The following is a 72,089-nucleotide window of genomic DNA, read 5'->3' as shown; positions in this document are numbered from 1 at the left end:
CGGATAATAACTCAAAAAGGCTTTCACCAATGTCCATGAAACTTTGGTGAATTATTTATATCTATTGATGTAAGCTCCCTTTCAATTTTTATAAATTTCAGATTTTAAGTTTTGGATTTATGGGGCTTTATTCATAAAAAAAGGGGGATTTTCAACACTTCGGACAATAACTCAAAAAGGCTTTCACCAATGTCCATGAAACTTTGGTAAATTGTTTATATCTATTGATGTAAGCTCCCTTTCAATTTTTATAAATTTCAGATTTTACATTTCCTTGTTATGAATTTTTATGCTTAAAAAAGGGGGGATTTTCCAATTTTGGGACAATAACTAACACTTTCACAAAATTTTATGCAACTTTGATAAATTGTTTATATCTATTGACATAAGCTCCCTTTCCATTTTTATAAATTTTAGATTCTACATTTTCTTAAGTAATGAATTTTTATACTTAAAAAAGGGGGATTTTATGAAACTTTGGTGAATATATAAATGTAACATCCCTTTTGATTTGTATATATATATTTCTAGTTGATCATATAAATTCATTTAAAGCATAAACGACGATTTAAAAGAGCAACGGGTGTATCATGCGCTAAAGCCCTTTATTAATACATATATTCCTATTAAAGTTTAGGAAATGTGTCATTATACTTGATAAATGAAGATTTATTTAATTTTAATCAGGCGCGTAGCTCCATATACGCTAACACGCAGTTGCGTGCACATCGATTCGGCAAGCAAAAAAAAAAATGCCAAAATAAAAAATTTATAAATTAATTATGGTTAAAGGAAACACATAATGTTGTCACTTTTTTAATTGATGAACTTTCATTAAATAACGGCATTTCAAATTAAACGTTTTATTGGAGATCATGTAAAAATCGGACAGTACCAGATTTGAATTTATTATACTCGTGTAGTTTCGGAGCACATTTTACAGGGTACGGCTTATCTGTTTGCGATGCGATGTACCAATCGAGATTTATCGAAACCCTTTGATATTATTGAAAATATGCCGAGGCGATGTATTCAACAGACTATTAGAGCCAATCACCATGAAAACACGCCAAAAGAGCATTGGAAAGTCTCATTATATTTTGCGTTCACACACGTAGACCATATGATAATGGAATTGGAGAGTAGAGGGTGTCTGGTATTATCAGAAAATAGCTTCTTTGTGTCGTATCTGCTTCCTCGTGCATGTTGTAGGACATATAACCAAGGAATAATTCTCAACATTGTCTGAGACATACAAAATGACCTGGCATGTATTTGGCGGACAATTTCAATCGGGAGGTCGCTCGATGGAGAACACGTTCGCTGGTTTATAACATCTCGCGAGTGCTACCATGCAGATCTATCAGTTTATTAAGTCTGTTGAAAACAAATGTACGATCAACAATTAACAACGTCAGGTTATCATTGCTAGCATTACTGCATATTGATCGGGATTTCAGTGTGAATGTTGACAAAGTAATAGAGAAGTTCGTTTCTGCTTAGACCCGAAGAGCAGATTTTGGTCACTGTTGAGTAAATTCTGTAATTCAAAAATGTGTTGTTTATGTATTAAATTAACCATGATTTACTCTATTCAGAAGATTCAAGTATTAATAGTTTTACGTTCATAAATTGTTTATAAGTCCTATTTACATGTAGTTCCTCTTTAAACCGTCCTATGACCGAAAACCGAAAAAAAAAACATTTTTCTGCAGTAAAGGGTCCCAAAAAATTTTCGCCTCGCTCCGCTCGGCGGTAGTTGCTTGCACATCGTTTTCTCCTGGCTACGCCCCTGTTAATCATGCAAAAGAAAGATTTATTGGCACAATGAAGCCATGAAAGTGCCAAGCCACTTTGATTTTGTGTTTTTTTAACAATTATTTGATTTACTTTGATATTTTTTGATAAATTTTGTTTACAAAGTTAGATTTTATACAATAGTTCAAGAGAAATACAAAAATATTTTTGTAGAAATAAGCGTTTTTTATTCAATGAAAATAGTCAGAAAAAATGAATTGTGACTTTTTGTCCTGTGACTTTTTGTCCTGTGACTTTTTGTCCTGTGACTTTCTGTCCTACATTCGGTTCGTCCGACCCCCTCCCCCTTTTGAAAAAAAAACACTTAACGTCAAGGTTCTGTTTTAATTGTGTCTGTGAAAGTTGATTTCGTGAGTCCAAATACCACCCCCCTTTTTTTTATTATTAATTCCTGGTTACGAGCCTGATTTCGAGCTTCCCCATAGCTAAAAAAAAACAGTCTGGCTTTGAATGGTTTCGTAAACTTGATATTGTGAAATCTAGGATGTAAACCAACTATGAAAAGAAGAGGCTAAAATGGAACATTCAACCTCATTGGTCGAAAAACAGTTGACTGGCTTCACACTAATCGAAAGACAAACACCAATACAAAAACACAACAGAAGGATACTATACAAATCCTTGTGAAATCCAAGGACCGAGCAACATGAAAATGTTAATACACACATCTAATACATATAGAATAATGACATATTTTGGTTTTGATATAGACTTTATTGGCAAGAATATCAAGCGAGTCCGCCATTTTATAGAGTGAGCTGATATTCCCTCAGATGAAGTCGTTATCGTAAAATAATACCATCTTTTGAATGGCAATTTATCAAACTATATACTTTTGTGTTGAGAATATATATATAAAAAATAAAATAATTATAAGTAAAACTTCTTTTACGCGTACAAAACGTTGGGATAGTTGTTCGGTTGTATGTATATGGAGTCGCGTGTATTTCATAGGTACATTGATGGACTTTGGTATTCAGTACTTGACATTGCGTTATTGCCTTATATATTCGAGTATAAAGAACTGTCCATTAGTAACATCAACAACAAAAAATTACAAAATATTGATAAATGCTTTTGACAATACGTAGCAGTTCAAAATGAATCGATCTGATGTCCTAGTATGGGAATGGTTTGGGTTTCCCAATCATGTTTTACACGGCATAATTCTGTGTGTTCCTGTACCAAACCATATAAGGCTGTAGACGAGCTTTAATCATTGATTGACGATTGTCAAAACTTGTACTTGTCTTTTTTTTATATTTTGTTGTGGAGTATCCTGTATTTAGCTGTTGATATGGTATGGATATATTATTATTAAAAGTGATATTGTTTTTGTGTTACATGCCCTGACTTCGCCATATTTGATGAAAACATATTCTTCTCTTTACTCTCTAGCTAAACGTAACTTTCTGGCTTGTCAGAATCAGTCATTTTGATAAAACATTATAAAAGATTGAGTTATTTCCCGTTGATTGATTGCTTTTGATTTCGTTAGTTTGTATGGACTCACCCCTTTTTAATTGCATTGGAATTCAGTCTTTTTGCTATGCATTTTTTTTTACCGTGGAACAATTAATATTTACATTAACAGTACAAATTATATTGTCCGAATTCGCCTACAATGTCTTCGGTGAGGTTTATGTACAAATATTGTATCCTTCAATGCAACCAAACAATACATATATATATACCTAAAGTATTTAAAAAGATATTCAATTTTCAATCATAATCAAAATTAAATTGTACGAATATTTTGAAGCAAAGTGTAGCTAGAATCCATAAGACTTCTCTATTGGTAAAAAAGGATCACTGTTTACATTGGCTTCATCCAGCTTAACAGAACGACATGAAGGGTAAGTTAATGGGTATAGCATCTCATGGTATGCAAATGAGTCTCTCAATACTTTCGTTAATGAAAAGTGTGGAAGATTTTGTGTAAATGCACCGTAAAAAAATGCTGTATCCAATATGTATGCCCTCAAACAATACGATATGTAGACATTTTTTAAACAGTTTATCAGTAATGCAAAATCTGTACAAGAACATGAAATGCAATATAAGTTTTGTATCGTTCTGCAATAGAACGGTATTGCAGTTTAATTCGCCGATTCCATAATTTGCTGACAAACGAACAGAAAACGATTAACGGGTATATTTTGCAGTTCTTTATTAAAAATTGGGTTCACTCCCTAGTGGTGGATTACCGAGGGAAGGTGCGTACAAAAATCGGGGGCTTTGAATTAGATCGTTTAAAAAAATTCGCCTCGTTCGCTCGCCAGTATCTTCGCCTTTTTAGACAATAATGTCCCTTTCTCTTAATTTTCTTATACGTGCGTTGATTTGTCAGTAGTATATAGATCATTACAATTTAAATGTCATTCTACAATATCAATTTCATTTTAAGTAGGGTTTAGCATGTATATATATAGATTCCACCACTGCATCGAGTGTAATACGATATTTATCCACTCGAGACAGTTAAATTTTCAATTTTAAAGTCCGAGCCGCCTCGGCGAGGACTTTAAAATTGATAATTTAACTGTCGAGAGTGGATAAATATCGTATTACACGAGATTTGGTGGTGGAATCTGTTTCTCTAATGATTTTCTAACATTATGCAGGCAAACTTATTCCTTCTTTTCGAATGATCTGCAAAAAGATGTGTTCTTTCTATGTGACGTCGTCAGGCATGGTCGCCTTTTTTCATGTCGTCACAATAGGAAATTCAGAGGACAGCAAGAAAATTCGACGTCACAATCGGATTTTAACCAATGAAGTACTGAGATCAAACAAACCACACGTTGATTAAATTTTTTTATACAATGGGTGCAGAAAGGGATAAATTGACGAAGAATTAGAGAAATATATTTATCATATACTTAGACTAAATAACATATAAATTTTACCGTATGATAATAGCATGAAATTGACGTAAATTCCATATTTTTTTGAATCGGTGCTTAACGGGCTGATATGAAAAGTTTATCACATGCTTCGATTGTTATCACATGCCTTTCTGTAACGTTATCACATGGCATTCCGGTAATACTCGGTCAATTCCGGAAAATACACCTCAATGCTACGTTTTCAGTGAAAAACATTACAAAGTAGTGTACAAAACAATTATTTCAATACTGGAAAGTATATTGTTTAAAATAATAAAAAAAATTAAAAAACAAAAACAAAAACAAAAACAAAAACAAACAAATTATTTAATAAATGCATTTTTTAAGTTTTTCTGAAACATAATTTAGAAAGTTTCTTTAAAAAGTTGACTTTTCCAAACAATGATTATTAGGTATATTGTTGAATTATTTTTTTGCTGATTCGTCCATATTAAAATGTTTTTTTCTCTCTCTCTCTCTCTGTTGAGGCATATGATAGAAAGATTTCATATTGAATGTATCAAATTTTAGGCCCGACGGCCGTGAACTTTTTTACTCTTTAAACTTCGGGAACCACGTAAAAGGATCAATATATGAATCTGTTATTTTTCTCTACTGTTGAAGCATATGATAAAAAGATCATAACATGTCATTTTTCATATCGCATGTATTATCAGCCCTCGGTCAATATCAGCCCTCGAGCCGTGCGGCTCTTGGGCTGATATTGAACCTAGGGCTGATAATACATGCGATATGAAAAATGCCATGTAATAATCTGATAATATCATTTGAACTTTCATTAATGGTGATTTTTGAAGGCTGAACACTGCAAAATGTCTCCTTTGATATGGCATGTACTGATTTTCCTTTGCTGTCTGAAAGGTAAGTTAATATTTATTTAATTTTGGTTCTGCTTTACGCTTTAAAGACCATTAACACCAAAAAATCGATGCATTCACGTGAAGAAAATTGAAAGACCTTTTGTGAGATTTTAAAGACATTTCACAACGGTTAAAATATTCGAAATACATGTAGCTCTTGCCGCGATATAGGCCTTTTCCCGCTGGTGTGATTAAAAGCAATCATCAATTGATCCATCAACTTCACATTTAATCCTTCTACTTGATTGACCATCTAAGCAAAATATACATATTCCAAGTTAATTGGGGAATGGTGTCTACTGGAAGTTTAATCTATTTAACGGAGCCTTTTACTTTCTATGATAAGAGTAAATTGACCACATAACTTTAACCACTAATGTGGATTATGTGCAAATCTAGACAACTTTGACTAATTATGTTCGTGATTTTTATTTTAAAACTGAAACAATATGAGACATTGCTTTTAAACCCAATATGTTCATAAATAAAAATCTAGTGACAATACGAATACCTTGTGCTCGTTTTTTTATACGACTGCAAAAATTGAAAAAAATGGTCGTATTATATTAGTATCATGTCGTCGTCGTGGTCAGCGTCGTCCGAAGACGGATGGTTTCAGGATAATTACTTTAGTATAAGTAAATAGAACATACCCGTAGTCAAATAAGCACTGTTAAAGTCAACGTTTTGTTCAAATTGTGACTGTTAAAGTCGAGTTCATGAGTTCTGTTGATCTAATTGGAGAAATAAAGGTAATATCGAAATAAAAAAAGAACTAAATTACAGAAATCGCTAAAATTTTACAATTATTTAGTTTATTTGAAAACAATAATAAAAATATAGGTCACCGGTGAGTTAAAAAAGATATTAGAATTTTAATGCCCAAAAATGGCATTTTTTGCACCCAAGGGAGATAATTTGGAGCTTTTTCCATGATAAACACATTTTAAAAGTCATCTGGGGCCAAACCGAATCGATTTTTTTGGTTGATTTTTGTACCATATCATAAATTAATAACTAATAGTGTAATAAATAAGATTTGTAATGACAATACAAATGTTTATTTTTTTGCCGAAATTTTTGTACCCGCGAGCCTCCTTAATTAAGTGAATGGATCTCTCAGAAATTATGCTACACGGTTTCTTACTACAAAGGAAAGACTGGAATTGAGTTTTGGGGTCCTTGCTCCAAGGTGGGAGGGGGATTTCAATAAGTGAGGGGTTAAAAAAAGGGGCTCAAATAAGCATTTTTGTAGTTTTTAGTCAATAACTTGTGTTTAAGTGTATAAATCTCCCTGAAATTATACCACTAGTTTCCATACTACAAAGGGATGGTTATGGGGGTTATGGCTCAAATCATTAAGCAAATAGGGGCAAAAAAGGGGTAAAACAAGGATTTTTCTGGTTAAAGGACAATTTAGACAATTTAAAAGCAGTGTAAGGGAGGTAATGCAATTAAAATTTAAAGAATCCTGTTATATATGTGTTTGATTACTTGATTACCTCCCTTACACTGCTTGTTTTCAAAAGTTTAGAGAAGAAATTGCATAGTATTGTGTAATAGATTTGTTAGATCTTGACCACATTTATATTGTGACAAAAACCTATATTATGTCAAAACTTTGATCACAATCCAAATTCAGACAGTATCAAGCTTGAATCTTGTGACCAAATTTGCCCCAACTGTTCAGGGTTCGACCACTGCGGTCGTATAAAGCTGCGCCCTGTGGACCTGGGTTTTTATTTTCATTAAATAACAAAAATCGGGAAAGCGTAAGATTCTGTTCGTATAAACGGTATCCCAAAAATGATATCTTTTGATTAAGACCCGGAATACATCGTTGCCAGTATAAACTTCTTGTGTATGTGTTCATGCAAGGCTTTGCACGAGGAGGCACCGGTATACACACAAGAACTCGTTCATATATACAAACCAATGCGAGCACTTGGATCTGCAAATGCCATGAACTTAACAACCCACGGGTAAGAACCAAAACATATGGGACAAGAAGATTCGACAAAGCGTCAACCGATCTGTGGAATGATTTGCCATGTGATCCGCTAAACATCCATTATGTTAACAGTTAAAGAAAAACTGAAAACTCATTTATACAGACATTCTTTTAATAGTTCTTAAAATATTTCTATATAATTGTAATAATTTTGGAATTTTAAAGTCATAAGAAACCTTAAATTAAAAAAAATATACATATGTTTTTATAACTAAATGGATAGTTTTCATTATACAAGTTAACTTATGTACATATACTTTTTCTGAGGAAAATTCTTTAATTTGTCCACTTTTACAAAAAGTTATCTTATTTTTAATTGCTTCATTCCAGGAAGCAATTCGCCGACATATTTTCCGTATGCATAGTGACCTGAGCGTAACCCTCCTCGTAAAATTCCGGTAAAGATACGCATGGATCTGTCATTAAAATAAACAAATCTGATTGTACATGTTAAACACGTGCTAAATTGTTATTTGTTTACTATAAGGTGACAATCGGTAAACTTCGGCTTCAAAACACGATATTTAATAAGCATCCATATTTTTTAAATCATAACAGACAGAGAGAGAAAAAAAATGACGATTATACGATATATTTGCGTAAAAAAATGAGAAAATCGTGCACATGCAGAGGACTTAGTTTATGATATATACATGCATTGGTTCAAGAATTAGATAAACATTTTTTTTCCACCACTCACTCGTTTCATATGACTTTAACAACGTTTAAGCAATTATTTTTTTTAATTTTAAACTTAATTATTTTTTTTTTTTTTTTTTTTTTTTTGGCAAATATTTTTGAAGTTTCAACTTATTTTTATTGGTACGGTTTTAATACCTCCTTGATTCTACCATGCCCATTTTATATAAATTTTATTGTTTATCAGTAAATTTGGACAAGGTATGATAAGGGCCCTTTTTGGCCCCCCTTTTTCCAGAATTTTTACACTTTGAAGTAATTTTGTCTAACAAATGTCTCACAAATGTCAATTTTGTATGCAAATTAGTTCACAGAATCCAAACTAAACAAATTTGCATGCAAAATTGACTTTGTGAGACAAAATTGACTTTTGTGAGACAAATTTTGTCAATTTTGTCTCACGAAAGTCAATTTTGTCTCACAAATGTCAATTTTGTCTCACAAATGTCAATTTTGTCTCACAAATGTCAATTTTGTCTCACAAAAGTCAATTTTGTGTCACAAAAGTCGATTTTGTATGCAAATTAGTTAACAGAATCCAAACTAAACAAATTTGCATACAAAATTGACTTTTGTAGCCCAATTTTCAAATTAGTTAACAAAAAAAGTCTGTGTTACAAAAATTAATTTTGTCATGACAAAAGTAACTTTTGTCCACTGAAAGATCATTTTGTATGACAAAATTTTAAATTTGTAGTATGCTACAAATTTTGTTAAACTGAACTCCACGGCCGACACTCGGCTAACCGAGAGATAGGTCGGTTAATCTATATTGAGTATGCGGCTATATCGGCGGTCAGTCTGTTAATCGGGTTGGCTAAAGTCTGTTAATCAGGTGTTATCGTGAAAATCAGTGCAAGGTCAGGATGTTTCATTGTATAACTTTTTAATTATATTTATATCATAAAAACAATTCACGTCTGACAAAATGATTTGGAGTACTGAATCCAGTGGTGTAATTTTTTTTTTCTTACTTCAATAAACGATCTATAAAATGAAAAGGCGAGTTACTCATCAGTAAATTTATACACATTTTACACACACAAAATGTACACAAAAATGACAACTTGGTTGAGTTTACTTGTATGCAATCTTTTGAACACAGAAAAAAGACAGACATTATGTTTGTTTACCATATTAACATCAATATGTGAAAAATCTACACGAAAAACTGTATTTTGGTGACATAAATCAATTTTTGATAAAAAAAATATGGTCTGTTAATGGGTCGGATGTATAAAACCCGGTCTGTTAATTGGTCTGTTAAGAGTTATGAATGACATTACTAGTATAATTTAATTGCTATATGGGGTGTTATCTGAATAAAGGGATAGGCTCAAGATTAGTGGCTAGAATATATGGAAACAACACATGAACAATGAAACATAAGTTTAGACAATGGAATCTGAAAATTGATAGAAATGGTTTCAAAAAGTGTAATATCAAAGTAATATTAATTTCATCAAAGAATGGTCGCATATATCATGTAGATTCTGTTTCTCTACACCATCTTGAAGGTCACTCGATAGAAAAACAAGCACGTTTGCGGACTGCTAGTCGGCAAAATGACTTACGATATCATAGGAATACATCATTACTCGAAAAATAAAATTAATATTATGCATTTATTGTGATTAACAGGATATAAAATTGTCTTTTTGTTACACATTAAATCAGCACCCAACACAAATATAAAAAAAATACTAATGTCAATTTCTTGTTTAGAACAACGTCTTACCAACGATTAGAAAACAACGGTCATTCCGTACTTGGTACAGACATTTCCTTAGGCGGCAGAAAATGAGAATGATGACTCGGTACAAAGGAAAATACATACCGGAAATAAACTCCTCATAGATACCAGGATTGAAATTCGATATTTACGCCTTATATTTACGCCAGTCACGCGTTTCGTCTACGAAAAAATCATCAGTGACGCTCGAAAAAAAATGTTTAAAAGGCCAAAAACGAAGTTGAAAAGCATTGAGGAAATACAACTAATACCGGCGTCACACATCAGCGTATAGATCCGGCGTGTTTAAAATCATTTACGCTGTCAATACGCTAGTAATTTTGGATGCATTTAACCTGTCAATCATATTTGTAACGTGTGCAAAACGAGCTTTAAGCGTGTATTGGGCGTACTAGAAGCGTACCTAAGGCTAAGCGTTCATCTGGCGTTCAAGAAACGTATGTTGGCGTATGTTGTATGTTTTTTTATGCTGCATAAAAATTTCCTCGGGTTGTAGCGTTCATCAAGCGTATTTACTTTCCTTTAGTGGCTAGAGGTATAGGGGGAGGGTTGATATCTCATAAACATGTTTTTCCCCTCCGCAATTTTGTGCCTGTCCCAAGTCAGGAGCCTCTGGCCTTTGTTAGTCTTATATGATTTTTAATTTTAGTTTCTTGTGTATATTTCGGAGTTTATTATGACGTCCATTATCACTGTACTAGTATACATATTTTTTAAGGGGCCAACTAAAGGACGAGTACGGGTGCGGGAGTTTCTCTCTACATTGAAGACCCATTGGTGGCCTTTGTCTGTTGCATGGTCTATGGTCGGGTTGTTGTCGCTTTGACACATTCCCCATTTCCTTTCTCAATTTTTACCTTTTTATTTCGACGTACTTCAAACTTTTGCAACGCGCTTTGAACGATTGCTAAGCGTTCCTATGGCGTGCAACTAACGTATACCGACTTCGTCAATTTTCTCTGTACGTTTGGTGCACGCCGGTCTATACGTCAATGTGTGACTCCGGCATAAGGTAATCTATTCCCAAGGTAGAAAAGCCTAAGTATTTCAAAGAAAACGAATGGAATTAAACCAGCTGCATTGCAACACATGACACATTCATAGATGTTACCATGGAAGTAATATTGAAAGGAATAACATCGTCGTCACTTCAAAGGTTTCATCTGCGTTACCGCCCATCTTTCGATAACTCGTTAATTGGTTCAATAGCTGGCATGGAAGTTGATTCTCCGCATGTGATCGATCAAATCACAGACACTTATCGGTCATTTTCGTGTTCACGGAGAATTACGAACAGACAAGCTTTTGTCGTATATACGTGCGAGCATGGAAGTAATATTGAATTATATTAAATATTACTTCCATGGTGCGAGGTAACCCGAATAGTCCATTCGTTACATTCCGTTGATGTACGCTGCCGAATAGAGTCTTTCGTTCAATTTTTATTTTAGTCCAATTTTTTCCTATTTTTGGTTAGTTTGAGCATGGAAGTAATATCTAAATATTACTTCCATGGTTTGAGTCTTAATAGTTTAAACCGACACCTATCACATACGAAATTGGAGAACAAGGCTGGGTCATTTTCAATTTTAATATTTACATACAGTTAAAAAAAACATTTCCGTAAGTTAAGAAGATGATTGTACAAAAAAAACGTTTGGACCCCCTTTATTAAATACGAAAAATCCATAGAATCACTGTAAAACTACCTTTTATCAAAACTCTTTCCTACCATCTGTTATTCGTGAATGGAACAGGCTTCCACAAGACGTTAGATGTAATCCATCAAAATTTACACTTAAAAATTACATAAATCGAGATACCAAGAAAGTCCCTACATATTATAATACTGGTTGTAGAAAAGGCCAAATACTTCACGCCAGACTCCGGTTGAACTGCAGTGGCTTAAATGAACACCTTTTCCAGAAAAACATTGTTCTTTCAAGCCTGTGTAAATGTGGGCAAGTTGAGAGCAGCAAACATTATTTGCAAGAATGTCATAATTATGGACTCATCAGGGCACAAACCATTTCTACACTACCAATATATAATGTACAAACATTAGTATAAGGTAGTGAACTCATCAGTGATGAGGAAAACGAAAATATTTTTAAAGTTGTACAAAGATTTATTTTAGAAACAGGGAGATTTGGTCCATAACAATTATCTTTATGTCGATGTCGATTTAGATGTTACCTTTTTTTCGGAACATTTACATATTTCTCAGATACATGAACCATAATTATAATAAAAAGAGTTGATCCCAATTTTCGATCAAACTGACTTCTGAGTAACGGCCAAACCACAGAATAAACATGTTAAATGTGAATTGAAAATTAGATTATACGAGTTTCTTATATACTATGTTCCTAATTTTGTCATTTTTTCTTAAGGGAGACGGATTTATATAAGTTTTTCTTGTTTCCGAATCCCTGTATTTATATGTATATTTATATTTCATGCACTTTTTGAATAAATATTGTTTAAACTAAATACGAAAAATCTAAGTCTTTCGTGTATTAGTCAATTAAAATATTCACAATTCTAAACGATTCTATCCTTCAATTTAAATTCTTGATACATAAACTAATTTGTGTAAAAACTAATTTGCCGTAAGACAGATAGATTCAAGCCCATTTCGTCGGTTTGTTATAATTTTTATAATTTAAAAAAAATATATATTTACGAAAATATTATCCCCATTTTAGTTGTCCAGTTTCAATAATGTAATCAATGACATTTATGACATATACATAAATTTAGAATACTTGAAAGTAAATATCCTTCTTTTTCAATCTCGATAAACTTTGCACATTTCAACAGTAAACAAATCTATGTCTAGATTTGCCTACATTATTTTGTTCAACATCATGTGAAACCTGATCGATTCATCGGTATTTAACTGTTTAACTCGGGATCCGCTTTTAACCGGAAAATACTTTTAGAACAGTTTAAAATAACGGTAAAAAGCAAAAATATGCTAAATTAAATACAATTTTCCATGCTAAACTGTTGTAGTTTGAACAATTCTCGTCCGTTTTTCAAGTTTTTTTTACATCATACGACTTTATCTGAAGATAGAGATTGTATATGATACAGTGCCACCTTCTCAGTAATAATAAACCTCGGATTTAACACAGGTACTCTATAATTACCGGACTCGATAAAATCACGTGACTGATAAGAAATTCCAGATGCCATTTTACAACCGCGGTATCACAGATAGTAACCAAAGGGATCTTACCATTGGATAAAATCATATGACTTTAGTACAGGGCTCTGCAGGCCGTTAATACATGCTAATTAGGCGATGTTATTCCTTTTAAATATTACTTCCATGATGTTACAGACTTTGAACAGACAAAAAAATAAGGCTGATTAATTGATAACTTGGCGTAAATAATACATTCATGCGATTTCGAGCGGCCAATCAGTCCATATAACGCTATATTGAGGTGACACACCCTTTTAATGAAATGCAAAGAAAAAAAGAATAAAAGTGCTCTTTCTATAAGGATACTGTTGCACCGTATTGTAATTTTTTGGTCACAAGTACATCTCACTTTTTTCAATGAGAAAATATAAACTCAAGGTAGTAAGACCATTGTCTTGGCTAAATAACTCTTAACTGACACGATTTAAATTGTCCAACCCATTAACAGACTGTATTCCCCAAATTTTCATTAAAATGTGGTATAACTCAACTTATATAACAATTATGAAATATTTATCAATGACAATTATTTTTTTAGAACCGAAGTACTATTTTGTGTCCTTTAAATCATATCTAAAAATGTTTTTTTAGCCTTTTATCCAAAATATTGCTATGTGTACAAGCCTAAAAATCACATACATTGTACTTGCGCGACGCCTTTTCGTTTTACTTAAAATTGCGCAGGCTATGCATTTTTTTTACTGGTGGAAAATGTTCTATGATAGATATCATTTTGTCAGACACTTTTCTTTTTTTGATGTGGTTCTCATAATATGCCAAAAATCTGTATATTTAAGAGAGTTTAACATTAAATTGTGAGTTTTACTCTTAACAGACGTATAACCAACCCGATTAACAGACTGACCGCCGATATAGCCGCATACTCAATATAGATTAACCGACCAATCTCTCGGTTAGCCGAGTGTCGGCCGTGAACTCATTTTTGTTGAACAAAGCTCACTTTTGTCCGTACAAAATTGAATTTCGAGTACAAAATCATACGAGTCCCATTCGGCGCCCCGTACGAATATCAATAGGAAAATTATTACCGGCAGTTTTCTTTATGCCCAAATAACAAACAAGAATTTAGAATTCATAGTTCAAAGGTCACAATTACTGATGAAATTGCGTAGTAATGAAAGATGTTTGACATAATACGTCAATCTCTGACCATACATTATTTTTCTTAAATAAATTAAATGTTCTATTTAAATTACAGTATATATTTGAAATAAGAACAAGGCTTATTTTGGCGGTGATTTTGATGATATTGCCATTTTCTGCCATTTCAAATTAAATATTTGAAGGTATCAGTCATCTTTTAATATGTAAAAAAAAGGATAGAATCTGATTTGGAAAGATTGTTCATAATGTTTTCAAAACAAAAACAAATTCTACATTTTGTTGATTTCTATAACGAGACTTTATTCTAAATATTGGTTCGATTTTAACTCTCAACATCTACGATAGGGTTTTATTTGGGTAATCACGATGGTGCGAACTAGAACAGTACTTTGTCCTTTTTTTTTAAACCCAGAATATTTTTTACTTTTTGTTTAACGAAATGCTTCTTTGATTACTATTTCAGGAGTTGTACTATCATATAGTAAAGATGAAGTTGCCCTTGCGATTTGCACAGCAGAAACTAACGGTTCCATGACATTCTATGGGCGAGTTCTTGCTGTTAGAAGAACATGTAGGAATCCAGGAAAGAAGTGTAAAGACATTTGCAAAGAACAAGGTGCAACGTAAGTATTATGGGACGTATTGGCAAGTCAAGAAAGTTTGATGTAAGAGTCCCGCAATTAAGAATTGAGGTTTTTGACAACTACATGTTTGAAATTCTTTTTTATTCCTACTCTGAAAAATTACTTTCTTGTGTACTCGACATGCAATCACCATAATCTACCTATATTTTCAATCAAAACTATATAAAAAAAATCTCCAATATTTTGCCCGACTTTTAAATTAATGAGATCAACAGTTGTATCATTCTTCTTTATATTTGCTCTAAGTTGAAGACAACACTTGACACATTTACTCTTAAATTTGGCCAATGGTTTTTCTTTTTTTTTTCCTTTTTTTTTTGGGGGGGGGGGGGGGTATTTAAGATTTAAGTGCAACTATATCGCTACTATTTAAGACATTAAAATGCAAAGAACGCACAACTTTGTGGAATTTAACCGGACACAAATCGGTAAACTTCTTTTGTTAATTTCGCATATAAATTGACTAGAATTTCAAGATATCAACAGGAGAAAAACTGGTAATGAAATAAAACATAATGGTTGCTTTCATAGAATTATACACCATGCATTGAAATGGCTGCACAACATTCTCACAATTCAAATGTTCATTCACTTAACAGATAAACTATAATTGTGAACAATTTTTTTTTTCAGATACCACTGTTCTGACGCTGTTCACATTTACAACAGGTCCACCTTGAAATACCTTGCAGCACATCGCTATCTGTTACATGGTTGCGATGCGACATATTGTGGTCCAAACTATTGCTGCTGTGGACAATAGATACTGGATCGAACACACCGTGACATGAAATTAACTATTTAAAAAAAGTTATTAATCATATTTAATGTAGCCTGCAATTAAAGAAGTCAAACATTTTGATGAATATTTTCTTGATCCTCTGCATGGAATTTCGACGAGATAACCATGATGTATACCAACAATAGTTTAACATGCAGTTTACAGCTTAAGTAAAAGCTTAATAATCAAATTTGAATAAATGATTTAAAAACGGTTAGTATGTGCATAGAAATGATAGAATATATAACTAGTTAACGTCAATGACACCTCAGTTTTATACAAAATCCCGTGGGTATAAAGCAGATGGTTTTTTTTTCAAATACCGAAAAGGTGGAAGTGATAATCACATGGATTTTATACAGGTTTTCAGTATAAGGAGAATTAGTGGGGTGACTGAAGGCAGATTTTTTGGAATTTAATCTCCCCACCGAACACACACCTACATGTACATAATATATCATTGGAAAGAGGAAATCGTGTGCTAAGATAATATGCCTGTCGTCAGGACTTGATATGTTCACATTTTTTTTAAATCGAGGTCAAAGGTCATATGTAAAATTTTGTGAAAATTTGGGTGGGTTTCAATTTTGACATTTTTTTCTATTTCTAAACTCTACCTAAATACAAATGATGCTGTTTTGGCTTTAGTAATGTTTGTTATTATACATAAACCTTAATCATTGAGATTTTTTTTATCAAAAAAAATCCTAAAACGACGTTATATAAACAAAACTTCAAAAAATCAAGTTTTCAACCTATAAAATGTTAAGAGCACCTAAACCTTAGAAAAATATCAATTTCAGGTAAAAATCAAGTGTCATGCAGGACAATACTTTAAAATTATTTTTTAAACTATCATATTGGGTGAGGTATCAAACCAAAGCCATAGAACACTACAGTCAAATACGACCTCAAATTGAATTTGCGGATACTTCAGGTTTTTTTATAGACTACTCGTTTCTTTTTGGTTTTTTTCACAATTATTACTGCTACCATAGTATTATCTTTTGTTGTGTATTTAACTCTGGTTAATATCTATTACATTATAGGTTTTGTAACTATATCCCCTCTTTTTACCCTTGCAACGTACCACAGACTTCAAAAGTATTCCATATAAAACAAGAGGCTCTCAAGAGCCTGAATCGCTCACCTTAATTTTTTTGGTTAAATCTCTCATCAATGATTATTTTGGCTTTTCAATTTATTTAAATGTTCTTTGAATCGTCCTATTTTCTTCAAAAGCAAAAAAAAAAATCATTTTCTCCTATGTTCTATTTTAGCCATAGGAGCTATGTTTCTGACATACAAGGAAATGAAATATAAAATTTATACTAGATACTCTGAAACTCATTTAGCCTAAGTTTGGCTGAAATTGATACAGCAGTTTCAAAGGAGAAGATTTTTTAAAGTAAGTCAACATGATGAACAAATTGTGAAAAAAGTCTTTAAAGGGCAATAACTCCTTAAGGGGTCAATTGACAATTTTGGTCAAATTGACTTATTTGTAGATCTTACTTTGCTTAACATTTTTGCTATTTAATTAACAGTTTATCTGTATCTATAATAATATTCAAGATAATAACCAAAAACTGCAAAATTTCTTTAAAATCATCAATTCAGGGGCATTATACCTGAAAAACCAGTTACCCAATTCGGCTGAAAATTTCAGGACAGGTAGACCTTGACCTAATAAATACTTTAACTTCTTGTCTTATTTGCTCTAAATGCTGGAGTTTTTGAGATATAAGCCAAAAACTGCATTTTACCCTGTGTTCTATTTTTAGCCATGACGGCCATGTTTTTTGACGAAATAAAAAATAAAGCACAAACTTTATTTTATACACCCTACTGATCATTCAGTTGAAGTTTGGTTGAATTTGGTTTAGTAGATTTAGAGGAGAAGATTTTTTAAAGTTAGCAAATATATATGATGAACAAATTGTGAAAAATTGTCATTAAAGGACAATAACCCCTTAAGGGGTCAATTGACAATTTTGGTCATATTAACTTATTTGTAGATCTTACTTTGCTGATCATTTTTGCTGTTTACAGTTTATCTTTATCTATAATAATATTCAAGATAATGACCAAAAACTGCAAAATTTCCTTAAAATTACCAATTAAGTGGCAGCAACCCAACAATGGTTTGTTTGATTCATCTGAAAATTTCAGGGCTGATAGATCTTGACCTAATGAACATTTTTACCCCTGTCAGATTTGCTCTAAATGCTTTCGTTTTTGAGATATAAGCCAAAAACTGCATTTGACCCCTATGTTCTATTTTAAGTAACGGCGGCCATGTTTTTTGACGGATCAAAAATCGAAGCACACACTTTGTGCAGGATAATCTAAGGAACAATCATGCTAAGTTTCATCCAAATCCATTCAGTAGTTTCAGAGGAGAAGATTTTTTAAAGTTAGCAAATATGATGAACAAATTGTGAAAAATTGTCATTAAAGGACAATAACCCCTTAAGGGGTCACTTGACAATTTTGGTCATATTAACTTATTTGTAGATCTTACTTTGCTGATCATTTTTGCTGTTTACAGTTTATCTTTATCTATAATAATATTCAAGATAATGACCAAAAACTGCAAAATTTCCTTAAAATTACCAATTAAATGGCAGCAACCCAACAATGGTTTGTTTGATTCATCTGAAAATTTCAGGGCTGATAGATCTTGACCTAATGAACATTTTTACGGTGTGTTCTCATTTCGCCTTAACTGGAAATTCCAGGTAAAAAAGGTAAAAAATATACTAAGGCCAGATGGGAATTGAGTTAAGGCGAAATGTGAATTTAGATAAAAATATTAAATAAACAAATTAAACCTCTGTGTTTTTATTGCAATTTAAACAACATGCAATTAGGGAATTTTTTCTCTTGAATTATTATTTTTAATTAAAGTGACCATTTTTTTTATTTCAAAAGTTGTGAAATCAGGAAAAATCTAAAATAAATCAGTAGGAAAGTTGCTTCTCTTAAATATTGTTTGTTTCACATTTAATAAAAGTTGAAACTTTTTTTTATTTATGCAGTTAGAAAAATCTAAATAATCTAATTATCCTCAGAATTATCCTTTTACATTATGCAACACACAAAAAAGATTAATAGAACAGAAAAACATGTTTTCCAACAGACTTTTACAACAGAAACTTTAATAATAAAAAAAAATTGAATTAAAAAAAAAACTGTCCTTATTGTATATTAAATTTGTAAGGATTCCGTTGAACCTGGTGTCTCGCCTACTTTTGATGTTAATAGCAGCCTCAACAAAGATGAGAAAAAAATAATAAATATATTCCTCTCTATACTAACTTTTGATTGTCCAAGTTTTGTAAAAAAAAAAACAGAATAGTTTATGAATAAATGTTTTGTAAAATATGGAAATAAAGAACAAAATTTTAACTTAATTTCTTTCTAGATACTAGTTTTTGATAATAAACAAGCTTCTGTCCAAGTTTGGTACAAATCCAGGATAGTATAAAAAAAAGTTATCAAAATTTTAAAAACTTTAACCTCTGAGTGAATGTAATATTTCCTGGCAGAAACAATAAGTCCATTTATATGTAAAATACTGAAAAATTTGAATATTACATCTTACAAAATTTACTTCTGTGTATTATCTTATGATCATAAACAAGCTTCTGTCCAAGTTTGGTACAAATCCAGGATAGTTAAAGAAAGTAATTAAAATTTTTAAAACTTTAACCACAGAGTGAATGTAATGTTTCCTGGCAGAAAATTTAAGTCCATTTATAAGTAAAATACTATCATTATAGTAATATTTATTTATGTTTATATAAATAATTCTTGTGCTTTATGTATTAGTGTTTTTCTCTCATGTGATTCTTAATTATATGTACATTATTACATTATTAGTTTTCTAATTTAAAAATACATTAAAAAAGATGAGCCACTCTTAAAAGAATTATTCAAAAAGAGAGACATTGGAAACACACACAAAAAACCATCTTTTAAAAAGTATTTCAAGACTGATTTTGACATTAAAATAACACATATCAAACATAATTGCAATACAAACAAAGAATTACTTAATTTCAGTGTTTACACAAGTTCCCATTTCGCCTTAGTTGATTCTTTAAACCTGAAAATTTGTACTAAGGCAAACTGGGATTAGTTTTATATAATAATTTTGACAGCTAAGGCGAAATGAGAATAAGCCATTTTTACCCATGTCAGATTTGCTCTAAATGCTTTCGTTTTTGAGATATAAGCCAAAAACTGCATTTGACCCCTATGTTCTATTTTAAGTAACGGCGGCCATGTTTTTTGACGGATCAAAAATCGAAGCACACACTTTGTGCAGTATAATCTAAGGAACAATCATGCTAAGTTTCATTCAAATCCATTAAGTAGTTTCAGAGGAGAAGATGTTTGAAAAATTGTTAACGACGACGACGACGGACACCCAGTGATGAGAAAAGCTCACATGGCCTTTTAGGCCAGGTGAGCTAAAAAGAAGATGTGATATGATTGCAAATAAGACAACTCTCCAAATGGGACCAAATGAGACATAAAACAATTATAGGTCCCGTACGGGTTTCAACAATGAGTAAAAGTCATACTGCAAAGTCTTCAATTCCCGAAACGAATAATGTAAAACAAACAAAAAATCTAACGGCCTGATTAATGTACAAAATAAATAATAAAGAAACCAATATAGTATATAGAAACAAACGACAAACACTGCATTACCGTCTCGTAACTTAAAACTGACCCATACAGATAGTGGCGGGATTAAACTTTTTTAAGGGCACGCCAACAATCCCCTAACCTCGGGACTGGATTCGTGTGTACCAGTGCAACAAGTTTTATACCAAATCAACCCTTATCTCCAACATGTTCATTTTCATCAACTGTCACAATAACAATAACGGTACCATTTTTCTGCACCAGATGCGCATTTCGAAAATACATGTCTCTTCAGTGATGCTCGTGGCCAAAATATGTGAAATCCAAAGCTTATATTAAAGATGAAGAGCTGTAATCCAAAAGTTCCAAAAAGTATAGCCAAATCCGTGAAATGAATCAGAGCTTTGCATGAGGGAGATACATTCCTTAATTTATAATAATTTCTAACATTTTGAAATGATTTAATATTTCTACACATTTCACTCATGGCCACAGGTCTGCACATGAAAGGTTCTGCTCAAAGCAAACACGTTATTTTGAGTTTTTCTTTACAAGTACAGACAAGGTATTGTAGGAAGTCCGAAGACATTTGTTCCTAAAAATTACCAGCTTCAAACCATCCCTATCAATTCATTCAAGATTTAACAGAGATCTATAAGGGGGTTTAGGAAGGTGTGATGGCATCCATATGCTTGTCTGCAAAGATGCTGGGGAAACATCATACGAGAAGTACAGACTATCTTGAATTCGCTGAATTTCATGGTTGGCAACGCATTAGATAGCGTCGCACTTTATTTTAAGAAGCATAAAATTCATTGGCATTCAATGTTTCAACAAGGTGTTTTGAACCAAACTCACGGTATATTTAAAAATTTGTAAAGCCAATCCTAAATGAAAAGGAGTAAAATAAAAAAGATTGCCTCAACAATTGCTTAGCATTTCCACAATTTCTCTGGTGCCATTTCCTGAGAATAGTCTTGGCTGTATGCAGTTTCATTGAGTAACCATAGAATGAATTGCAATAAATACGAAGGCATTGACTGAATTGAGAAGGAAGAAACAATTCATCCAAAGTTGGGTAGTCTTCTTTAGAGTTTCGATGTCTTTTCTACGTAAACTTGCAGCGGAATTAAATATCTGTCCGTTATTTGTGTCTATTACAGTTGACATTGAGATTTTGAGGTCAGTTTTCAATTGACTAGAAGCTTATATGGCATCTAAAATAGTTAATTTGCTACTAAATAATATGTTATATTTGCCTTATATAATAATAATAATAAATTCTTTATTTAAAGAGGGTAACTCAATTAGAAATAGTCTAATTTTCATTGAGGCCCTCAAACAAAATACATGCATACAGTTAACATTCATACATTCATACATTAATTTACAATATATATTACTAGTATATACACAATTCAATCATTGAAATATACAAAGGGTAATAAATGACAATATTTGATATAGTTTTGTTAAAGGAAAACAAATTAGTTGACTTGCATATAATTTTCAAGAAAATGATTATAACTATGTTTCTTGAATAATTCCACATTAGGACATTTTTTTATTTCGAGTGGTAAATTATTCCATACTTTGGTTGCAGAATAATGAAAAGATTTTTTATAAAAATTTGTATTTGGTCTTGGAACAAAAAGATCATTATTAGAGACAGATCGTAAGTTGTGGCGTTGCACATCATCAATATTTAGTATTGCTAAGTAATCAGGTGTTAGCCCATTTACAATTTTATACATTAGAATTGATTGTTGGTATTTTATTCTTTTGGTAAAAGATAGCCATTTTAAAGAAGAAAACATGAAATTAGATGGAATAGAAATATCGCATTCCAGTATAATTCTTGCTACTCTTTTTTTTTTACTCCTTGAACTTGTTGAAGTTGTTTGACAACTGAATTTCTATAGAAATAAATGAGTTTAGACTGCATTTTTCATGTAGAATATTTTAAATTAGAATCAGCCTGAAGAAATGATCTATATTTATCAAGTAACGGTGCCATGAGGAATGACCATTAAATCGTTGTCAATAGCCAAAATAGAATTAGTAAAAGCAGTATCGTGTTCTGAAATATCTGCTTCCACGGGTTTGGATTTATTTTTTTTCGTTTTTAGCAAATATTTTGTAATGCAACCAAAATGACAGAGTGCTTGAAGTTTAAAAGATGGACAGGAAACTATTTCAACTTTAACTTTATCTGACACGGATAAAACATTTTTGATGCGCTCATCTGATTCAAACTTGAGTAATTTTTTATCTTTCTAAAATGTTTTGTTGCAACAAAATATACAAGCGCTCCAGATGAACGACTGCATTCTAGAACGTGTACACTGAATACCCAAAACTGAGGGACAACAGTCAGATAATTGTATGTCGTCAAACTTCCTGCACGGAGTTCTTCAAATTAACAGCTATCGCATGAAACATGTTGATATTCCCCTCATCCAATCTTTTATGCAATGCAGATACAAAAGTCGACTTCCCTAAACTGGTAAATTGACTTAAAATTTCAATCGAGGTTTTTTTAGCATATTTTTTATTCACTGCATAAAATTTAACGACTTTTGTCTGTTCTTTGGACTTAATCGAGCAAGTTGCAAAGGACTTGACATATCACGGAATATTTACTGAAACTATCCGTCGTTATTTTGATTTTACAATAAGACTTTTCTGACAAAGTATATTTGATGTTTTATAACGAAAAAACATAGAATATAAACATATACAAACATAGTATATGGCATATATCAGTGCACTTTAATTGAAAATATGTGCATATAATAGCAAAAAAGGTAGTAATTTCATATATCATTTGAGAGCAAATTATTGACTAATACACAAAATGGGACGGAAGGCAAGTGATTGAGTTCCGTGTTGAAATTGAAGATTTTTACTCCATTCTTTTTCCATTGATTTCTGAAGGTTTTTTTCATATTTTGGTTCCGAAATTTTTATCACTTATTAGTTTTATTAAATACTATATGCTTAAAATATTATGGGATAATTTATATTACTACTATGAAGAAGAAACTAAAGTTTAAGTTTGAATTTGCAATTAAAATTACCTCAATTTTAAATAGTCTGAACTTCACAAATTTTATAGATTAGAAGAAAATAAAATACTGAATAGCATATTTTGACGTGTAAAAATAGCTTCAGGAAAAACTATTTCAATTAAATGTAAGCAAACATACCCATTTTTTTCATTTTGAAAAAGGGGGCTAAAACTCTCCAATATACTACCAATCATTAAAACGACTTTTTAGAAAAATGTGACCGTACGAAATTCTGACGACAGGGCAAAAACTAAAGAAGACATATTTGTCTTTACGTTAAGACCATTTTTAGCCGTGTGTTATTTGGGGAGATTAAACTCGCAATCTAGACGACTTTTTACACTTCTGTCACCGCACTAAATGATAGTAATTTGAACATTGTTATCGTAAAAATTAAAATGTCGGTGTTGATAGTTTAATATAAATAGACAGGAAATATTAAACACCAATCAACAAGATTTGCAATGGCTATCATTAGCAGATAGACCCTCGTCTACATATTGCCATGGTATGAGCAGCCATGCATTTTGTTAATTCCAATTTCAAACAGCACATCTGCTCCTGTCATTTATCATTTAAGTAAAGTATCATTTTAGGAGCATTTTCATATTTTTGACATATTTACTGTTTCCATGATAGCCTTGACCATGCCATGTTACATATCTATAAAGTTTTATTAGGTTTGATCATTTACTCTTTACGAAAATGCAAGTTTGATGAATTTTCCCATAGCGTACATGTTAAATTTTCCCCGGGTGTGGGTGACGGCAATTTTGGAATTTTTAAATATTTTTTTGGGCATTTTGCATTGTCCATGGCAATGGCAGCCATCTTGAAAATGCAATCCTCGGATGGCACATATGATGGGTAACATAATTGTGGTATAGATCCATAACAATTGAGAGATATAAGCAAAACAAAAGAGTGGACAAAAAATAAAAATATGACAAAAAGAAATGTAGAATAACAATTATGTGTCACGATAGCTGAGAGTGCCATGTCGAGGGTGCCATAATTAAAATGATAAAACATATTGCCGCAACAAGCTCTTGTACTTAAATTGAATAGATAAGACTAAATTCTAAACTCCAATTATAACCAAAAAAATATATATATAGATAAGAAAATGTTGTCCTTTAATTTGTTACATTCGATCATATTTTATTGAGTAAAGTCATCCCACATAAAACTACAATACCTATTTAATGAGAAAAAACATAAAAAGGGTTTTCGTCTTTGTGACACACATTGTACATTTATATAGATCGTATGATAGCCCAAGGACACATGCACACAAACGAAAGAAAAGGTTATGATCAGTCTTAAAAGGAAAAATCCGAGAAATTTACCAAACCTTAATAACGTTAAATTATCAATGAACCATGACAATAAGGTTTTGATCAGACGGACATACGTATACTAAGTATCTTTCAAACATTCAATCCATGAAATACTATTGATATTGACCTCACCACGTAAACCGAGCCTTGAACATTGATCCATGAAATGAGGTAAAGGTAAAGGAACCGTCTATTATAAACATGTAGAACTTTCATGAGGATCAATCATACCATGATTGGGGTGGGGGATAGTCACTTCCTATATATACAAGGTGATAGGACAGTCGCTTGAATAGGTCACATATTTTACCTGCACAATATATTAAAAGGTTTACATTTTTTAAACCTTATTGAGTTATTACATGAAATGGGTAGGTAAACTGAACAAGAACTGAAGTGGGCCCCGAGTGTTTGTGTCTTGACCGTCTTATGAAAATTATCTGTATAATCAACACAAATAATAAATGTTTGGTACTAAACGTTAGTGTCAGACTCGGCAGAACAAGTAATTCTTGTTATTAAAATAATTTTAATAGTGCATTCAAAATAATTAAAATCATGTAACTGTAAACCAAATTATTTTCACAGAAAGTTATTTTTTGTGTAAGGCCCGTTCATACAAACTTCGAGACGATTTCATTTTGCAATTTTGCAATTTAAGTAATGTAGTCAAATAAGACATGTCAGATAAGATCCACATTTAACAAATTAGATACGATCTATATTCGCGATATTGTTAGCTCACCTGGCCTAAAGGGCCAAGTGAGCTTTTCTCATCACTTGGCGTCCGTCGTCCGTCGTCTTCCGTCGTCGTCGTTAACTTTTACAAAAATCTTCTCCTGAAACTACTGGTCCAAATATAACCAAACTTGACCACAATCATCATTGGGGTATCTAGTTTAAAAATGTGTCCTGTATCCCGGCCAAACAACCAAGATGGCCGCCATGGCTAAAAATAGAACATAGGGGTAAAATGTAGTTTTTGGCTTATAATTCTGAAACCAAAGCATTTAGAGCAAATCTGACTGGGTAAAATTGTGCATCAGGTCAAGATCTATCTTCAGATGAATCGGACAACCGGTTGTTGGGTTGCTATCCCTGAATTAGTAATTTTAAGGAAATTGTGCCGTTTTTGGTTATTATCTTGAATATTATTATAAATAGAGATAAACTGTAAACAGAAATAATTTTCAGCAAAGTAAGATCTACAAAAAAGTGACATGACCAAAATGGTCAGTTGACCCCTTGAGGAGTTAATGCCCTTTATAGTCATTTTTACCAATTTTTCGTTAATTTTTGTAATCTTTTACAAAAATCTTCTCCTCTGAAACAACTGGGTCAAATTTAACCAAATTTATCCACAATCATTTTGTAGAATAGGGTACTAGTTTAACATGTGTGTGGTGACCCAGCCAACCAATCAAGATCGCCATCATGGCTAAAATAGAACATAGGGGTAAAATGTAGATTTTGGCTTATAACTCTGAAACCAAAGCATTTGGAGTAAATATGACGGAGTTCATTTGTTAATCAGATCAATATCTATCTGCTATGAAATATTCAGATGAATTGGACAACTGGTTGTTTGGTTGATGCCCCCTAGTTGATAATTTTTAAAGAAATTTTCGGTTTTTGTTTATTATCTTGATACTATTATAGATAGAGACAAACTGTAAACAGCAATATTGTTCAGCAAAGCCTAAGATCTAATAATACGTCAACATGACCACAATGGTGAGTTGACCCCTTTATAGTCAATTTTTAACAATTTTCATTAATTTGGTAAATCTTTGTAAATTTTTACAAAATATTTTTCTCTGTATCTATAGGGCCAAGTCTATATAGATTGAGAACATTGTAAGTAGCAGGAATGTTCAGTAAAAGTAAGATCTACAAACACATCACCATCACCAAAACACAATTTTGTCATGAATCCATCTGTGTCCTTTGTTTAATATGCACATAGACCAAGGTGAGCGACATAGGCTCTTTAGAGCCTCTAGTTCTACTCACGAAAGTTCATGTCTTTCGAAATACCCTGTGTGATTTTAAGACGTAGTTGGTTTTATTACAAGTTGGACGTCAGTGATGAACTTCCTTCCAGGAAGTATATGTATATAGTATATATGAGTGTAAATACTTATCACATACTGTACTTGTGTTTATTGATTTATCTGTGGATCACAATGTTTTCCATGTTATGGAATGTGCTGATATTCCTTTGCTGTTTGAAAGGTAATTTTATACAATTTCGTACTTTTTTTTATAAATAGAGGAAGATGTGGCGTGAGTGCCAATGAGACAACTCTCCATCCAAATAACAATTTATAAAAGTAAACCATTATAGGTCAATGAACGGCCTTCAACACGGAACCTTGACTCACACCGAACAACAAGCTATGAAAGGCCCCAAAATTATTTGTGTAAAACCATTCAAACGGGAAAACCAACGGTCTAATCTATATAAAAAACGAGAAACGAGAAACACGTACTATAAATTACACAAACAAACGACAACTACTGTACATCAGATTCCTGACCTAGGACAGGTTCAAGCATTTGCAGCGGGATTAAACGTTTTAATGGTACCAAACCTTCTCCCTTTTTCCTTTTTTTTTTTTTTTTTGGATTCGAGCGTCACTGATGAGTTTTTTTGTAGACGAAAAGCACGTCTGACGTAAATAAAAAATTAAAACCTGGCATCTATGATGATTTTATTTATAACTTCATTTCGTTTTCAAGTTTTATTTGGGGTGCTAAATATTCCAATAGCATAATATAAAAATGACAGCTTATATTGAGGCAGTGTACTAAAACTAAAGCATTAAAATGAAAACAAGATAGAAAATGAATGTTGAATGAACAAAAAAAATAAATGACATTGTAGTGAATCTGTTTACTGTTATTATGAGAGAAAAAATAACCTTTTTTTTTTAAATTAACTGTAGTGACTGTCTTATTTATTGACCTGTTAATGGAACCCTTCTTGTCCCCTTTTAAGATAAGAAAATATGTTTACGATTTTCGGGATTACGATCATTTTGCAAGATCACCAAAATACGTTGTAATTTATACAATACTTATATAAAGTAGATGATGTGGTATGTTTGTTATCAATGGACAAATTTCCATAAGAAACCAAAGGAAGTATGTGTTAACAACCATACGTCATCGTACGACCTTCAACATTAACCCATAAAATAAAAATGTAAAAGGTTTTGCATAATAATGGAGAGCAAAAATATAGAACAAAGGACTTTCTGAGCGTCAAGAATCACTTGCTGTATCTGTAAGATTTTTTCAACATAATTTTTTTGTCTGAACGGTTATCAGGTATTTTTTTTCGAAAGTTCGATAGAACACTAAAAAAAAATTCACTATTTTATGAAAGGGCAGACTAGAATATGTCAATTTCAAAATTTAAAATATCTCGTAGCTTCATACTACCAATTGAGTATAAAACAAGTAATAAGTTTAAAAAAGAAATTCAAAAATTAAACACCTACATTTAACTTTAAAAGGTCAAACAGTTTAAAACAATACAAATCTACACACACAAAAAACTGGCTTAATTTCAACTGGTTATCAACCCGAATCGCTATAAGATCATATATAAGCTCACCTGTGTCAATGGGTCGTGTAAGGTTCATGTATTGTCTTGGCGTCCGCAATTACAAAAAGATCTTTTCTGAAATTACTTGACCAAATGTTACCAAATGATTTCAAGAGTGAATCTAGGAAAAACAATATTCATCAACAAACATGACCACTGTCTGTTAAAATGTATTCAAGTTTTTAGTTACAGCCGATTCCATTGAGTATGTAGGCAAATGTAATATCTTTGGGTAGCTTACTTGTTAGCTAAACCGTGAAGTCATTGTTAGGTAAGGTATACTACCCTCCTTTCGAAGTAGCCTGGTCCTACAGACAGAAAGATGTGTCATTTGTCGGACTATTCTACTCTTAAATTAGGGTAGTTTACATAACCTAACAATGACTTTTCTGTTCAGCAAGCAAGATAACCAAAGATATTCCCTTTGTCTACACACTAATTGAAATCAGCTTTAAAATTGCAAAAGTTCAAGCAATTAGGGCAAAACTTACCGAGTAAAAAAAATCAAAAGGCCAATGTCTATCTACCTTGCACATTTCAGAAAATTCAGATCAGATAACGAAACTGGGTCCAGCAACATTTTTAAGCAATTTAAGATTTTGACCCTCACAGTTTCCATTCACCACAAATATTCTCGTTACAACGAATCATGTTAAATACAAAAATACCAGGTGCAGCCTTTTGTTTATCTATTAATATATGTATACGGATAAAGTTATGAAAGGCAGCAGGGTCACCAGGGTGAGGAGTCCATGTCATCTGAAATAAATGCTAAGCATAGATCTAGAAAGCGACAGATAATCATGACATTAAAAAAACTCTCTTCTTTTCGACTTTTTTCGAACAAATAGACACATAAAATGAATTATATAGTATTGTGGAATTTTTAACTTGTGTTCAATTCATTGGTTACAGCTTTTACTAGGATAACAATCCTGTCAAGTATGAGCTGGGTAAAATATTTCAGAAAAGAAGATGGAAATGTGAAAGTTTCCGTGCGTCAGGTGCAACAGCATACGAACAGCTAACATGTCTCGTCAGGGTGGAAGCTAAAAAGTCCACGAAAATTTAATTTAAAACCTTTATTCGTTCCAACAAAGTTATTGAGATTTTGTTGAGGATTTAATCATCTACGACAACAAGAAATTTTTTTTTAGAATTTACAGCTCTTCTATAAATATATGCAAAGCAAACCATTGATCAAATTGCTTGCTATGATTGTTTGGATGTTTGTAAACGACAGGTAAGTAGTCTTTTTACTATATACTAGAATTTGTTTGGACAATAAACATTAACTTCAATTCCTGTCAGTTTGTATTTGTCCAATCAAATCCCAGTATGTATTGAAACTCCGCCTACCTATTGTTTGAAAACATCCAAGCAAACATAGCAAGCAAGTCAATCAAAGTTTTTTTTTGCATGCTTTTATAGAAGAGCTGTACTATATAATGCAAAGAAGCGTTTAAGTCTTTCGCCAAAAAATACTATCAATTTCTTTTTGTCCTATGTAAACTTCCATACCATTTCCTTCCATTCATGATCATTAAATTGAACTGTAAAACATTTCTTGGTACCTTCTTAATTCCTTAACAATAACTGTTGTGAGCACAAGATTCACTGCACACTTTTAAAGTTCTGCTTCATCAAACTTTAAAATGTGAACTTAAGTTTTGAACCTTTTTTAATCGACACGATTGGGATTTTTGTATATGAGAACATGGTTTATCTATTAGTTGAAAATGCGGCTTTGAACTAGCTTTCAGTACCTGCGAGCATTCGTTGTTCAATAATGTGTGTCTTTGTGTTATTATTTTATGTGATAAACTGTTGTGTTGGTACACCACTGTAACAATGAAGGAGGAAATGAGGAGGGTTGGTTGGGTGGAAGTGGGGAGGGGTATACGGAGCGCTAACAAACATGTCTATGCGGCATGGGCTTTGATCATTGTTGAAGCATCAATGTAAGGGGCATTTAATATCTTAACAAAACTATTCTTATTTTAGATACTATATATTGTTATCTGATATTGGACGAAAGATGTTGCCCTTTTATGTAATTATGTAATACAAGTTACGATCATTTGAAAACACAGTCATATTAAACAGCCAAATGGATGCACAAGAGCTAAAATAGGAGTCATAGATCCTATTGACAACAATTATCTGCCCAATTTTATTGATTTTGTAACATTTGTTTCAAATATGACCAACTTATTATCCAAAATCATCAGCACCGTATCAGGGCCCACCAGCACAGTATCAGGACATGAATAAATTGAGAAAATGCTAAATTTTAATAAATTGCAATGTTTTTTCACAAAATAGTTTTGTCGTGTGGATTGTGGTATAGAAAGCGGACTCTATGAGCATTTTTGTTTTATTTTTTCAGTTCTAGATTTTCTGAAAATGAGCATTTTTGTGTTACGCTTACTGAAACAGTTTAGAGGGTCAACTTTTTAATGGTTTACATATGAACCCATAAGAAACAAAATTGAAAAATCTCAACTGTTTTCTTCCATTTTTTATGAGTGAAAACGTCAAAAATCATCATTTTCGTCTTTGTTTACATTTTTTCATTGATCACCAGCACCCGTCAGGACCGAATCACCAGCACAGAACGTTCTCTCGCAGGACAACCATACCCACCGTGGTAATTGAAGTCACAATTGAAATTGCAACGCCAAATGAATTTGTAACAACACCTTATAAGATCAATATGTACATTTTGATTTTGTGGGTGTTGCTCGTTAGGAAATTAAATGCAAACATTCTAAAAGTAAGTTTACATGTGTCTGTTCTTTTATTATCGTTAGACTGTTGATTTTCTATAAAGTTTTGGTTCTTCAAATGCAAATGGCGACATTTAGAGTGTGTATTTTAGGTCCGCTTTGATGTACCAAATTTCAAAATATTCCTATTAGAATCGAAAAAAAATCTATCATGCCATGCTTTATAAAAAGTAAAATCACAAAAATACTGAACTCAGAGGAAAGTCTAATCGGAAAGTCCATAATCACATGATAAAATCAAATGACAAAACACATCAAAAACGAATGGACAAGAATGCTCATTTTACCATTGGTAGGCATTACATTTGCCAACATTTAATACCTGGCTAACGCTTGGTATAATTAAATATATTGACAAATATTATGTCTTCCCATGTAAAAATGAGCATAGAGCATGGCATGACACAATTATTTCTTATATAGCACTTATATCAAATTAGAAATGTTAAAGTAAATGAGTAATATTCAGTTTTTGTATACGCTTCATTTGTGAATAGAAATTTTGGAGAATGTAAAAACCAATGAAAAGTAATACCTACCGTTCATATGAGATTTTAGAGAATGAAATTCCCAAAGTGGTCACATAAATGACTGAAGGAACCAAGTAATCTTTACCTCCAGAGAAGTTTTGGGTTTGGGTTCTAATTCGCAACATTTATTAAAGGGTTTTATGTGGGACATACATAAAAGAGAGACGAAAGATACCAGAGGGAAGTCAAATTCATAGATAGAAAACAAACTGACAACGCCATGGCTAAAAATAAAAAGACAAACAGACAAATAATAGTACAGAAGACACAACATAGAAAACTAAAGACTAAGCAACACGAACACCACCAAAAACTGGGGTGATCTCATTCGCTCTGGAAGGGTAAGCAGATCCTGCTCAACATGTGGCACCCGTTGTGTTGCTTATATTATTAAGCACAAGTAATGCGAACCAAGACGGCACACTAATGTGCAAATCGCAAAGACTTAAAACCCATAATTTCGATGATTTTTTTTTTACCAGAAGCAAATAAAAAAAATTATTGCGCTGGAAAGTAGAGTAAATTCTGTATGTATTTAGATTTTTTTTTATTAATGTGCCAGAACAATTAACTTTAAAATTCGAAATATGTGTGGTTGATAATAAAAAAAAAATCAGCTATTACTAACAAGAATAATTATAGTGAAAGATTGATAGGTTGATAAGACGTATAAGTCACCGACTTTTTCATACCAATGAAATTTTGATATTTTCACTCATATCAATGGGTTAACACAGAGAATAAATAAAATGAACTTTTTTTCTTTTAATCTATTTTAGGAGTTATACCATCATACTACAACGATGAAGTTGCCCTTGGAGTTTGCAAGGCAGAAGCTAAGTTTACCATGTTAATTTATGGGTCAGTTTCTGCTGTTAGAAGAGTATATTCTTCTTTTCCTTTTCATGGAAAAAAATGTAAAGATATTTGCAAAGAAATGGGTTCAATGTAAGTATTCTTAAAAAGTTTTGACATTAGCAAGTCAAGAAAGTTTGATATATAGTACACTAACTAAGAATAGAGGATTATGGCAACTGCATATTTGAATTTGGTCATTTAACACTGAAAAAACAACTTTATATAATATTCTTATATGTGTCCTCGATATTATTTTTCACTGCCATATCGTACCTACATTTTCTATCAATACTATATTGGACAAACTTATGTATCACTTATCCTGATTTTAAAGTTATAATTTTAGATTATTGTTGATCATCTCAACTAGATTGATTTCTCCCTTCAGCTGGAACGGCGAAAATGAGAATATCCGTTTATTGCTATTTTACCTATGACGACGTTTTAATTTCACTGACAACGGGCACGTGCGCCCTTAGTTTCTAGCGATACTTTTTCATATCAATCGACTAAGCTGGGAAAGGAAGTTATCAGTCAGCAAGAATCAAGGAAAATTTCGTAAAATAGCGATAATATACTTTATGTTGAAGAGAACACATGAAACTTCAACTTTTAAAATCGGCAAATGGTCAATTTTTAAAGTGCAAACACTATCACTACCAATCAACACTTGACATGTAAACTATCCACAAATTAGGGAGGTATCAGGACACTAATAGTCAACTTCACATATAACATGACTAGAATTTCAAGAAATCTCTTAAGAAAAAGCTCGTTATAAAAAAAAATAACATAATGACTGCTTTATATAAATATTAATATATCCTGCCTTTTAATTGCTCTACGGGTCCTCGGTGACCAATTGGTCTAAGAAGTTCTATTCCTATAATCACTAGCCAATCAATAATGAGGTTGTGATTTCGAACCCCGCACGTGCAAACGCACTCTACTCCAATCTTAATTGACTAGGATCGTCAGTTTTCTTATCGAAGGTCTGTGATTTATTCCGGGCATTCTGGCTTCCTCCACCAATAAAACCTGGTCGCCACGAAAGAGCTTGAAATGGCGCATTACAATGACGTTATAGCACCTACAATCAATCAATCAATCAACCATTAATTGCTCCATTACGATTTGAATGTTCATTTACCTAACAGATAAATTAACAGTGTTAACTTTTATCTATTTTTTTTTATAGATATCACTGTTTTGGAACCATTCACAGCTTCAACACGACTATGTACTATACATTATATGGTTGCGATTCGACTCCTTATGCAAACTATTGCTGCTGTGAAAGATATCTTGGAGTCTAACACAATGTGACATGAAATAAACTACTAAAAAAGTTATGGATCATTCTTATACTACAATGAGCAAATATACAAAACATTTTAATAAATATTATCTTGATTCTCTGACTGCTGGTGGAGATTTATTTCCCCGAGGGTATCGCCAGCCCAGGAGTCAGCACTTCTGTGTTGACTTGGGTTATCATTGATATGTTGATAATTATAAATTAACTGTTAACAAAATTTCGAATTTTTGAAATACTAAGGCTTTTCTACCTCAGGGATAGATTACCTTAGCTGTATTTGGCAAAACCTTTTAGGGGTTTTTGGTCCTCAATGCTCTTCAACTTCGTACTTTATTGGCTTTTTAATATTTTGTTTATTCGAACTTCACTCTTGGAACTTTTTGTAGACGAAACGCGCGTCCTCGTATCTGTGATGAGTTTATTCACTTTGAGGACATACCGATATCCACAATAATTTGATATGCTAGTAGCAGCGGTTGATATTGTAAATTGAAAATAGCAAAAACTACGGACGCCAATTTAGGACCTGCTAAAAATATGAATTGAATTGAAATCACGAATTTATATCGTTATCACGAATTATTTTATTCGTTTTAACAGATTTAATTTCTGATAACGAATGGGTGGAAATCGTTATATATTTTGTTATTCGTTATTACGAATTAAATTCGTTATTATTTTTTTTGGTATTTGGTATAACTAATACGTAACGAATTTGTGCAATTAGTTATCACATTTTTTTGGTAATTTTCATTTCGAATTAAAATTCATTATCACAGATTTTAAGTTCACCTAGACGACGGGGCTTTTCTCCTCACTTTGCCCCCGTTGCTGTTCATTTTCTTTTACGAAAATCTTTTTTACTGAAACCTTTTAACCAAAGTGAAACAAAATTGAACACCAGCAATTTAACAATTATAACGTTTTTATTTGAAAAAAGCCAAAAATATTGAATCACTTACTTTGGGACATTGTTTGTTTTTTTGTTTTTGTAATTGGACACTAAATGGACATAACTCAAGAACGGTAAAAAAGACGACATCCAATTTCAAACTTGATCTGTGTTTTAGGTTAATTAACATTGTGTTGTTGTTCAATAACATTTGGCGAACTAAATGTAAAGACCGGAAACGACAGATTTAGCGCCAAGTCTTTGTCCATTTATAAAGGGGTATTGCTCAAGAACGGTAAAAGAGACGCCCTTCAATTTCAAATATGATCTTTGTTTTGTAGTAATTAGGATTGTGTAAGTTGAAACTAGTTCTGGTAACGTACACGACGGATGGACTGATGGACAAGGAAAAGACTAAATGCCCCAATCGCATAACGAAGGGGGCCTAAAAAAATGTTTTTAATACTCATATGTCGTAACCAATACATTTTAATTTGTTATTTTTCATGTCCCATTAATGGGCATTATGTTTTCTAGTCTATGCGTTCGTTCGTACATTCGCCCGTTCGTCAGTTCGTTCATTCGTCCATTCGTCCGTTCATTCATTCGTCCGTTCCTCCGTTCGTCCGTCTGTCTGTCCCGCTTTAGGTTTAAGATTTTGGTCAAGGTAGTTTTTGATGAAGTTGAAGTGCAATCAACTTGACATACAGTACACATGTTTTCTATGATATGATCTTTTTAATTTTATTGCCGAATTAGAGATTTTCCCCATTTTCACGGTCAATTGAACATAGAAAATGATAATTCAGATGGGGCATCTGTGTACTCTAGACACATTCTTGTTTTATCTATAGCATTTTTAGACCTGCGATTCCCTTCATGTGTATCGCTAATGAATATATTTAACACAGAAACACCAGAAGTAGTTTCGGCAACATGGTTAATAGAAGTGTAAAACCTAAGAATCTAATAAATTAATCACGTTCATGAACTTGTTCATGTGCTTTTATGTTCATATTTTTAAAAATGGTCTCTTGATGACTTACGCCGAGACCTTTTGATATTAGAACAACTTTGTGCCTTTTTGTCAGCATACTTTATAAAGTATCCATTTTATGATCGAATTTACTATCAATAAGTTTAATTTAATATATATTTTGAACAAATAAGAAGGGAATGACCATTTAATTTTTAAGATCATAGGCATATGATACTGCAAGTACATTTACTACTCTGTAGTTCTTCTAAATATAAACATGCTAAAATTGGCTTTTATACTCATGACATTGCTATTGTTAAAGATGATAACCATGAAATCTTAGCATTGACCTTTGTACCATTAACATGACATCAATCAAGATCGGATGGACGTGTAAATGCCGGAAAGACTTGTACATCTTGCAACCCAAACTAACAGTGGTTGCGTTGCTTCGCTAAACTATACAGTGTTAAAGTCAACTTAGCGTAGTAAAGAGGACGTAACCGCTGTTTCGGAGTTTGCTTGCAACCATTACACCGATAACCATGAAAACATAAAATTGACTAATAAATCCGGAAAATTGGTCATTGAGTTCAAGCAAGATGATCCCTGCTATGCAGATATGTGCACCTCCCATTTATTCCATACACAAACTTTTATTGACCTATTGGTACTTGCATCAGATAACGGTCCAAACCGCAGTAATTTAGCATTTGCTAACGAATCATGAAAACATCAGATAACGGTCAAAACCGCAGTAATTTAGCATTTGACAATGAATCATAAAAATGAGGCGAAGGATGGATAAAACAATCAAGACATATGATATATACGACTTACAATCGTCCAATACAACACATATTATATACCTATCATTTATTGTATCTGGGAAATATATCAGACATTAAAAACTTTAATTGCCAATAAGCCATGACAATAAAGCCATGGTCACACAAAACAATTGTTCTTGTATTTTAACATAAACCTCCTTTTGAATCTATGACATGGATAATGTTCATTCACGCAAATAATACTTGGTAAGCAATACGGGTCTCACACACAAATGGGTTTAAGTAGGCGAGATTAACTACACATAACAAATTTTGTAAAATGTTTGTGTCTTACCCGTCTTATGAAAGGCGTCCGTATAATCAAAACAAGTTACAGATTTATGGTATAGAACGAAAGTATCGGACAAGTCATTCGTTCAGTAAAATAATTATATATTTCAATGGTGCATCGAAAATTATCAAAATTTGGGTTTTCTCTAAATGAGCAAATAAATTATGATAAGATCTAAACGTATGTCTTATAAGTCGGAGATAAAATTAAAGTATAACTTGTGTAGCTTGGAATTTGGCGAAAAGCAGAGACAACATAAGAAATATCTGTATCCGTGCTAGCTTAACCAAACGAAACGAAAATTAAGTTGAAATTGCAAAAATTATTTCAAGGTATGCAATCTAGACATCTTTATTTCTCTGAACGCCGTCGTTCATGAAAAGTCTGCATTTTTTGGTAAATTTAGCACTTTTAAATCAGTTTTATCAGAATTTCAAAAGTTACGACTTAGATAATTACAGAGGTATCACTTTGTCATCAAATGTATATACACTTTTTTCGAAGACTTTGGAAATACATATCGTGAACTTCCTCGAACACAAAGTATTTGGGGAAAACCATGGCGCTTTTCGAAAGGATCGACGCATTGAAGATCAAATATTTGCTTTACAAGGTATTTGTGCTTTGTCACGCTCTTCTAAAAGACCCCTTTACTTAGCCTTTTTGGATTTATCAAAGGCGTTTGATAGGGTATGGCGCGATGGGCTTTTTGTTAAATTATGGCAAAGTGGGATACAAGGGAAGGTATGGCGTCTAGTTAAGAATATTAATAGTCATGTAGAAAATAAGGTACTATTTAGTGACATTGAATCAAACTGGTTTGAACAGGAATATGGTGTCAAACAAGGCTGTGTATTATCACCCACTTTATTCTCTGTGCTCATGAATGACCATATCCAACTAAGTTGGACATCATGTGACTTTTGTGACGTATAATAGCCGCCATTTTGTATTATATTTCCCCATAAAGAATGCATATATGCTTCAATAAAGTTTAATTTTCTCTTAAACCTGACCCGTTTTCTTACTTTTGCAAATCAATCCTTGATATTCAAACATATTTCTATCAAACAATGTTGGTCCTAACAGTTTAATTTTTGATTAAATTCGGTCAAATCGGAATCGTAAAACATGCACTTTTTCTCGTCATTTCTCCGTTGACTCAATGCTAAATTACCGATACCCATGTCTACTTTTACAACAAATAAAGAAATTCTGTAAATAAAAAACAAACTTTGCAAATCGATTAAGTATATTCAAACATATAGCTGGCGAAGAATACTACTTAAAACAGTTTAATTTCAGGGCAAATTCGGTCAAACATCGATTTAAAAAAGGGAATTTTCCGAGATTTTTCAAAATGGCGGCTGATGTATCATATGGAAATGTTGCATCAAATCAATGATTTCTATAATAAGACTTTCCTAGATTATATTAAATTTTTCATAAAGAATCTCTGATGTTTCTGTTATTTTCCTTTAGTGATATTTCGATATCATTGATTTCAAAATTTCTTAATAAAAAAAATATATTTTAAGTGTGACACGGGAACATTTATTTTGACAGATATTCATCCAGGAGATACTGTTACCAGAAAAAAAGTTTACAATATCTATAATAAAAAAAATGTCTCTTCTTTTTTTAAAGGTGTTTTTCAAGTTTTCTGTATATTTTATCTTTCGTTAGAGATATATTTATTAATTCCTTTTAGAACAAAAAAAAAATGTTTTCATCCTAAGAGAAAAAAACCAATGTCCAATTATAATAGATAAATATTCTATACCTTTAAAATTTCATTCCTTGACCGAACAGGTGAAATCTAACTTGGGTTATAATGTTACATCATAATATATTGTCAGGTAGACGTGCAAACCAAAAGCAACCAGGTGACATTTAACATCCTGTCAGTGTGTATACATGTATTACCAGAGTTTAAATTTTGTGATATACAAAAGTTTTCATAAATGTACAAATAAATATCTTCTCCTTCCCGTGTCAAATCAGAAGAAGTATGTTTCATAATAAACTTTAGGAACATTTGAATATTATGAAAATGTCTTTAAAAAAAATTTGTTTTGCTTAAAAGGTATGTTTCTATAATTATTGCAAAGAAATATTCTGATTTAAATTTTAATTTAAATGAATTTCGATCATTGAATATGATTTAATTGTTATTTATTTTTTAATTCAATATTTAAAGCTAAATCCAGGCAATGAATCGATATAAAGTTTAAATTGTGTAAAAAAAAGAAGAGTTATTGTATTCATTCCAACAGAGACGTATAACAATATTGTAAACCCGATAATATCTATCGACAGAGTTATCGGTCCTGAATAGGACTGATATAGTTGGGTATGCTTGGTTGATATGCTTAATGAAAGCGGTGTAGGTTTTGATCTTTCGCAACAACTTATAAATTGTCTTCTATTTGCAGATGACGTTGTACTTGTTGCCAAATCGCCAGAACACTTACAGACGTTACTTCGGATTTCACACGATTTCGCAACTAAATGGAACTTGAAATTTAATCATAGGAAATCTAAAGTTCTAGTGGTTGGGAAGCGGTTAAATCCGGAACGAGTCTGGTCTCTTGGTGATGTAAATATCGAGAAAGTGAACGAATATAAATACCTCGGTTACTACATAAATAGATCACTAAAGTCAAATTTCCATGTAAATAACTATTTGAAAGATAAGATGGATAATATGCTGAACTATTTGTTACGTGTCCTCGGTGAGCATGGAAATTTTAACCGTGTTTAATTTGGAGACGCCCTTTGGAACTCAGTGCTCCGGCCTTCTTTAACACACGCATGCGCCGTCTGGATGCCACTTTCAGCTACAAATATATCGATCATCGACAGTTGGCAATACCGCGCAGCTAAGATCATTATGAACACTAAAATAAATATTCCCCGTTCCGCTCTCCTTCTCGAGCTTGGATGGGAACCCGTATTTGCATTTATCACCCGCCAAAAAGTTGCGTACTTTAAAAGGATTAATAACCTACCAGACGATAAACTGTGCAAGCGAATCTTTAGTGAAATGATTCAATTAAACGAAAGTGTCTGGAAATATGTTCAAGAGATGAACACCTACACGGAAAGTATTGGGTCTGATAAATTTAACTGTCAAAATGGTAGGGAAAGTTTAATTATTGATGTTACTACTAAAAGTAGCCTTGATTTGTATCAGCACTGCTATATTAAGACAGGTAGCCAGCTATACTTAGAGGACATAAGCGATTTTAATTCACCCCGTCTTAAACTGCTCGCAAGAACAAATTATTTCCCATTAAAGCAGTTTCTTTTTAGAATGCATATGTCCGAGGACAACCTATGTCCCATTTGTGATTCAGGGGAGTCAGAAGATTTAGAACATTTTCTGCTCGGGTGTACATCTCTTGAACAAACCAGGTCTAAATTTGTCACCTTATTTGCCTCTTTTAATGATAGAAATGTAAGTTTTCTGGAACTGTCGCCACGTGCACAAGTATTATTTTTAGTTGGCGATATTGGCTATGCTTTTAACGATGAAATTGGTTCATTTTATGATGTTTATGGAAGAATGTATCTCTCAGAATAATTTAGATTACGTCAAACTATGGTTGAACCAAAATAAACCTTTGAGTTAACTTATGTACTATTATATATTGATTGATCTTAGTTTTTATGCTTTATACATGCTGCATGGTCATATTTGTCTATGAGTGTTTTAATTACATGTATATTTTAACATTCTATAAATTGTCTTTTTTTATTATGATTATGTATTTTAGAAATCTCTATTCTTGTCTTATTCATGTGCCATGTATGTTATTGTTTCAAAGACATTCTATAATGAAACCATTAACTAAAATGTATATAATTGTAAATAATAAAGTATAGACGCACCATCACTTCTACCCTGATGACTGGTGCCCCCGATGTAAAGGGGTAGTTTTCTAAATAAAAAATATATATATATTACACTATAAGGTATGGGGAAAGTCTGGATTTAGAATATTTTTTTTTTGTCATCTGCCTGACCAAAATATTTTAGATCAGAATAAAACCATAACCTCCCCACCACTTTTGAAGTTAAATAGTCGTTCCCTCAACAAAACGACTTGAGGGATACGTTCATGAGCATTGTATCTCATGGCATTCAATAGGCAACTAGGAGTCTCTCGACACATTCGTTCATGAAAAGTGTAGTGCAATCTGACGGCCTAAGAGAAGAACCGCTCCAGTCATGCTTCAATGATTCCCTATATTATGCTTCAGTAATTCCCTATATTATCAACCAATTTCTTTCAGACAAAAGGGGGCCCAGGCCCCTTGACCCCCCTCCCCCCACAACCATCACCTAATTCCGCCTCTGGCAATACATGTATAAGTTTTGTATTGTCCTGCAATAGAATGATTTTGCCGATTCTTTAATCTGCTGACAAAAGGAGAGAAAAAAATTACCGGGCATATTTTGTAATTCTTTATTATAAATTGATGGATTCAGTGACGTAGAGGACATACACACCCTTTTTAATTAAGTCTCCCAAACAAAGTTTGGAGACTTATTGTTTTTGCTCAGTTCTTATTATTTTTATTATTATGTCACCCGATCGACAATGTCGGGTGACATATTGCTTTTCCTCTGTTTCTTTTTCTGTATTATTATTATTATACTTCCACCTAATTTTGTCCGCCCGTTTTCTCAGAGCCAAAAGTACCAATCCGAATGATGGTGCACTATAACAAGGAACCCTGACTCCCCAGAGTCTGTGCAACTTTGGAACTAAAAACTGGCTGCCATCACCATGGAAACGGAAAAATGGTGAAAAAATATAATTTTGGAGTTAGGTGAATTGTTTGAGAATGCTTAACCTTAAAATCTTTAGATTTTAATACAATGTAGGTGCCCACTATATACTGCTTTGGGATGATTTTGGCAACCATTGGAACTGCTATGTTGCCATGGATACTACACCAAAAATTTCAAAAATATGAAAATGCTCCAAATTTTTTGAAATTCTAGCATACCGATGAGCAACTTTGGTAGATGTGGAATTTGGCGTTGGAATTTCCAAAATGTCTGCCGTTTCCATGGAAACAATGCAAAAAGGTCAAAATGCTCCAAAAACTTCAGGGTTTGGTGAATAACTTTGGTATGCTTGAACTTAAAATCATCAAATTTTTATACAATATAGTTGTCCACTATATACAGGTTTTGAATGATTATGACAATCATTGGAACTATTCTGTTACCATGGATACAGGATCAAATATTTCAAAAATTTCAAAATGCTCCAAAATTGATGAAACTTAATATTATTGTTGACTGCCAAGTCTGCATGAGACTTTTGACTTTGGAATATCCAAAATGGCCACCGTTGCCATGGAAACTGCATAAAAGTCAAAAATTCTCAAAATGCTTTGAACTTAATAAAACTTGATATTATTGTTAACTGACAAGTAATGATGTGGCTTTTGACTTTAAAATTTTCAAAATGGCTGCCGTTGCCATGGAAACGGCAGAAATGTGAAATTTTTAAAATGCTGTGAATGTACTGAAAATTTACAGAAAAATGTATAGCCATGCAAATATGTGTATTCACTGTTAAAAATTTTTGAAATGGCTGCCGCTTAGTGGCAATGGGGGGAAGGGTGACATCCGCTATTGCTTGCAATAGCAATTCTAGTTCTTCTTCTTCTTCTTCCTCTTCTTCCTCTTCTTCCGCCACTTTAAAAAATGAACTTGTCCGCAGCGTTTCTCCAAAACCGCTTGTCAGATTGACTTACAATTTCATAAAATGGTAGACTAATATGTCTAGGTGAGCCATCAATCTTTCGTTTGTGCATTGGGGTCTATTAAGGGGTATTTTGGGGGGTAGAAAGGAGGAAGGGGTTTACTATAGAACCCTATGGGATTTTATTTTCTAAAATTTTCAAATGAATATAACTTGAAAACTGTAAGTGATAGATACATGCAGTCTTCAGAATTGATAATAGGACAATAAAACAAATCACATGAAATATAGGGGGAGTCCCTGGGAGTTCATCCCCACCCCCTTCAATTTGAGAATATGCTTATATTTTGTAAACGGTCCAGATCCCCACCCCTAAACCATATATATTCTTGAATGGGACGATAAAACAAATCAGATGAAATTAATGGGAGGTCCCAGGGGGTCATCCCCACCCCAGTCATTTTGAGAATGTGCTATTATCTTGTAAACGGTCCAGATCCCCACCCCTAAACTACATATATTCTTGTAGGGGATTATAAAACAAATGAAATGAAATTAAAAGGAAGTCCCTAGGGGGTCATCCCCACCCCCTCTTGTTTGAAAACTTGTAAACGGTCAACATCCCCACCCCTAAACCATATATATTCTTGTAGGGGACAATAAAACAAATGAAATGAAATTAAAGGGAAGTTCCTAGGGGGTCACCCCACCCCCTCTTATTTGAAAACTTGTAAACGGTCAACATCCCCACCCCTAAACCATATATGTTCTTGTAGGGGACTATAAAACAAATGAAATGAAATAAAAGGGAATTCCGTAGGGGGTCACCCCACCCCCTCTTGTTTGAAAACTTGTAAACGGTCAACATCCCCACCCCTAAACCATATATATTCTTGTAGGGGACAATAAAACAAATGAAATGAAATAAGAGGGAAGTCCCTAGGGGGTCACCCCACCCCCTCTTGTTTGAAAACTTGTAAACGGTCAACATCCCCACCCCTAAACCATATATATTCATGTATGGGACAATAAAGCTAATCAAATGAAATTAAAGGGAAGTTCCTGGGGGTTGCCCCACCCCGTTTAATTTGAGAATGTGCTATTATCTTGTAAACGGTCCAGATCCCCACCCTTAAACCATATACATTCTTGTAGGGGACAATAAAACAAATGAAATGAAATGTAGGTAAATTCCCTTGGGGTCACCACCACCCCCTCCTGTTTGAATACTTGTAAATGGTGGAGATCCCTACTCGTAAGCCATATATATTCCTGTATGGGACAAAAAATAAAATCAAATGAACATGGGACCATATGAATGGCGAGTTATGGGAGCTTTGTTTGGGAGACTTCGTAACAGCATCCTTTTTTTTTTTTGTTCTAAAATCAGATTGTTTAAAAAATTTCGCCACTTTCGCTCGCCAGTATTTTCGCGATTTTGGACAATTATGTCCCCTTTCTCAGACCCTAGATCCGCACCTCTCTTCCTAAATTATCTTATGCGTGTGTGAATTTGTCAACGGTATTAATAATTACAAGTTAAATGTCAGTAACAGTATCAGTTTCATTCTAAGTAGGGTTTGGCATGTGTATATATATAATGTTAACTTTCACGGATTGTGTTTTTGTTTGTTGAAAGTTAAACACTGCAAAATGTCTTCACAATTATGGCAAGTACTGATTTTCCTTTGCTGTCTGAAAGGTAAGCTTCTATTTATATCTTTTTTGTTGTGTTTTACACTCTAAAACAACAACACAAAAAAATCGATGAATTATCGGGGAAAGAAAGGAAAGACCTTTTGACTGATTTTTAAAACTGCCTTTTGTTAAAATATTTGAAATAACTCTTGTGGCTATATAGCCTTTTTCGCTGATGTGACTTAAAGCAACCATTAATCAATCAATCAATCAATTTGCATTCTTCCTCCTGAATGAAGGTATAAGCAAAATATATCTTCGAAGCAAATGTGGGGGAGGGTGTCTAATGGAAGTTAAACATATTTAACGGGTCCTTATATACTCTTTATGGTAAGAATAAATTGACCACATAACTTTTACCACTACATTGGTGGTAAGCGGATGGTCTTAACTAGTTACGATCATCTGGAGATGGGAGACAACTCTAGGTATAAAATTTTTTGTTCCAATTTTCGTGCACTAAAAGGTTCATTTGAGCCAAACCGCTTGTCTCATACATACTATTCGGCAGTTCGGTGATATTGAAACCAAATTTCATAGATAAAATCATTCAAATTTTCGTAAAATAGTCATTAAAAAATTCGAGCATGATGGTCGTAAAATGTTGAGGATCGTCGTAACGTATATTTGTGATGGTCGTAACTCTGTTTTAAATAGAACCGAATAAGGCAAGTCAAGAGTTTTAAACGTGTCTTTTATTATATGCATATATTATATGATGTATTTCTGAAGATTATTTTTATTTTTACTTACAAAATAATGCAATTTCAATCCGTGAAACACTTATCAATTCAAAATTTTAAAAAGTTTTCATATATTAGCTTTGGGGGAATTTTGATTTAAGTTTGATTTAAAATTCTAAATTTTTAAAATGTTTTGGACCAAACAAGGCAAGTCAAGAGTTTTAAACATGTCTTTTGTTATATGAATATATTATATTATATATTTTTGAAGTTGTTTTCACCAAATAATAAAAACTAAAAGGGGTGAATAGAGGGGTACCTGTAAAGTGCGAAACGGAAGAAAATTGGAACGAATCGAACGAAACAATACAAAATGAAATGAACGGTAATATACTGAAAATATAATGTATAAGATTAACCAAGAGGCAAATAGTTGAATTAATATAAGCGGTTAAATTCATTAACAATGCAAATTTCTCAAAAGTGGAGAATTCGTTTTAAAACAAAAAACACAGCTCTGGTTATGATAGTTCTTAGTTAGAAATAAAAAGCACGAAATGTATCAAATCATTGTTTGAATACAAAATGAATGACTTTAAGAAAAGGCATTTTTAATAAATTGGACATCACATGAAATAACAGTATCCTGTTTTTGTTCTTCCTTAGATTTTGCATCTATTGAAAAGATAAACTTTTTGAGGATGTACCTACTAGGTGTTTTTGTTTTTAAATCTACAATTTAAGATTGATACATTAAGTTGAAAGAGCATTAGTAAGGAGTCGAAATAAGCTAAAAATATTGATAGGTTATGAAGGTCGTTATCGAGACTATACCATACCCGCGAATTCGCAGCTCCGTACCAGAGTTTAAAAACATACGCTTTATTTTTAGCCTGGATTTTAGAAGTCATATTGTTGTTTGGTGTAATTAAGCTGATAATAAGGTGCACATTTATGTCCAATGACGAAGTCCATGAGTAGCTTGTAGCCATTCATACAATATATATGTTCCGAACCATATAAGTATTTGGACCATACGTGTATTGTCATAACCATATGCGTATACTCATATGGTCCGACCATACGCGTATGGCCCGACCGTACGGATACTCGTTTGGTTATTAACCATATGAGTATTTAGACCATATACTAGGTATTTTTTTCAATAATATGCATTAGAAATCTTTAAAAACAAACCAATAATGGCTACATGAAAATGTATTATTTACAATTCTAAGGCTACACAAACATTTAAAAATACTAATGCCAAAATTAGTGTTCATCGCTAATTGTATTCTTGCATGTATGCATAGAGTGACATTTACTTCCACACGGTACCATTCTTTTTCTTGGGTCCTGGGTCGTTCCGATGTGGCTACGGTGTTTTAAGAAGCTCTAGATCTCTAATACCGTAACATTACTGAAGTACATCATATCACCAGATAACGTAAATAAACTAGGGTCCTTGCCGTTGACGTCATTCATTTAAAAAAAACACGTATAAGTAACAAATTATGAACTGCTAATGCCAATTATATAAACTTTCAAAAGTAAAAAAGTATAAAATTTGTTACCTATCGTTTCGAACAGTGATGAAATTTACTGTGTGAAACTGCTTATCTTATTTAGTTAATCTTGTTATTATTAATATTTAATTGATCTATAATAAAATGACCTTTGGTAATGTCTTTTTAATGACGTAACAACTAGGCGGTTTATATGAAGAGTTTTAAAAGTACTAAAAGTAAACCTGTTAATAACCCCGACCATATGAGTATATACCCATATGGTCATGACCCTACACGTATGGCCCAAATACTCATATGATCCGGAACATAAACATATAACATACACATATTTTATTTTACTCTAAAATTCAGTTCGTGTAGCAGTGTAAAATATATATCAACAATATTCCTACTTTCGAGGTTAATACAATGTGCATTGCGACACCATGGTTCAGGTTTTTTCCTTACCAATTCTTAAAACTAATATCAATGATATACCGCAATATATAATCGTTATGTAATCGATAAATAAAAGACAACACGTTAAAAGATCCAGGATTGAGTTCAATATCGTAGCTGCTACGTAGCAGCTATCAATATCTATGTAGCAACTAGTCTATAGCTACAACTTCAATAGTCGAAATCTACGTAGCACTACGTAGCTGCTACCATATTGAACTCAACCGGGCCAGGACTCCGAAGTCTCATTTGTGGATTTAATTTCCTCATGAACGACCAAAAGCCGAATATGTGAAGGCCAATAGTTTATAAGAACTGCAATAACTTATTAAAAGTTAAAGATGATTGTTCAGAATTGTACGTTTAATACTTTCATCCGCCGACATGATTGCAGATAAAAAAAAAGTCGTAAATAAAATTAAATTAAAAACAAATATGAGAGAATACATGTGCATTTGATAATTTTATGCCATAACGTACAGTAAAACAATATATGAATACACAACCCTAACATTCTTTTTGGCTTAAAGCGAGTTAATTACTTTTCACTGTTGCTCCTAAATGATGAGCATTTGAAATACATCAGAACTGTGTTTGTTTAATAATTCTCTAGCTTAATTTCTGCATACCATTATCAGAGTAACAAATAATATTGTTTGTAGCAAATCATATATGACATCTGAGTATATTACTTCTACTTTTAAAATACATTAATAAAAGTTTGTATCAATACTCAAGTTACGGTCATCTTTCAAAGTTACGACCATCTTGAGTCGGATACGACCATCATCCAAAATACTATAGTTGAAGTTACGACCATCACACTCTTAAAGTTACGAACATCATGCTCGAATTTTTGAATGACTATTTTACGAAAATTTGAATGATTTTATCTAGCAAATTTGGTTTCAATATCAACGCACTCACGATAAGTGTATATGAGACAAGTGGTTTGGCTCAAATGAACCTTTTACTGAACGAAAATCGGAAAAGAAAAACGTATCACTAGAGTTGTATCCCACACTGTAAATATACCTGACGCCTGATGCGTCCGGACGCGTTCAAAATGTGTACACCGAATGTTCAATATTTTAACGTCATATGTTAATGCTTAGAGACGTGTTCAAAGTTTTAACGTTTGTGTTAAAAATATCAACATGTGTGTTCAGACACATTGTACACAGGTGTTCAAATTCTGATCTAACAAAGAAGATAGTTGTTTGTCCGATTTTCTATCCTTCTAATTGGCAAATTTACAAAGAAATTCATTAAAAAAAAGATGATGATCTTGTGAATTTTTGACTAATAATTTAGTAATTGTGAAATATTAAACTTTCAAGCTGGCATGTATGTATAGTTTATGAACTTATTTTATTATTATTACTAGTTTTACTTAAAAGTGACATAATTATGCATATCAATGAGGCCTATTATGATAATATCGTAATAAAAATGTGTCGATGTTTATCTTATTTCATGATCCGTTCAGTTTATTAACATTACATGTTCAATCAGTGTTCAAATCTCTCGAAATTTTGAACACCTCGCGTTAAAAAAAATATACCAGGGTACCAAATACCGGAAACAGATATTTAGGTGGTTAAACGAAGAATGGATACAAATAAGGAAGAGAACTGGAGAAGGGACTTATATCCCACATGAACACGAAAGAAGTGAGTAACAAGTTATGATAATCTCTATAGGTAGTTCGATGGCTTCCTTGTTATTTTCTCATGTCAGATATATATTTGTCAAATATTCATAACTGCTATATCCAAATTTTCAATATTCAACATAAAAGACGAATTAAAGAACAGGCTTTAGATTAAACGTAAATAACTGTCAGCTTTGTTCAAATGATTTCCTAAACTGCCGAATAACCAGTCTGTGATTATCTGTCTGTTATACAGAATAAATGATGATTTTTGACATCCACGTGTATTAGCTAAACACTTAAGTGTTAAGAACTCTAACATCAAGTGTTCAAAAATGAAACACAAAGGCATTAGAAAATGAACACCACACATGCAATTGATGAACACTTAAGTGTTAAGAACTCTTACATCAAGCATTCAAAAAATGAAACACAAAGGCATTAAAAACTGAACACCACATTTTCAATTGATGAACACTAAGTGTTAAGAACTCTAACATCAAGTGTTCAAAAATGAAACACAAAGGCATTAAAAACTGAACACCACACATTTAATTGATGAACACTATGTGTTAAGAACTCTAACATCAAGTGTTCAAAAATGAAACACAAAGGCATTAAAAACTGAACACCACACATTCAATTGATGAACACTAGTGTAAACATTTGGAACACCATTTTTTGACTTAGAAAATGCATTTTTTTTATTTGCAGGAATCGTTAGATTCGAATGTTCGAATTAGAAATCGGTAGCCAATAATCCCACGAAGGTCATTTCTGCATGCTATAAAGTGTTGAAAAAAAGAAAGATGTCAAAAAGGTATGACAATATATGTATATTGATAGCTTACATGTATGTAGGTGTATAATTTCTATATCTGTTTACCTTAGGTCAAGAAATCGACTTATGTAATTTATAATGTCAAAACTTGCATTTCACTGCCATAGAATATCAATTTGTACTCTAGTATATATCGAAATTAAGGTATAACAACTATTGCATACTTTGATGCTTTATGAAAACTCTCTTCTATTAATTTTAAATTTTATTTTGCAGGATATATAGGCTCATAGACATTACTTGTTGTGGAGGATTTTGACATTGGAAGTTGATAACAACACATAAAATGCCACCCAGTTAAAAACTTTAAGTGAAGATGCACTGAGAAGTTTAGCGTACATTGTGTGTGATCGCACAAGAACTGTTGGAATTTGCAAACTTTTAAACTTTCATTGTGACAATTATCTATATCATAAACTATCTACTTATCACATTGACATGCATTTTTGGTTAGGATACATATGATGTAGCAACTATATCTTGTCATGTAGGGGAAAATCATTATTTGTGATATATTTAAGTCGGTTTATAAACATTGTGTATGTGATTTCACTGACTGTTATCATAAGGTATTCTTGTTCACTTTTCTTACATATATGCTCATTTGATTATATAAAGAATTACGTTTTAAAATAAGTTTTATTGTTGTATTTTGCCTGATTCCATATAGTTTTTATAACAGTTTAATTAAGTTTAGTACTTATGGAAAATTATGTAGGCTTAACAATAGAACATGTTCCACATTTGAACACCTATGTCAACTGTTCTAAATGTTAACGTCTGGTGTTCTGAATCTTAACATTTTGGTTTTTAAACATGTTCTGGGTATTCAAAAAGTGTTACATGGCTTTTGAACGCGTAGAAGTATTAAGATTTTGAACAGTCGGACACGTTAAATCGTTGAACACTAATGTTAAGGTCTTTAACATGTAGTGTTCAAAAATGAAATACGAAGGTATTAAAAACTGAACACCACACATTCAATTGATGGACACTAGTGTATACATTTGGAACACCATTACACGTTCAAAAAGTGTTACAAAAAAGCGTTCAAGCAGTGTTCTATTTCTTAACACTTAGATTTACAGTGCATCTTCAGATAGTCGTAACTTTTAGTTACGACCATATCCGCTTACCACCAGTGCACTAAGGTGGTTTTGTTTAAATGTCAACTGGAAAATTAGGATTCATTGCGGTACAACGAGATGATGAAAATACAGTTTGGCAGATTTATCATTTAAATTTGTGAACTTTGAAATAAGTGCTCGTTTTTATGCCCTTGCCGTAGCGGAGGGAGCATTAAGTTTTACCCTTGTCCGTCTGTACGTCCCAAAGTTGGTTTCATGCATTCTCTAACTTCAGTTTGGCTTAACCAAATGTTATAAAACCTATACACAATGCTTATTATCTCAAAACACAGATCGAGTTTGAATTTTTGTTGCGTCACTATAACCGTTCTAGAGTTATGCCCCTTTATAAACATAAAAATTGCTGATTTTTTTGTTTCCGTTCTCTTACTTTAGTTTGCCTCAACCAAATAATTTAAAACTTATACACAATGCTTATTACCACATTATACATGTCAAGATTGAAATTGGGTGGCGTCATTTTTACAGTTTCTGAGTTATGGCCCTTTATAAACATAAACATTGCTGAATTTTTCGTTTCCGTTCTGTAACTTTAATTTGAATATCAACCAAATGTTATGATACTTCACACAATGCTTATTACCACAAAACACAGATCAAGTTTGAATGTTTGTGGGCAGGTTTACAAATGGAAAAATAGCTGAATTTTTCGTTTCTGTTCTCTAACTTAAGTGTGCCTCAACCAAATGTTATGAAACTTATACACAATACTTATTAACACAAAACTCCGATCAAGTACAAATATGTGTAGCGTCACTTTTTGGGTAAAGATTGCATGAAATGCAATAAAAGCCTGTTGGAATGACTTGATATCAAAATCTTCCAGGGTTTATCACGAACTTTGAGATACACAAAATATAGTGCATTGATCAAACATTCTATACTTTCTATCAATGAACATTCAAGACATTTTTCAATGAAATATATGCTTAGATATTCAAATCACCAAATAATGTTTTACTTGTCAAGAAAATTACATATTTGTTCAAGGTGCAGGAATCTAATATCTGTTCTAAAAATATCAATGATGTAATTTTTAAAAGTAATTTTTGAAATTGGAGTCATCTTCCTTTGTCCAGAATTGTAGTTTTATCGACTACAACCAATGCTTTATACAATGCAATGTTCACTGAAAAAATTAAAACAATCTTTACCCTTCTGTGCTTAAAAGCACTTGGTTAATGTTCTTCAGTTTTGTCCCTTTATAACTTTAGATGATATGCAAGCGGGACATCATCTGTGTCCCATGGACACATTCCTCATTTATTTTATTTTAAAAAGGCTATTTTAGTCATCGAAGGTCACGTAAATTGCCCAATTTTGATAAAGTTTTTGACAGAAATATTCAACTTCTGACCTCTCGAATGAAGCTTCTATCGATATACCAAGCGTTGCGCTATATCTTTTAATTAAGAACGACGTTAATTTTTGTGGCGATATTGCTGGATTGATTTGTTTGCTATTTTCTATTTTAAGGGTACAGTGATATTTATACGTTAACAAATTAACTTATATCCGATCTGGTTTGGAAAGGTTGTTAACTATGCATTTACAATATATCCGCAATATTAGGGTGGATTTTGGGTCATTATCGTCCCCTCTTTTATGGGTGTTATTTAGACGTATACAATTAATATCAATTAATCAGGTTAATGTGCAAATCCAGACAACTTTGACTAATCATGTTCGCGATTTTCATTTTGAAAAAGACATCGCTTTTAAACGCAATATGTTGATATATTGAAAATATCGTGACAATAAGAATTGTTTGTTTAATTTTTATTTAATCAAGAAAATCGTGAAAGCGTAAGATTCTGTACGTATAAACGTTTTCCGAAATGTTTATATACAAAAAGGATATCTTTAAGACCCGGAATACATCGATGCCAGTATAAACGTCTTGTGTATGCCATGATCTTAACAACGCCTAGTGTAAAAACCAAAACATATGGGGGGGGGGGGGAGATTCGACAAAACGGTAGCCGTTCTGCGGAATGATTTGCCAAGTGATCTTCGAAACGTCCATTATATACAATAAGGATATCTTTCAGACCTGGAATACATTGCCAGTATAAACGTCTTGTGTATGTGTTCAAGGCTTTGCACGAGTAGGCACCGGTCTACTTTCAATAATTCGTTCATATATACAAACCAATGCGAGCACGTAGATCTGAAAATGCCATGATCTTAACAACGCTACGTGTAAGAAATAAAACATATGGGGAAAGAAGATTCGACAAAGCGGCAGCCGTTCTGTGGGATGATTTGCCAAGTGATCTACGAAATATCCATTCTGTGAAAAAACATGAAAACTCATTTATTCAGTCATGCTTTTAATAGTTCTTAAAATATTTCTATATCATTGTAATTTTTGAAGTTTTAGCTTACTTTTATTGGTACGGTTTTAATATCTCCTTGATTTTACCATGCCCATTTTATAAATTGTATTGTTTATCAGTAAATTTAATAGTATAGTTTTATATGCAATATTTTTAAAGTTTTAGGATTTTATAACATGGACTTTCATATACTTTATTGTTTTATATACTTATATATGTGAATGGATATATGTTGTAAAGCGCTTAGGATAATTTAAATATTAAATAATGCACTATTATAAATACTGTATAATAATAATAATTATATGTGCAGTTGGTTATGAATAACCCATCATCTAACAGAGAACAGACATAAGTTCATCCACAAAAGTAGTTAAACAAGACTTAGCAAACATATTAGCGATAAGGGGACCGACTAATTGACTCCAATATATGTTGATATTAACATAAAAATGTGGCCGTTTAAAACTGGAAATTGAATAAGAAATGCATTTTCTATGATTATTATTTTAGGAGTTGTACTATCATACAGTAAAGATCAAACAGCACTTGCAATTTGCACATCAGCAACTAATGGATCCATGACATTCTATGGGCGAGTTCTTGCTGTTAGAAGAAAATGTACGAAACCAGGGGAAAAGTGTAAGGACATTTGTAAAGAACAGGGTTCAACGTAAGTATTCTGAATGCGTATTGGTTTCACATTGCCATGTCAAGAAATTTTAATGTAAAAGTCCTGCATTTTAGAATTGAGGTTTTTGACAACTACTTGTTTAAATTTCATCATTTTTCATTTCTAAACCACTACTCTGAAAACTTACTTTCTTTTCTCCCCGACCTTTTTTCATCACCATATCGTACCTATATTTTAGATCTACACTATATAAAACAATTCTACAACACTTAGCCCGGCTTTTGAATTAATGATACATAAAATTGAGAATGGAAATGGGGAATGTGTCAAAGAGACAACAACCCGACCAAATAAAAAACAACAACAGAGGGTCACCAACAGGTCTTCAATGTAGCGAGAAATTCCCGCACCCGGAGGCGTCCTTCAGCTGACCCCTAAACAAATATATACTAGTCCAGTGATAATGAACGCCATACTAATTTCCAAATTGTACACAAGAAACTTAAATTAAAATAATACAAGACTAACAAAGGCCAGAGGCTCCTGACTTGAAACAGGCGCAAAAATGCGGCGGGGTTAAACATGTTTGTGAGATCTCAACCCTCCCCCTATACCTCTAACCAATGTAGAAAAGTAAACACATAACAATACGCACATTAAAATTCAGTTCAAGAGAAATCCGAGTCTGATGTCAGAAGATGTAACCAAAGAAAATAAACAAAATGACGATAATACATAAATAACAACAGAGTACTAGTAGTTAACTGACATGCCAGCTCCAGACTTCAATTAAACTGACTGAAAGATTATGATTTCATCATATGAACATCAGGCACAATCCTTCCCGTTAGGGGTTTAGTATCATACCATCATGTATGAAATTGTGTCACTCTGCTTTATTTTATTCTCTACGTTAAAGAGAACTTTTTAAATTGGTGAATGGTTATAGGTTGTTCGTCTTCTTGAGAGTGGCAACACTATCTACAATTTAAGACATAAACATGTAAAATAACCATAAAATTGGGAAATTGTCAGGACACAAATAGCCAACTTCATTTTGTTAATTTAACATATAAAATGACGAGAATTTCAAGATATCTGAAAGTTAAAAATAAAAAAAACTCTTAATGAAATAAAACATAATGGTTGCTTTTATACAATTATATATCCTGTCTTTAGATTGATGCATTAAATCATCCCCAGTTTTTTGGTGGGGTTCGTGTTGCTCAGTCTTTCTATATTGTGTTTTGTGCACTATTGTTTGTATGTTGGTCTGTTTCTTTTTAAGCCATGGCGTTAATTGTCAGGTTTTATTTCGACTTATGAGTTTGAATGTCCATTTGGTATGTTTCGCCTCTCTTTAACAAGCTAAATGTTCATACACTAACCATAGTAGCTAATAGTGTTTAAGGGGCATGAGCTACGAGATATAAAAATTAGAAAATATGATTTTTTTTTCCAATCATTTCTGAAAGTGAAATAGTGAGTGCAGTTAAGTTCAATTTTGTCAAAATAAGCTAAGAAACATCGCTGATGAATTATACATTTCCAATCTATTCATATTTATGTTTATGTTTATATCGGGTTATGTGACTGTCGACATTCTTCGGAGGTGATCTCAAAGGTTAATCATATGGCTTCTAGACTAAAATTGTACACGAAATGCTGATATAAATAGCATAGAGTCTGTGCATTGTTAATTGTTTATATCAAACTTATTGTAATTATGATATACGTTCTAGTATGTTTTAAATCAAATATGAGAATTTGGAGTCAAATTGATGAACATGCTTTTGACAGCTAATGCAACTTTAACTATTATTTATTTTTAGATACCACTGTTTTGACGCTGTTCACATTTACAACAGGTCCACTTTGAAATACCTTGCAGCACATCGCTATTTGTTACATGGTTGCGATGCGACATATTGTGGACCAAACTATTGCTGCTGTGGAAAATAGATACAAGATCTAACGCACCGAAACAGGAACCTGTGGGAGTATAAACTATTGAAAATAGTTACGAATCAGTTTTACTCTTATTTGCAATAAAAGTTATCAAACATTTTAATGATTTTTTTTATGGATCCTCGGTAAGGTATTTTGAACAGTAATTCAATGTGCGAGATAAAACTGGAAATTTTTATAATTTCTACAAACATAAAACTAGCTAGCTACGAAGCCAATAACACTTAATATCTGTTGATTCAAGCGGAATAATGCATGTCGTTTCATTTATTTCTTTAGGAACTATATGAAAGTCGGGTTTGTCTTCAATAATAATACTGTGATAAAATTTATTTCTTAAAGAATCAAAATTACAGAGAAAAATTCCTCCCAAATCTAACTATGCAATGGTTTATATTTAACTCAAAACATTTCTTCAATTGCGGTGTCTGGCATTTGATTGAAAAATAAGTGATATGAAATGAGCAACACAACGAGTGCCACATGTGGAGCAGGATCCAGAGTACTTGAGATCACTACCGACTTTAAATGGTTAACTCTACATTACTATAGTAAACATATCGATGCCAAGTTGGCAACGTAGATTATTGAATGTCAATAGACAGGAGAGTTTAAAACTCATAGCATAGCACTGATTAATAGATAAGAAATATTGTCCTTAGATTCCATTCGTCGATCATATTTGATTAAATTTAGACATCCTTCCGAAAACTAAACCTATATTCATTGTATGAATACAATTATGAGATGTGTATACGTCTTCGTTACTTACGAAAAAAATTCTTCGAAGAAACAATATTCGGTCTACAACAGTATAGACCGATGTAAAGTCGATCTGTGAATCTACTAAGTCTTAAGGCCAAATATAAAAGATGTGTGTTTCCTATTACGGTACTCACCCTTTTTTTTTAAGCTTAAAAAATAGCCTACCCTAGTTGTTTTTTGTCAGTTTTCAATAAACACTGTTAAAGTCAGAATGTCCCTCCTATAGACTCAACGTAAAAAAAAAAAGTAAAATAAAAAACAAATCCCTACCTATCTACTCTAATTTTTGGAAAATGACGCTTCAGCGGCATTGTTCCGATACCATTGATCAGAACAACAGGCAGTCGATTATTGCCTCCGCTTGCCGCACTCGGTTTCATATTTACTATTTTACAAACTAACTGGTATCTGCTTGTATTCCGCTTCACTCGAACAACGTGTTGTAGTGGGAAGGGAACCAGTTTACATACTTTATTTAATTTCCAACAAAAATGTTGACCTAGAATGGCTTGTATAGTCCGCGGTTTTATTCTCCAAAACTGGACCTTCCAGAGGGGGTGCGGACTATAGAGTACAATTAGCAAGAAATAAGAGAACAAGTTCAATTTCGCGGCGAGGTGGTTGTTTACATTCCGCCATCATTTGTATTGTAGAGGGCGCTCTCATCATTTTCCAAACTAATAATTTTAACTCATCCATATTAATAAGTTATTTCTATTTAATATCAAATTAAAACTGATTAATATAAAAACTAAACCTTTCATTACAAATTTCTCGTTTCTTTTCAATGCAATTGAAATAAACTGGTATCTGCTAGATTGAAACGATCCAAACATAGTAAAAAAGACAACCGTAAACCAACTTAGAATTTGTAAACTACAAAACGTAATCAGTTATTGTTCATTCCGTTTTGGTGTTTCATACCGACTTATATGGTTTGTATAAGCTTAACACCCTTCAAACATTAATGTAATAGGTATAAATTAAATAAAGACTGTTTTATAAGAGGATGGAACTGTTTTACTTTCAAAGTCGTATTATAGTGATATCTGTAATGTACGGATTTCGACTCTCACCGGTTAATTTCTTCTTTTACACGTGCTTTTTAAACTTCCTGTTTAAACATCGCAAGTTTCAAAATTGTTTTTTAAGTGAATTAAACTTATTTTAACAAACATGAAGCGTTCTAGAATCATTTTAAAGCAGTTTCTACTTCTGTTTGATGATGGAAAACAGGTTTTCTCAAGAAAATACCGCAAACAATCGCAGAGGATTTTAAATGTACAAGTCAAATCGGCACCTGGTTAAATCGGCATCTAGTAAAATCGGCACTTATTTGAAGTCAATTCGGCATCCAATAATATTTGTTATAATATTTTCTATTCAATTGATTAATAATTTTTACCAAGTACATAGTTAATATGCTGTTGTGTATAAAGGTAAACAACGAAGACCTTACTCAAGCTGTTGTTTTAACAATGACACAATTAGAAAAATAAAATGGAAAACTATGAGTCACTTTCAATAAATCAAACTTTCATGCCAAATCATTAGCAAATTTAAGGTGTTTTTTAAGTTTATACAGCATTAAGCCAACAATCCTGTAAAATGCTCAACTGGTTAAAAAATGCATAAAGAATATCCAATACCTCAAATATATGATTAAAAATACACATTTGGTTGAGAAAAATAAATACATACAAAATGTACATGAACCCCCAAAAATGTGAAAGTAAATATTTTTTGACAATCCCTTCCTTAGGTATTTAACTCTTTTTGCTTAAATACTGAACAAAATTCTGGCAACCCCTTTCTTAGTTTTACTCTATTTGCTTAAAATACTGTTAAAAATATATATTTAACATGGATGACGAATTGACTTTATCAGGTGTCGATTTAACCAGGTGCCGAAATATGTTATGCCTATTTCATGTTTTGAGTGATGGCCGCCTTGTTCAATAATAGATTGTACTTAAGTATCAATGCACAAGCTAAAGATAATTACTGCCTATTTGCTTTCAAATTCTTTGAAACTGTCAGCTGTGCAAACATTTAAAACAAAAATACAAAAAAGTAACAATAGTTTTTTAAGGGTAATTACTTAAATAAACAGTCAATTGAAAGTTTCAATCGCTTAATTGTTTTGTAGATCTTGTATATGTGCTCGTGTTTGCTGTCAATCTGCTGTATCTATCTATGATGGTCAAACAATATTCTTAAAAGAACTATAAATTTGGTCATAATTGCTTTCTGATCGATTACTCAAATACGGTGTCAGTTAATGGTTGAGTCATTTTCCATTTAATTTGTAGATCTTGTACTGCTATGAGACTACTTTAACAAATGTGTCTATCTATACTGGTCAAAAGATATCATTAAAAAAAAAACAATAAATTTGGTGATAATTTCTTTTAGAGCGATAATTGAAATACGGTGTCAGTTAATGGTTGAGTCATTTTCCATTTTGATTTGTAGATCTTGTAATGCTATGAGACTACTTTAACAAATGTGTCTATCTATGATGGTCAAAAGATATCATTAAAAAAAGAATAAATTTGGTCATAATTGCTTTTAGAGCGATAATTGAAATACGGTGTCATTTAATGGTGGAGTCTTTTTCCATTCTTATACTGCTATGAGACTAATCTAACAAACTGTGGAAGTTTTTCAAACATTTACAATGGTCTCTTGCTGTTTTTATGACAGGAGTGGAGGCTGTATAATACCCATCCCATGAAAAAGTTCCGAACCCATCTAAAGATGATATGTTGTGGTCTACATTATCTGCAACGAACTGTACAACTGATTGATTGTCATTTTCATTTTCTGTGCTTCTTGACCAAGCAACGTTCATCTCAAATTTCTGTACCTCACTGTGTGAAGAACTAAACCCAAGATTATACAATGTGTCGACAAGGAAACGGTTACCTAAGTGTTGGTGCATTGAATACCTAAGCCAATCTGCAATGGTGCTATTACACTTCTTTGCTTTGTTGCCTGTATGATTGCATGTCCAATTGCTGAAATTTTTGTGATACAATCTGCTTTGCTAAATAACGAGTTCAAAATTATACTTAGTGAACAAGAAATTTACTGACAAAAAAAATGTTATTGATGAACGTCTATATATGAACTGAACATTATAAACATACGTATAATACAACTTATTGTCTTTTATTCCATTAAAATACTTTCCAATACCGGAAAAATCGTAGATACCAAAACAACAAATTCGTCTGCTACATTGCAGTTACTTCCCTTTTATGACTGTAGCCCGAACGTTACGTAATTTCCATGAAAGTTATTAGCAAATTTGTAATCGATTTTAAGAAAAAACAAGCCAATCGATTTTTGTCGATTTTTGATATGTTGTTTAGACATAATTTATTATTGAAAATCCACAAAAAAATCTTTTGTTGCAATTTGTTTGACGTTGAACTTTATTTTGACTAGACTATTCATGACTTACGCCGAGCTCTTGAGAACAACTTTGTGCTGTTTTGTCAGCACACTTATAAAGTATCCATTATATGATTGAATATACTATCAATAAGTTGTATTACAATTTAACATGTATTTTGAACCAAGAAGAAGGGAATGGCTATTTTATTTTTTTAGGCATATGATACTCAAAGAAAATTTACTATCCTGTAGTACTTCCAAATATAAACATGCTAAAATTGGCTTAAATACTCGCTATTGCTATAGATGATAACCATAAAATCATAGCATTGACCAATGTACCATGACATTGTCATTACTCAAGGCCAGATGGACTTTTAAATGTCGGACAGAGTTTTACACCTTGCACCCATTAAACCTAGGCACTGACTTAACCCTGAAAACATAACATTGACTAATGAATTCAGAAAATTGATTAATAAGTTCAAGCACAGAATATACCTGTCTTTAGTCCTGCCCAGAACCAATCTAATGTCAATCAATTTTCAACTTATTTTCATTTTGTGCTTTTGGTGGTGAATTTGGGGTAAAGAGGACGTAATTTCCCCCTTTTGATCGAAAAAATATATCATTTACGCCCTTTTTCAAATTGATTCGCCAAGGGCTTATGTGGTACCGTTACACCACTGTCGCACATAGTAGACAGATCATTTGGTTTTTCCCAATCACGTAAAATACAGTTTTATTTCTTTATGAGACTGCCCAAAACCAGGATCGAAACTGTGTTCAGTGATAGTCATCGATTTCTGTCTGTCAATACTTTTTCGTTAATTACGATGGCGATGGCTCGGTAGATAATGTGTTTTTCTTTTCTTTTTAACATGTTTGAGTGTTTCACATAGCTTTGTTTTTAACTTTTTTGGATTCGAGCGACACTGATGAGTCTTTTGTAGACGAAACGCACGTCTGGCGTAAATATAAAATTTAATCCTGGTATCTATGATGAGTTTATTTACAACCACTGGGTCGATGACACTGCTGGTGGAGATTTATTTCCCCGAGGGTATCACAAGCCCAGTAGTCAGCACTTTTTGTGCTGACATGAATTATCATTGATATGGTTATATTTATAAATTAACTGTTTACAAAATCTTGATTTTTTGAAATACTAAAGCTTTTCTACCTCAAGCATAGATTACCTTAGCTGTATTTGGCAACACTTTCGGGAATTTTGGATCTCAATGCTCTTCAACTTCGTACTTTATTTGGCTCTTTTTGTTTGTTTGTTTTTTGTTTTTTTTTTTGGATTCGAGCGTCACTTATGAGTCTTTTGTAGTCTGGCGTATATATAAAATTTAGTCCTGGTATCCATGATGAGTTTACTCACATTGTTTTTCTATAGGGTTATTAGCCTTAATTATAAAGCTAATTATATGGTACGGATTTTGCTCATTGTTGACGGACCGGATATCAATTATTAAAATCTTGGTTACTGTCTGCCAAATTATTTTCACAGAACGTTTATTTTCTCGTGTTTAGCCCGTTTCTACCCACTTCGGGTCGATTTCATTTCGCGATTTTGAAATTTACGTAATGTAATCAAATAAGGAAAGATCCAAATTGAACAATTCTAGACGATCTATATTCGCGTTATTTTTTTTACTCACGAAAGTAGGAAATAAATCGCGAAAATAAGTTGGTTTACAGTTTCTTCAAATTTCACAGTGCACGAAAACTATTATAAGATATATAATCGCCCATTACAAGATGAAACATTACGTATTATGTCTTAAAAGTCTCAGACAAATTCATAGTAAAAATTGCGTAGCTTAGACTTCTGCGAAAAAGCAAAGACAACATTAAAAATATCTGTATAAATCGTGCTAGCTTAGCAAAACGATTCACATGATATGTTTACATTGCACGGAGATATCTCAAGGTATGCAATTTAGGCATTTTAGAGTCTACGCAAAGTCTCAAGGACGCAAAGCGATGTAAAAAAAATGAGAGCTGCGAAAGGAGCAAAATAAATGTAGTGCAATATCGTTTAGAATTTGTATGCGCTTGTTATTGGAATTCGATCTATTCTGCGCCGATTCATAGTTTTCCTTACGAATAGAGATATATTGATAACCTAGCAAACTTTGCATTCTTAACAAAAAAAGAACAAAAATTTGTTTTTCTTCAGTTTTCTCAATTTTTATTTGGTTCATGTCTTTCAAAGTCCGCTGTTAAATTTTGAGACGTAGTTATATATATAAAAAGTTGGATGTCAGTGACAAAATATGCTTCCTTCTAGGAAGAATTTGGTATACATATATTATTATATATAAATATATTTATCACGTACTGCATTTGTGTTTTTGATTTGTTCGTGGATCAAAATGTTTTCTATGTTATGACGTGTGTTGATTTTCCTTTGCTGTTTGAAAGGTAATTTTATAACTACATATCATCTTCAAGTTTTATTTGGGGTGTTAAACGTTCCAACAGCATAATCTAAAATAACAGGTTATATCGAGGCGATTTACTAAACCTAAAATGAAAACGAGATTGTTCTGGAACTAATTCACCATTTGTTCTTCATTTGATCATCATTTTATATTGTTAATGTTTCATTGTGTACATCGCTTTACGTGCTCCAGTTATATGAGTTTTATACTGGAATCCGTGTAACTTTCCCCTCTCTTCTGGATGACGAAAACTGGCCGTGTGCACAACTGCAGGGAACATTCAGCGGAAACGTTGTCCAAAGGAACAATTCGTGGCTAACCACAGCGTGAGTTACATTTAAAACATTAAAAATGATGTCTTTACATCAGCGATGAACTGTTTTAATATATGTTTCTATGTTATAAAGAAACTATGAATATTTTACCGTTCAAAGTGTTCGTATCTGCGATTACACAATTTAATTCAAGACAGAACCCAACGTGTGCAAGACTATTCATCTATTTATCATTATAAAGAACATTAACAGCTTTATATATCTACGAACTGTCCTAGTGAACATTTTGATACTGGACGTTAAGTTAAGTTATAAAATAAATCAGCTAGAGATATAAAATTAAAATAACACTTATATCGAAATGTAAACGTAACAGTATATGAGTAATAGTCAGTTTTTGTTTACACTTCAGTCGTGAATAGAAATTTTATAGGAGAAAAATAGCAATGTAAAAACCAATTAAAAGTAAAACATGAACGTTCATTTGTTTAACTTGAGATATCAGGGAATGAATTTCTTAAAATTGTCAGATATCATTTCTTATGACTGAGGGAACCAAAAAATCTTTACCACCAGAGAAGTATTGGCTTAGGGTCCTAATTTGCAACATTTATTTAAGGATTTTATTTGGGACATGCATAAGTAATGCGAATCAAGACCGCACAATAAAGTGCAAATCGAGACGACTTGAACTCATAATGTTTGTGATTTTTTTTTTACCAGAAGCAAATGCAGAAAACTATTGTTTGGCAAGTACTTTAAATTCTGTATATATAAATGGTTTTTTTTTTCATTCATGTACCAAAACATAGCTTTAAAAATCGAAATTATATAGATTGACACAATGCTCTTCAACTTCGTACTTCATTTGGCCTTTTTAATTATTTTTGATTCGAGCGTCACTCCTAACGCAGAAACCGCTCCAACAAAGTTATGAGGAGGACAGATTAAAAATGACACTCCATAAATTTTACGGACACCATCACGAATTGGTTGATCCTTACGATGTGTCTTTGTCCAAACTAACTAAGGACATTTTTCAACGTATTAGATTGTTGTTTGTCATTACGTCATCTGATCTTTTAATTACCGAACGTGATTTGTTCCGGATTGTGACTGTTTTGCTGAGTGTGAATTCGCATTGCTATAAGACGTGTCACGGTACTTTTCTATCCGAAATTCATGTATTTAGTTTTGATGAAATATTTGTTATTCTCATCGGATTTTGTCAAATATCTTATCGTTTGTAGTTGTAAATCTTATTTTTTTCTGTTTTATTCGTGTGTTATGGTAGAGATAATTAATCATCCAGTTCATTTATTAGATTTTAGTTTGGTTCAACTAAATTTATACGATATATTTGGTTTCCAGTTTGATTTAGAAGAAATACCGACATAGCTAGATAATAAATCAATTATATAATTACTACCACAATTCGATATTAATTAGTATTGTAATTTTTATTGCTATCAATACATGTTATATCAACATTACAAACCTTTAATTCTATCATAATTCTATTCTATTTTTTGAAAAAAATTTAGAAATTCAAATTTGACGTCAATTAAATTTGTGCGTTTATCGATTTGGCTAACGCGGCTGAGAAATATTATATTCTGGTTTAGGTAATTTATCTATCCGTTTTTTTTTTGTTTTTTTTTTTGTAGTTCATGTAGTTAGTCACCGGTTTTATCATTTAGATCTATTATATAGTCATTTCATAAAAATTTACTGTTTGCAAAAGTATGAATTATTCTAAATGATAAGGATGTTCTTATCCCAGGCAGAAAACCATAGCCGTATTTGGCACAACTTTTTGGAACTTTTGGTCCTCAATGCTCTTCAACTGTGTACCTTTTTTGTTTGGCCTTCGAACTTTTCATCAGAGCGTCACTGGTTAATCTTGTGTGGACGATTCGCGCGTCTGGCGTATTTAAATTTAAACCTGACCCCTTTTGTTAGCTATTATTCGTGTGTTTCTCTGTCCTATATGTTCTCCCATTTATTTGTATTGTAGTCCTATCATGTAATGTTGTCAACTTAATGTTTTATTTATCATTGTCATAAAAGCGGGAGGTTTGGCATGCCACAAAACCAGGTTCAACCCACCATTTTTTTTTTTATTAAAATGTCCTGTACCAAGTCAGGAAAATGGCCATTGTAATATTATAGTTCGTTTCTGTGCATGTTACATTTTAATGTTGTGTTTCTGATATGTCGTAGTTTTTCTCTTATATTTGATGAGTTTCCCTCAGGTTTAGTTTGTAACCCGGATTTGTTTTTTTCTCAATCGATTTATGAATTTCGAACAGCGGTATACTACTGTTGCCTTTATGAGTCTTTTGTAGACGGAACGCACGCGCGTCTGGCGCAAATACAAAATTGCAATCCTGGTATATATAATGAGTCTATTTATACATATCAGCTTTTACTGACAAGTGCAAAAATGAAAACATTGATAGGTTTTACTGAAAACACATAAGTGACTGACTTTTTCATAGCAATGAAACTTTGATATTTTCACTCAAATCAATCGGTTAACACAGAGAATAAATAATTTGAACTTATTTCTCTTATTACTATTTTAGGAGTTGTACTATCATACAGCAACGATAAAGTTTCCCTTGCGGTTTGCAAGGCAGAATCTAAATTTACCATGTTAATTTATGGGTCAGCTTCTGCTGTTAGAAGAACATCTTCGTTTCAAGGAAAGAATTGTAAGGATATTTGCAAAGAAATAGATTCATTGTAAGTATTTTTAAATAGTTTTGACATTAGCAAGTCAAGAAATTTTGATATACAGTACAATGACTAAGAATGGAGGATTTTGACAACTGCATGATTGAATTTGGTCATTTAACACTCCTTAAAAAACTGCTTAAAATACATACTTTTATGTGTTCGCGATATTATTTTTCATTGCAATATATATATATCGTACCTATATTTTTTTAACAAAACTGTATAGAAAAAACTTCTGTATCACGTATCCTGATTTTAAAGTATTAATTTACTTTGTGTTAAAGAGAACACATGAAACTTCAACTTTCAAAATCAACAAATAATCAATACCAATACACACTTTAACATGTAAAATTCCACAAATTGGTAAAGTATCAGGACACAAATAGTCAACTTCACATATAACATGACTAGAATTTCAAGAAATCTCTTAAGAAAAAGCTCGTTATAAAAAAAAATAACATAATGATTGCTTTATATAAATATTAATATATCCTGCCTTTTAATAGCTCCACGGGTCCTCGGTGGCCAATTGGTCTAAGAAGTTCTATTACTATAATCACTAGCCAATCAACAATGATGTTGTGAGTTCGAACCCCGCCCATGCAGACGCACTCGACTCCAATCTTAATTGACTAGGATCGTCAGTTTTCTTATCGAAGGTCTGTGATATATTCCGGGCACTCTGTCTTCCTCCACCAATAAAACCTGGTCGCCACGAAATAGCTTGAAATGGCCATTAAAATGACGTTATAACACCTACAATCAATCAATCAATCAATTAATTAATCAACCATTAATTGTTCCATTACGATTTGAATGTTCATTTACCTAACATATAAATTAACAGTGTTAACTTTATCTATTTTTTTTTAGATATCACTGTTTTGAAACCATTCACAGCTTCAACACGACTATGTACTATACATTATATGGTTGCGATTCGACAACTCCTTATGCAAACTATTGCTGCTGTGAAAAATATATTGGAGTCTAACACACTGTGAAATGAAATAAACTACTAAAAAAGATATTGATCATTCTAACTACAATCAGCAAATATACAAAACATTTTTAATGAATATCATCTTCATTCTCTGACTGTAACTTTGAGGATATACCGATATCAACAATAATGTGATTTGCTAGTGACAGCGGTAAATACTGTTAATTGAAAAAAGCGAAAAACTACGGAAGCCAATTTAGGACCTCCCAAAAATATAATTTGAATTCGAAATCATGAATTTAAATCGTTATAACGAATTGTATTATTCGTTATAACAGATTTAATTTGTGATAACAATAATGTTTTTATTTGAAAAATAAGCAAAAAAGACTGAATCACTTACTTGGGGACATTGTTTGTTTTTCGTTTTTTTAATTGGGCACTAAATGGACACAACTCAAGAACGGTAAAAGTGACGAAACCCAATTTCAAACTTGATCTGTGTTGTATGTTTATAGATATTGTGTAGTTGTTCAATAACATTTGGTTAAGGCGAACTAAATGTAGAGACCGGAAAAGACCGATTTAGCGCCAACTCTTTGTCCATTTGTAAAGGGGCAATGCTCAAGAATGGTAAAAGAGATTCAATTTCAACTTTGATCTATGTTTTGTTGTAATTAGCATTGTGTATAAGTTAGATTTATAACATTTGGTTGGGACAAGCGGGAGATAGTTCTGGGAACGTACACAGCGGATGGACTTGACTGACGGACAAGAACAAGACTAAACGCCCAAATCGCATAACGGCGGTGGCATACAAGAATGTGTTTAATACCAATTCATTTTTATTTGTTATTTTTCATGCCCCATCAATGTTTTCTAGTCTATGCGTCCGTTCGTTCATTCGTCCGTCCGTCTGTCCTCTTCAGGTTAAAGTTTTTGGTCAAGGTAGTTTTTTTTATGAAGTTGAAGTCCAATCGACTTGATACTCAGTACACATGTTTCCTATGATATGATCTTTCTTATTTTAATGCCAAATGAGAGATTTTTACCATTTTCACAGTCCATTGGGCGTAGAAAATGATAATGCGGATAGGGCATCCGTGTACTTTAGACACATTCTTGTTTTATCTATAGACTTTTAAGACCTGCGATTCCCTTCATGTGTATCGCCAATGAATATATTTAACACAGAAACACCAGAAGTATTTTCGATAACATGGTTAAACCTAAGAATCTAAAAGATTAATCACGTTCATAAATTTGTTGATTTTTCTTTATATTCATATTTTTAATAATGATCTCTTGATGACTTATGCCGAGACCTTCTGACATTAAAACATCTTCCGTTTTGCGAGCACCCATTATAAAGTATATATTTTATGATCAAACTTACTGTCAATAAGTTGTATTGGTATATAATATATATTTCGGACCAATAAGAGGGGAAGGACCATTTCATTTTTAACATCAAATGCATATGATACTGCAAGAACATTTACTAATCTGTAGTATTTCCAAATATAAACATGCTAAAATTTGCTTTTATACTCATGACATGGCTATTGTGGTAGATGATAACCATGAAATCTTAGCATTTACCTATGTTCCATTAACATGACATCAATCAAAGTCAGATGGACGTGTGAAATCTTGCCATTGACCTATGTACCATTAACATGACATCAATCAAGGTTAGATGGACGTGTGAAATTTTAGCATTGATCTATGTACCATTAACATGACATCAATCAAGGTCAGATAGACATGTTAAAATTTTAGCATTGACCTATGTACCATTAACATGACATCAATCAAGGTCAGATGGACGTGTGAAATCTTAGCATTGACCTATGTACCATTAACATGACATCAATCAAGGTCAGATGGACGTGTGAAATCTTAGCATTGACCTATTTGCCATTAACATGACATCAATCAAGGTCAGATGGACATGTGAAATCTTAGCATTGACCTATGTGCCATTAACATGACATCAATCAAGGTCAGATGGACATGTGAAATCTTAGCATTGACCTATGTACCATTAACATGACACCAATCATGGTCAGATAGACGTGTGAAATCTTAGCATTGACCTCTGTACCATTAACATGACATCAATCAAGGTCAGATGGACGTGTGCAATCTTAGCATTGACCTATGTACCATTAACTTGACATCAATCAAGGTCAGATTGACGTGTGAAAGCTTACCATTGACTTATGTACCATTAACATGACACCAATCAAGATCAGACGGACGTGTAAATCTAAGCATTGACCTATGTACCATTAACATGACATCAATCAAGGTCAGAAGGACGTGTGAAATTTTAACATTGACCTATGTACCATTAAGATGACATTAATCAAGGTCAGATGGACGTTTGAAATCTTAGCATTGACCTATGTACCATTAACATGAAATCAATCAAGGTCAGATGGACGTGTGAAATCTTAGTTTTGACCTATGTACCATTAACATGACATCTATTAAGATGGACGCGTAAATGTCGGAAAGATTTGCAAATCTTGTAACCATTACTCCGAGAACCATGAAACATAACATTGACTTATCAATTCGGAAAATCGATTATTGAGTTAAGCAAGATGATCCCTGCTATGCAGATATGTACACCTCACATTCATGCCATACACAAAATTTTATTGACCTATTGGACGGATGAAACAAACAAGACATAATATATATACACCTTACACAAAACATATTATATACCTATCATTTATTGTATCTGAGAAATAAACCAAACATTAAAAACTTTTATTGTCAATAAGACATGACAATATAGTCAAGGTCACACGAAACGCTGGTCAAAAGTGGATTTTAACATTAAACCTCCTTTTAAATGTATGACATGGAAAACGTTCCAAATGATTATTGTTAAGCAATACTGATCTCATGCACAAATGGGTTTAAGTAGGCGTGTATTGTCTTTAGTCGTGCCGTGCCACCTTTTGATCAAATAAAATATAATTCTTGCATAACATCAACCAAAATGTTTTTGCATTTTACATATATTTTTGGTATTTCGCACCCTTTCAAGAATCATGAATCAGCCGAGGGATTATGTCGTACAGTTACACCACAGTGTCAAGTGGTGAGGAGCTGATTGGGTATTGCCAAGTACGTTCAAAACAGCTATATATTTTTTAGTGTCTGCCGAAAACTAGGATCGAGGCTGTGTTCAGTTATTGTCATCAATTGCTATCTGTCAATACTTACAATGTCCAGTAGCCTTAATTATAAAACTGATTATATTGTATAGATTTGGCTCATTGTTGACACGCGGAAATCTAATTTTCGTTGAATAAGGAGGTATGCTAATTTAGTTATCAGTCTAACCATATTTCCTTATTTCGAGGTTAACTACAAAGAACAAATTTTGTAACATGTTTGTGTCGTATCCGTCTTATAAAAGGCATCCGTATAATCAAAACAAATTACAGATTTATAGTATTGCACGTAAGTATCGGACAAGTCATTCTAGCAGTAAAATACTTATATATTTAAATGGGGGATTGAAAATTATCAAAATTTGGGTTTTCTCTAAATGAGCAAAACAAATTATAATAAGACATATATATGTTTACCTTATAAGTCTATGACGAAATCAAAGTATGACTTGTGTAGCTTGGATTTTGAGGAAAAGCAGAGACAAACAAAGAAATAACTGTATCCATACTAGCTTAACCAAATGTAACGAAAATTAAGTTGAAATTTCACAAATATTTCAAGGTATGCAACCTAGGCATCTTTGTTTCTCTGAACGCCGTCGTTTATGAAAAGTCTGGAAACTTTTTGTAAATTTAGCACTTATAAATTAGTTTAATCAGAATTTCAAAAGAAATAGAAACAAGAATGTGTCCACAGTACACGGATGCCCCACTCGCACTATCATTTTCTATGTTTAAAGGACTGTGAAATTGGACTAAATTCTCTAATTTGGCATTAAAATTAGAATGATCTTATCAAAGGGAACATGTATACTAAGTTTCAAGTTGATTGGACTTCTACTTTATCAAAAACTACCTTGACCAAAAACTTTAACCTGAAATTTGCACTATCATTTTCTATGTTCAGTGAACCGTAAAATTGGGGTCAAAACTCTAATTTGGCATTTAAATTAGAAAGATCATATCATAGGGCACATGTATACTAAGTTTCAAGTTGATTGGACTTCAACTTCATCAAAAACTACCTTGACCAAAAACTTTAACCTGAAGACAAAAACTTTAACCTGAAATTTGCACTATCATTTTCTATGTTCAGTGAACCGTAAAATTGGGGTCAAAACTCTAATTTGGCATTCAAAATTAGAAAGATCATATCATAGGGCACATGTATACTAAGTTTCAAGTTGATTGGACTTCAACTTCATCAAAAACTACCTTGACCAAAAACTTTAACCTGAAGCCAAAAACTTTAACCTGAAATTTGCACTATCATTTTCTATGTTCAGTGAACCGTAAAATTGGGGTCAAAACTCTAATTTGGCATTTAAATTAGAAAGATCATATCATAGGGCACATGTATATTAAGTTTCAAGTTGATTGGACTTCAACTTCATCAAAAACTACCTTGACCAAAAACTTTAACCTGAAGCCAAAAACTTTAACCTGAAATTTGCACTATCATTTTCTATGTTCAGTGAACCGTAAAATTGGGGTCAAAACTCTAATTTGGCATTTAAATTAGAAAGATCATATCATAGGGCACATGTATACTAAGTTTCAAGTTGATTGGACTTCAACTTCATCAAAAACTACCTTGACCAAAAACTTTAACCTGAAGCCAAAAACTTTAACCTGAAATTTGCACTATCATTTTCTATGTTCAGTGAACCGTAAAATTGGGGTCAAAACTCTAATTTGGCATTTAAATTAGAAAGATCATATCATAGGGCACATGTATACTAAGTTTCAAGTTGATTGGACTTCAACTTCATCAAAAGCGGGACAGACGGACGAACGAACGGACGAACGAACGAACGAACGAACAGACGGACGGACGAACGGACGCACAGACCAGAAAACATAATGCCCCTCTACTATCGTAGGTGGGGCATAAAAATGTTGTGCAATATAAGTTTGGAATTGGTATGCGCTTGATTTTTGCTATTTAATTTATTATGAGCAGATTCATAATTTTTCTTACGAACAGATAAATTGATACCTGAGCATTCTTTGATATTTTCCTCCCAATTTCATCGATTTTATTTGGTTCCGAAATCCGCTGGTAAATAACTAAATGAAGCAGTAGTTATAGATATTACAAGTTAAAGGGCAGTGACAAAATACAATGTATGCTTCCTTCCGCGATATAGCCTTTTTGTGCTAATGCGGCGTAAAGCAACCAACAATCAATCAATCAATCCTACCAGGAAGGATTTAGTATATATACATATATTCATAACCTGTCACGAACAGAATTTGTGTTTTAATGTATCAGCTGGCGGTTGCACAAACACTTCAAAATGTTTTCTATGTTATGGCATGTGCTGATTTTCATTTGTTGTACGAAAGATACTAAGTTGATAATTTCAAAACGTCTTCAAATTTTTATTTGTGGGGTAAAATGTTCCAGTTAACAATTATAAATACTGTAAATTCTGAAATTATTGCGTGCATTTATTAATGCAATTTTGTCATTTTGTGCTAAAATGCGATTTTAATTTTTGCGATATTGTGAAAAGTCCTGTCTAATTCATATAAAAAAATTCAAAATTTGAGTTTAAATTATTGCGATTATAGCCCTGTCGTATTTTTCGCAAAAATAAAAACATCGCCTTAATTTTTGAATTTACAGTATTTTTGACATTCACAATATATATATATATATA

At 32.5% G+C, this 72,089-nt stretch overlaps 4 long non-coding RNA genes across 4 annotated transcripts; all 4 read left to right on the top strand.

Annotated features, from left to right (window-relative positions):
- Window positions 1-5,507: 5,507 nt before the first annotated feature.
- Window positions 5,508-15,892, top strand: LOC143055887 (uncharacterized). Its single transcript, XR_012972161.1, has 3 exons — window positions 5,508-5,588; window positions 14,853-15,012; window positions 15,667-15,892. It is a non-coding gene; the product is annotated as an uncharacterized LOC143055887 (long non-coding RNA).
- Window positions 15,893-26,923: 11,031 nt separating this feature from the next.
- Window positions 26,924-34,095, top strand: LOC143055888 (uncharacterized). The gene is made up of 3 exons (XR_012972162.1): window positions 26,924-27,119; window positions 32,596-32,764; window positions 33,873-34,095. It is a non-coding gene; the product is annotated as an uncharacterized LOC143055888 (long non-coding RNA).
- A 10,181-nt stretch (window positions 34,096-44,276) lies between these two features.
- LOC143055885 (uncharacterized) lies at window positions 44,277-55,741 on the top strand. The gene is made up of 3 exons (XR_012972160.1): window positions 44,277-44,413; window positions 53,555-53,714; window positions 55,508-55,741. It is a non-coding gene; the product is annotated as an uncharacterized LOC143055885 (long non-coding RNA).
- On the top strand, window positions 48,500-50,177 carry LOC143057248 (uncharacterized). Its single transcript, XR_012972684.1, has 3 exons — window positions 48,500-48,732; window positions 49,428-49,533; window positions 49,771-50,177. It is a non-coding gene; the product is annotated as an uncharacterized LOC143057248 (long non-coding RNA).
- Window positions 55,742-72,089: the final 16,348 nt, after the last annotated feature.

This window comes from Mytilus galloprovincialis, chromosome 13 (genome assembly GCF_965363235.1).
Source record: "Mytilus galloprovincialis chromosome 13, xbMytGall1.hap1.1, whole genome shotgun sequence".
NCBI lineage: Eukaryota > Metazoa > Mollusca > Bivalvia > Mytilida > Mytilidae > Mytilus > Mytilus galloprovincialis.
Note: the sequence above shows the minus strand (reverse complement) of the source record. Positions and strands in the feature narration are given on the sequence as shown.